The 72089-nt window shown below is 39.7% G+C and overlaps 6 protein-coding genes and 1 pseudogene across 11 annotated transcripts in view; 6 read left to right on the top strand and 1 right to left on the bottom strand.

The window, feature by feature from the left end:
- Window positions 1–4419: 4419 nt before the first annotated feature.
- On the top strand, window positions 4420–5925 carry LOC115694331 (zingipain-1-like). Its single transcript, XM_030621463.2, has 2 exons — window positions 4420–4890; window positions 5093–5925. Exons 1-2 carry the CDS (start codon window positions 4443–4445, stop codon window positions 5680–5682), a joined length of 1038 nt encoding a protein of 345 aa, XP_030477323.2. The 5' UTR covers window positions 4420–4442; the 3' UTR covers window positions 5683–5925.
- A 6226-nt stretch (window positions 5926–12151) lies between these two features.
- On the top strand, window positions 12152–13536 carry LOC115667146 (zingipain-2-like). The gene is made up of 2 exons (XM_030588762.2): window positions 12152–12593; window positions 13025–13536. Exons 1-2 carry the CDS (start codon window positions 12152–12154, stop codon window positions 13534–13536), a joined length of 954 nt encoding a protein of 317 aa, XP_030444622.2.
- Window positions 13537–17103: 3567 nt separating this feature from the next.
- LOC130140322 (uncharacterized) lies at window positions 17104–18063 on the top strand. The gene has a single exon (XM_056319432.1). The coding sequence runs from the start codon at window positions 17310–17312 to the stop codon at window positions 17937–17939; it is 630 nt and encodes a 209-aa protein (XP_056175407.1). The 5' UTR covers window positions 17104–17309; the 3' UTR covers window positions 17940–18063.
- Window positions 18064–24297: 6234 nt separating this feature from the next.
- LOC115694335 (uncharacterized) lies at window positions 24298–25184 on the top strand (annotated as a pseudogene).
- Window positions 25185–27379: 2195 nt separating this feature from the next.
- LOC130140323 (uncharacterized) lies at window positions 27380–32135 on the top strand. Of its 6 annotated transcripts, none has more exons than XR_008818336.1 (6): window positions 27380–27625; window positions 28243–29109; window positions 30037–30280; window positions 30699–30801; window positions 30891–30932; window positions 31686–32135. XR_008818336.1 is itself a non-coding variant. In XM_056319434.1 (2 exons), exon 2 carries the CDS (start codon window positions 28496–28498, stop codon window positions 29024–29026), a length of 531 nt encoding a protein of 176 aa, XP_056175409.1. In that variant the 5' UTR covers window positions 27387–27625; window positions 28097–28495; the 3' UTR covers window positions 29027–29225. The 6 variants fall into 6 exon arrangements, 4 of the variants coding, with proteins under 4 accessions (XP_056175409.1, XP_056175408.1, XP_056175410.1 ...); XR_008818335.1 differs by having other exon boundaries at window positions 30041–30280; XM_056319434.1 differs by lacking the exons at window positions 30037–30280; window positions 30699–30801; window positions 30891–30932; window positions 31686–32135 and having other exon boundaries at window positions 27387–27625; window positions 28097–29225.
- Window positions 32136–38512: 6377 nt separating this feature from the next.
- LOC130140290 (uncharacterized) lies at window positions 38513–39391 on the top strand. Its single transcript, XM_056319313.1, has one exon. It carries the CDS (start codon window positions 38513–38515, stop codon window positions 39389–39391), a length of 879 nt encoding a protein of 292 aa, XP_056175288.1.
- A 9898-nt stretch (window positions 39392–49289) lies between these two features.
- LOC115694334 (uncharacterized) overlaps window positions 49290–72089 on the bottom strand; it is a 30839-nt gene continuing 8039 nt past the window's right edge. The window contains exons 3-4 of the mRNA XM_030621464.1: window positions 50678–50867; window positions 49290–49436 (exon numbers count right to left, since the gene is read on the bottom strand). Of these exons, the coding sequence (XP_030477324.1) occupies window positions 49290–49436; window positions 50678–50867 (337 nt within the window). The remainder of the gene's footprint in view (window positions 49437–50677; window positions 50868–72089) is intronic.

The raw sequence follows: 72089 nt of genomic DNA on the forward strand, positions 1-72089 counted from the left end.
TTGTTGAGATGAATGTGTGAGTTATATTAGAAAATTCTCATATCAGAGGGTTGGCATGGTGTGGAGCAGTTAACAAGTTGACCCATAACTCATTGGCTGAAGCTTTTGAGTAAAGGTGGGTCCAACTGGATATGCTAACGGGCTCGGACTTGGGCTCTCCCCTGGTGATCTCCTCGAATGAAGGTACCGGACTTCTAATGCGCGCTCCTAACATCTCTCTCTTCTAATTGTTCGACTAATGATTTAGTCGACATTTCTTTTAATATACCAAAGCATGCCTAATCAGTAGCTAAATAATCAATTTCGATGGATTCATGCACTATTAATGGCTCAAACTCCACATCTCCAATGTCTCTTTGATAGTGTCAATGACGCGTCCTAGAAGGATGACACTTGCTTGTCAATCTAATTCGTATGTACATACAAATAATTTTTATCAAATTTGATGGACTGCCAGCTTTCTTTTATCAACTATTTTCTAAAGAGCATTAAAGTAGTGGTGATAGAACAATAGGACAACTAATGAGAGTGAAAGAGAAGAGATTCCGCGCATTGGACGCTTGGAAATTGAGAAGGGTTTCTATATCGACTAGCTTCTAGACCATGTTAAGCATCTGCCAATTGCTTGCTTTGATTAATTCTTACCCTTTTCATACGCCTTCCTATCTTTGCCATGACAATAAGTGAAAAGAAATATTGGAATCGATTAGATAGCCTACATTAAATGCGCATGCATTGTCTCTTGAAAGATTTTCAAAGCAACCAAAGTGGAGGTATAGGGCTATATTTGTCCTCCATCCCTGGTTGTAGGAAGTTTCATTCTTTGATTGGTAGGTTAAAATAGTCATGTATATTAATCTCACGCAAACTTGACTAAATATAGATATAAGTAATGTCGATATTTGTATCCCATCAATAAAATGAGCCTTCTTCTAATAAGGGATGAAGAAAAACATAACCTTATAATATATTTAATCGGGAAAATTGCACCACCAAAAGTCTTAATCATTGGGTTCAATGTGCAATCAAGCCATAATGTTTGGATATATGCAATGAAAGCATTTCGGTGATTGCTCACACACATTTGTTGATGTAGCGCGCCTGAATCTGACTTGGCATTGTATATATACATATATATACATACATACATATATATTTGGCATATGTAGCTCCAACGTGCCGCTAATATGGTGGCACGTCAAAAAAATGTCAAATTTTTCCGAAAAAGAAAATAAAAAGTTTGGAGAAAAAAAAAACAGCCGATACATCAAAGGGCCGCTCATTTTTGGGTATTTAGAACTTCATCTCGATTAATCTTGATGAGTATATATTCTGTTTGGGTACTTTGGGAAAGCCTCCACCCTGAGTGTGGTGCGTGATACCTCCAACATCATTCTACGCAAGAGATGCCGTGATTTGATAAATCAACCTGTTTCACCACTCAAACGAAGTCCTTGGAGATAGGTTAAACGATAGAATGTTCTCTTAGAGTTCCTTTAATCTCTACATACCAACACGAGTCCATGTCAATGATATCTTTTGTTTTCTCCCAATAATGTCCAAACTTGACCGGTAAGCTCTATGGACTTAGTATGCCAACGCGGTCTTCGACATTTTTTTAAGTATACCAAAAGCATGCCTAATCAGTAGCTAAATAATGAATCTCTGATGGATTGCTTTACTATTAATGGCTCGAACTCCATATCTCTAATTGTCTCTTTGATGGCGTCAATGATGCGCCTAACTTGCTGGTCAACCTATTTTGTATATACGTACAAATATTTTGTCTTTTTATCAAGTTCGATGGCCTGCCAAATTTCTTTTATCAACTATTTTCTAAAGAGCGTTCAAAGTAGTGGAAACAGAACAATAGGACAACTTACGAAAGTGAAAGAGAAGAGATTCCGTGCATTGGACGTTGGGAAATTGAAAAGGGTTTCTATATTGACTAGCTTCTAGATGATGTTAATCATGCCGTGGAGTTACTTAAACACTTGGAAAATGAAGGGGGAAGAGATTTCAATGTGAGCCCGGCGTGTGGTTGACGCAAGTCTATCAAGGACTTCCGGTGATTGCTCACACAAATTTGCTGATGTGACGAGCCTGAATCTGACTTGGCTATATATGTATCTATTTTGGCATATGTTGCACCCACTTGCCGCTAAAATGGCGCCACGTCAGAAAAAGGTCAAATTTTTCAGAAAGAGAAAATAAAAAGTTTGGAGAAATAAAAAAAAAACAGCCAAAACATCAAAGGGCCGCTCATTTTTGGGTATTCAGAACTTCGGCTCAATTAATCTTGACGAGTGCATCTTCTGTTTGGGTAACGCTGGGTAAGACTCCACCTCGAGCGTGGCAGGTGCGACCTCCAAGATCATTCTAACCAAGAGATGTTGTGCTTTGATAAATCAACTGTTTCACCACTCGAATGAAGTCATGGGAGATAAGTTAAAGATAGAATGTTCTCTTAGAAATTAGAATGCCTAAAGTTGTAATCTGTCTAGACCAACCTGGTGTTAGTCAATGATACTTTACGTTATTTCCCAATGATGCCAAAAACTTGACTCGTAAACTCTACGGACTTAGTATTGACTTAGAATAGACACATCCCCTCTTTTGCGTGTGCGCGTCGTAGTAATGTTGTCTTAGCAAAACCCCACTAAAATCCAGGAGGATCCTCTCCTCCCTAAGAGGTCCCCCCGCTGACCAACAAAAAAAAACAAAGAGGTCCACCCCCCGGTGGGAACGAGAGATAAAAAGTCTCTTTGTTGGAAAAGACCGTTCGGACAACAGTGGAAAAAAGAACGAAAACGAAAAGAAAAGGAAGCCGCTCGTTTTATACTTTCATCTTTTTCTAAAAAATTTCGGACAGTTTACATTTCTTAATCCCTTTTATCCTTTCGTTTTCGAGCTTCTTTTTTTGTTTTTATATTACCGGCTGTTATTGCTCGATCGCCGCTTTCCTCGTGGAAGTGGAAAATTTAGGCAAAAAAGAATGGGGGTCGCGACGACCGGTCGAAATCCAAATCGCGATGTATCGATGAGTGACCCAATAAGGAGTTCGATGTAAACAGCAAGATCGAACTCCTGTGAAGTATCGAGAGGAACGGCACGTATCTTTGCCGAATTGATTCAAACATTAAACTTTTTTGGGAAGGTGATTGAAACGGCATTTCGATCCGGTCTGGTCGGCCTGAACGATACGATTGAATCCTTTTCTTCATTTTGTGCAGTCATTTCCATAAATGACCAAACACCACGATGATTAAAAGCGGAGATCTCATCTTCATTCCATAAACGATCAAATCGCGTGTCTTTACTCCGACCATATCGGAACAGGAAATACACAGAGGGCATGCGTGATCACATCCGATCTTAAACTCGGGACCTGATGGGCCGTCGCACCGCCGCCCAAAATTACGAAATTGGCTTATTTTAAGCAAAAAAATTACTTAATGACCTTTCTATCAAAATTTAAAATAAGAACAAATCTAGTTGTCAATATTCATATGTCTTGTTCAGGCATTTTTCTACAGATAAATGTCATTTAACGTGAATAACAAGTTGAAAAAAAAGTTAAAATGAAAGTCGGTTTTCACACCTAAAACTTTCGTTCAAAGTTGAGCATTCACACACAGACTCTCTCTCCCTCTCAACACGCACTCTGAAAGTTGCTCATCACCAACTTTCTTTGCCATCAAATTGCTCCAATCAGTTAATTTCACATTCACTTCTATAAAGACATAATTACACAAATGGACCATGAATTTTGGCCCAATATGCACATGAACTTTTAATTTGTTTGATATGATTTTTAAATTTTTGGTAAATGTTCAATTTAATCCTTAGACTATATGAAAATTTGCAATGTCATAATTCCATTAAATTTTTTTTTGGTCGGACATTCCATTTATTCAATTTAATGAATTAATGGAATTTGCTGATTTGATTTCTAATCCTGTAAGTTTGAACGGTGGTAAAAAACATAACATTACACGTGGATTGTCCATGTAAGGCATTTAACTCATGATATAATAATCCGTATAATCAAGTTAAATGGATAATCATTTTTCCAAATTGAACAAGCTAAACAAATTAAAAGGACCATTATATTCTAATTGAAGTTGAATATCATACGTGGATATTTTATGTAACATTATTTTTATTTTCACAGTTCAAATGTACCGGATTAGAAGTCAAATCATCTAATTCCGTTAACTTGATTTAATGAAACGACGGCATTGAACATTTTCATATAGTATAGTGTTTAAATTGAATATGTACCAAAATTTTAGGGATCATATTGAACAAATTAAAATTTCAGGGACGACATTACATATTGGGTCAAACTTCATGGACCATTTGTATTATTTTTCCTTCTATAAATACACATAATGCACTCACTTGTTCTCTACAGCACAAACATCACTCTTCATTAGAAAATGCCTTTCAAACTTGCAAAAAATTTCTCCATATGGTTGATACTTGTCCTGTGTGCATGTGCATGCGCCTCGGACGCCATGTCCCGTGCCTACGACATTCCGTCCGCAACTAAAAAATTCGAGGAGTGGATGACTAGGCATGGGCGTGACTACAAAGATGTCGCCGAGAAGGCAAAGCGTTTGAAGATTTTCATGGAAAACCTGCAGTTCGTCGAGGAGTTCAATGGCGCGGCAAACCGGACTTACAAGGTCGGATTGAACAAGTTCTCGGATTTAACCAACGAGGAATTTATGGCAACGTATACTGGATACAAATTGCCATCATCAACACGCAGTAACTCCTCCCAAGTCCATTCGTTTGAGTACCAAGGTTTGAACGACATCCCGGAGAGCGTCGATTGGGTCAAACAAGGCGCTGTCAACCCTATAAAGAACCAAGGCCAATGTGGTAAGAAATTTACTGCTTAACTATTACATTGCCCATCTTTATCCCACTCGTCATAAAACAATTAATCTTATTAGTGAAACAACAAAGAAATTAATTGTTCCGACACCTTAATATGATTTCATATATAGCCATGCGACCTTTGGCTTGAAATTATCTTGATTGAGTGATAATCACTGCACGATTCACTATCCCCTCTGTACAGGATCTTGCTGGTCGTTCTCCGCGGTGGCGGCGGTGGAAGCGATCACGCAGATCAAGTCTGGCGTGCTGCCGAACCTGTCCGAGCAGCAACTCATAGACTGTGCCACCAATGGCGGCAACCAGGGCTGCGAAGGCGGCTATACAGACAGCGGCTTCGAGTACATCATCGAGAACCAAGGCATCAGCTCCACATCGAACTACCCGTACACCGGGGTCGACGGCACCTGCGACGAGCAGTCCGCATCTGTTGTCAAGGCCAAAATATCGGCTTACACGGATGTCCCCGCGAACGAGGACGACATGCTGAAGGCCGTGGCGATGCAGCCGGTGTCAGTAGCACTGGACTCGAGTGGGTCTGCGTTCCAGAACTATGCAGGTGGGGTCTTTAATGGCCCGTGCAATGCCGATCTAGACCACGCGGTGACGGTCGTCGGGTATGGGACGGACGAGGACGGGACCAAGTACTGGTTAGTAAGGAACTCTTGGGACGTTTCGTGGGGCGAAAATGGGTACATGAGAATTCAGAGGGACTCTGGGGTTGAAGGTGGTCTTTGTGGAATTGCCTTGAAAGTTTCTTATCCCGTTGCATAAGTATTTATCTAAGAGATTATGGCCTCGAGCTCATGTGTGTTAGTAGGCCAAAATCGGTCCATATGAACCGAGTTTAGTCTAAGTGGAAATATTTCGGGTTAATTACTATAGTTAATCTCGTGTATTTACTGTTTTAATTTCAGTTAGACCCCATGCGACCTTTGCTGGGTTTCTTATGCTGAAGTGTTTTGAGTGTTTAATGATAATGAGAATAAGGAGGATTTGAAGACGGTCCTTGAATTTTATATTGTTAGCAGACACTTGATATCATCGTTTGAGACTTTGGACCATGTGCATGGGAGGTCTTCATGCCTACCGGATGATTGTATGGTCCAGTTTTAAATAATAAAAGAAGACTTTTTACCCGTGCTAATAAATTTTTAAAAGGGTCCGTAAATATATAAAAAAATGTTGGTAAAAAAAGCTACTGATTATTTGATTTCTTGATAGCTTATTGATAATCGACCGACATATCATAATACAAACTCTTATTGATGGTGCGCAAATTATGTGATATCCTCGATTTGGACCCTATTTCGGCAAGAGAAGTGGCTTAAATTGTCGATGCACTAATAGCAGGGTTAGACCATGAGTCGATTCACAAATCGTGCATGGGTCAACTATTCGATTAGGAAGGGCAATTGAGGGTCGGGAAATGCGCTCGACTAGAGCACTCAACCATGGAAAATAGCTAGACCATAAGGATCGATGCGGGACGACCTTATGACATCACGGGTCAATTAGTGAATAGTTATGGATCGATTCGACAAGAATATACATAGTCGGATTATGGGTGATTCCGCATAATCATTATACTAAACCTGAACGATCCTAAGCTAATTTCATAAGACCATGTGTCCTGGGTAAATAAATCAATTTTGCATGATTACATGACAACCGAGAATGATCCATGGATTGATAAGACTCGAATATGGATTAATTGAAGAATCAACCATAAGTCACGCTAGCAACACCCAAGAGGCCACCTAACCCGAATAGGCTATATTAGGAGCACTTCCCATTGAAGTTTAGCCAGGAGCCTTGGTCCGGTTATAGGTTTTCGATTAAGGATAGTTCAGAGACTTTCCTTTTTGGGTTAGTTGAGGTAGACCCCGAGAATAGTTTTGAGCTTCGAAACTTTGGACAAAGGAATTTTGGGTCGAGAATTGGAGCCCACGATGAAGTGGGCCGATTGAAGGCCCATTGGGCCTCACGCCCAATGTGTGCTTCGGTCACTTGGGCCCAAACAAGTCCAAGTGGGCCCAATGAGGCCCACTAAGCCCACTTTACCATTTTCAAGCCCAATAGCTAATTCAAGCCCAATTTGACCCCGTGAACTTTTCAAACCCATTCTTTATCCTTGTAAGCTCGAACTCGATTCATACGAGCCCGTACAAAATTCTAGCCCATATACGCATATAGTATTTTATATTATACTTTGTGAAATGACCATCTTACCCTTCTTGCATTATTGAACAAAGAGACAAAGATAGGATAAGCATTGATGATGAAGACTTTGGGGGCAATTGCATTGATGATGAAGACTCTGGGAAAGAGATAATATCTCCCCAAACTCTCTCTCTTGTCTCTCATTTTTCCTTCTCTCTCTCTCTCTCTCTCTCATTTTGCCGCCCCCTGTCTCCCTTCTCTTCCTCCTTCGGCCACCAGCAGAACAGCCCCCCCTTGGCTGCTATTTTTGCCGTCGTGGAACCACCACCACCAACCGGCGAGCGCCGTGACCGTTCCCTCGTCGTGCGCCGTCCGTCCGAGCCGTTTCCTCGCTGGTTCGCCTCCACCGCAAGCTAAAATCAGCCCCACAGAATCTGCTGAGCTGCTGTCCAGCCATTGTCGCCACCCCGTGTTGTTTTCAGACCGAGCCAAGTGTAGCCCTCACCTTCGCCGTCGAGCCCGTGTTGTCGGAATCGTTAACAGGTGAGTTAATGCTCTAATCCTTTGATTAGTACGTTAAACTTGGTTAGGATTAGTTTATATTAAGTTAATTAGGTGGTTAGTGATTAATGGTGATTAATTAGTTGATAGGTTATCAACTAGCGATAAGTTATCGGAAAGTTAGGCGATAAGCTATCGCTAAATAGGCGAGAAGTTATCAAAGTTTTGGTGATAAGCTATTGCCAACGCGATAGGCTATCAAGGAAATGACAATAAGCTATCGTTAAAGGGACGATAAGCTATCGGCAAAGGAAGATAAGCTATCGTTATTTGAGTGATAAGCTATTATCAATTAGGTGATAAGCTATCGATTAATTTAGTGATAAGTTATCGCCAAGGGACGATAAGCTATCACTAATTGATTGATAAGTTATCGCAATTAGGGCGATAAGTGGATTTTATATGGGTGTTTTCTGCTTGAGTTAAGTGTTGAATTATGTCTGTTTTATGCTGTTTAATGCCTGCTTTGCCCTGAGAAATAATTACCCTATGTAAAACCTTGTTATTTAATTTTTAAAAGGGTTTTTGTGGACATATAAATAGTAAACCCTGAGGTGTCGGGTTTATATGTCAAGTTTTATAAGTTAAATAGGGCAAGGATGTTTAAAAAGGGAAGCATGCAAAGTTTGACGGTTCAATTGTGTGTATGTGATCATGTGTGAATTTATTACTGCATTTTTAGGTATAAAAGTTGCAGTATTTTGATGTGTAAGCACAACCACATCTGCATTGGTTAAATGAGGAGAAATGAAATTAGCTTGAGTGGTTGAGGGGCTTGCGTGATCACATAATGAAAATCCATTACCCCCGTCCGAGTACAAGCATGCCTTAAATGGCCGTGATGAAATCCCCGTCTGAGTGGGGGCGTACCTTAAATGGCCGTGATGAAACCTCCGACGGAATTTCGAGCGTGCCCTGAGTGGCTGTGATCAATACTTAGTTAAATCAGAAAACCCCGGTGCGAGGACAGGTGTACCCTGAGCGGCCGTGATAGATGTCCGGTTATGCCGGAAGATCGCCAACCTGATGCGAATAACGCAGGTTGTGCCGTGGCCCTGTGAGGTCATAGTAATCGGAACATGCGTGAAAGAGTGTGGATGCATTGTGCCTGATTATGGGATGAAATTGTGAGGCACGGTATGGAACGGGCCAAAACGGTTTCACCTTATAATCGAGACTCGTGTAGATGCCTTGTGCATGAGAATAGTGTGTTCTGATTGTATCATATGCTTGTTGCATTGTGATTGCACATGATGGTTTATAATGTGCAGGGCGTGTGTGCCAAGGCAAGGTAAGAAAGCCTGCGATAGTTTAATGGCACGTTTGTTTATGCTGGGTTGGATAGCCTGCTTGTGTGTATAGTTAGGGCAAAGCAGGGGTTGCTTTGCTATTGATCTGCCGTCGATGTGTTGCTGAGTGTTTAGGTGTGCCCGAGGCGAGTTGACTTCCTAACCAAGGCTTAGGTCGTTAACTTACTGAAATTTATCTCACTCGTTATTGTTAACTATTTTTCAGGTGCTCAGGTATGAGTACGCGTTGCGTTCCGTGGGAACCGGCTGTTTTGACGGGGAACACCTTTTAAGGTTGTCCTCGTGGATAGAGGAGCTAGGTTAACCCCCTATCTTTTGTGATTATAATCGGGAAGGTCTATGTGGCATACTTGTAATATATTAATTTCCGATGTACTGCTGTTAATGTATGTATATATATTTGTTTCATGTTTTCCTGTCTGTCCCTGTTATTGTTGTCTGGAGATGTCGTGCTTCCGCATGTGCATAATTGAAAGTTAGAATGACTAAGTCAGCGACGCGTCTTGGGACGTCGTAATAACACGACCAAGGAAGGATGTTCGCGCGCTCGAGGGTTCGGGGCGTGACAATTTACCAATTTCATTTTTCCATCTTCTATCAACTTTCATTTGTCTTTCTTACAAATGCCATTAATTTATCAAGTTTCATTTGAATTTACCAATCTTTATCTGAGTGATTGATCAATTCGTTTTCAATAAAACCCCCGACTAATTTAGTGTGGTAAGCGTGACTTCCAAGATTTTTTAGTAAGAGATGCTGTGATTTGATAGATCAAACGTTTCCCCACTCAAACAAAGTCCTTGGGCGATAAGTTAAAAATAGAATGTTCTCTTAGAATCCCTTAGAATCTTAATCTGTACAGTCCAACACTGGTCTCAGTCAATGATATTTTATGGTACTTCTAGGCTGGAAATTGTTTGTTGTTAGTATGCTAACACGGCCTTTGGTTGACGGCGACATGCTGAGACTTAGATTTAGACTCATCTCCTTTTTCTTTGTCTATCAAGTTCTCTAGAAATTACTTCTCTATCGAAAGTTAAAATATTATCGAATTTTAGAATTATAAAAAAATTATGAACAAATCTAGTTGTCAATATTCGTAAGTCTTGAGTTGAGTTAAATAAATGTCAACTAACGTGAATTATAAAGTGGTTAGAGAGATTTAGGGGTTATTCATAGAGTTTTTTTGGGGTGAAATTTAGATTAAATTTTGAGAAGGAAATATAACAAGTCTAAGACGGACGAGAAATGTTGCCAAGAGAAAAAAAAATCGAGAGAATAGTATAGTCAATCGAGATTGTTAACCGTCGGGTTGGTCGCTCGCCATGTTGCCTCGAATTTTCGTTCTCGCCTGACCAAGCTTGGAGTGGTCCTCTTCATCCTTGCACGACATTCCGTTTGAGGTAAGTGGTTCAAGGTTCCAAAGTTTCTTATGCCAAGTTATCCATGAAGTGATCCTATCATCGAGAGTGTTTCATGATTTGCTACATCTGATTAGGCGCTTTCCACTCGGTGTCTTAAATACCATGTGTATTTAGATATATGTTATTCATTCGTGTGTTCACAATAGGATAGATTCCATCTATTTTGCATATTGGTTTGTCTTAGTAATTTTACCATTAGAAGAATAAAAATTACAAAGCATCACGTTAGAATAGGATTTTGCTTGACAACTCATATAGAAATTTAGAGCTTTCCATAAATGAATGCTCCGACGCATATTTGTCATCATTTAGATTATTATTACAATTTTCACATTGCACACATGCATGTCTTTTGTTTCTTTTTTCTTTTGGCCATCTTTGTGTTTCTTCTTTATTTTTTTATTTTTAAAATTTGTTGATCTTTGACCAATTCATAGTACCAATGTGACAAGAAAAAGGAAAAAAAAAATCAAATCTCTCTCTCTCACTCTCTCTTAATTTATTGATGAGTTCAAATCATTCAGTTTATTTGTTACTATTTTCACATTTGCACTGCTTTAAAGAAAAAAAATCAGTAGAAATTTAGGGTTTTCCATAAATAAGTGCTCCGACACGCATTTAGGATCAGTTAAGTTATGTATTTATCTTATTGCTATTTTCACAACGGCATTAAGGAAAAAAACAAATAAAAATCATGCGCATGCTTGGTCATTAATAAAGCATCTGCATAAATAAATAAAAAATAGAATCTCCAGGATTGCATATAGATTAAAAATGCCTATTTTTATCATTTAGAATAGAACTTTGTTAATACATAAAATATAAAAACCGCATCCGTAGCGTTAGATTTAGGCTTGCCCTACACATTGAATGCTTTAGCATACATTCTTTAAAAGATTTCATTATTTGCCTTGTCCATTGCACCTGCATGTTTGGTATGATTAATTCTCCCTATAGCACTAGTTCATTTTAAGATACTTATTTAGGCATTGCACCTGTTGCTTTGCTCGTAGGGGTCTTCTATCAATGCATTATAAAAAGGTCTTGTATTAATTTTGCCCGATACGGCTCAGGCTGTTTTTTATATTTGTTTAAATAATTTATCTGACTGCTATCGATTGCTTTATTTTACTGCTTGTGCATTTATGCATGAACACTTTAAATTTGCATGTTTAGATAAAAGATAAATAAAAGATTGCATGAAAGAATTTTTTCCTAAAAGAAAAGAGGTACCGGTAATAGGCCTTAGCTAAAACTACCGTTACAAAGTGTCCGAGTTTGAAATATCTGGTTCTCAAAGTTAAAGCAGATCCTGTACTTTACTTGACTCCTAACTAGCTTAGAGTAGGTTAGTGATAGTTCTAGTCTCATTTAAATTAATGATGTCGGAGAAATCAAGTTGTGGTCCGTAGGGTTCAAAACATAAGCGTCACTTCACAATGGCGAGATGAAAAATTCAATGCGGTCATTGGTGAATATATCATGTGACATATGGACGCGATATCTCTCGAAGTGGCGGCAAAATGTGACAATGTCTTGCCTGTGGTGGTGCATGCGCAAGAATCACTTGTGTTCGGACAAGCATGGCTTTATGAATCATATTTCCGTAGAGAATATGGAATTGGGAACGAACTTTCCACCTTAAAATTAACGCAAAATTTTTGTATGGCCTGGTTATGAAGCAGCCTAAAAATGTACATCTCTAGTGCAGCTATCTCATCACATCCCCTTCAAAGTATCACACTGAGGAGAAGAAGAAAACACACACGAGAAAGTGTTAACGCAATGGCTTTCACGCTCAAGAGTGAAGTCATCATCTTCCTTGCTCTAATTCTTGGCGCTTGGGCATGGCTTGCGGTGTCGGTCCGCATGTTGCGCGAGCCCACCGTTTCTGAGCAGCACGAGGAATGGATGACTGAATATGTTCGGACCTACGAGGACCCAAAGGAGAAGGCAAAACGCCAGGCGATTTTCGCCGAGAACATGCTGTTCATTGCAGATTTCAAGAAGTCCGGGAAACAGACTTTCGAGTTAGGTTTCAACCGATTCTCAGACTTGACCAACGAGGAGTTCGTGCGAAGCCATACGGGATACTTGGCACCCAAGCGACCAGAGCATGCCGAAATGATGTTGTTTAGACACCAAAATCTGGCCGGAGGTATTCCCGATAGCATCGACTGGGTACAGAAAGGTGTCGTAAACCAGGATAAGTATCAAGGCCAGTGTCGTAAGTACAAATGTTGTGAATGGTTCGACCTTTTCTTTTATATAGTAAACCTGTAGGTATTACACGGAATATATATACTTTTGGAAAACTTAAGCATACGTGTGACATAGAGCCTATTTAGTACAGCTTTCTTTAGGCAGCTACAGCTGTGAAAATGAGTGTTGCGTCTTTCATAATGTATTCCATAAACTCTCGACAGCTGCAATAGTTTATAGCAGCTGTTGGGAAGTTGCTTCACCCATCTTTGAGGTGCTATGGTTTGAAAAAATGTATAACAACACATCATAGCACAGCTACAGTACAACAAGAAAGCGATAACTACACCAAACAAAAGCTTAACATACTATAATAAAAAGTCAGACATCAATGGTAACACAATTACGGAAATAGTGCAATTTCACATGCTTATAATGTCAACAGCTATTATGTAGGATCCTGCTGGGCATTCTCAGTCGTAGCAGCAGTAGAAGGAATTGTGGGGATCACAAGCGGCAAACTACCGGCGCTCTCCGAGCAACAACTGATAGATTGTGATACCACAAGCTATGGCTGCAGAGGCGGTTCCCCTGACAATGCTTTCAAGTACATTGTCCAAAACCAAGGAATTGCATCCCAGGGTACCTACGCATACTATGATATGGATGGGACCTGCAACTCAACGAAAGCAGCAGAACGCGCGGCGCAGATCAAGGGTTTCGCCGATGTGCCGCCCGGTGAGGAGGAGCTCATGAAGGCAGTTGCGCAGCAGCCAGTTACGGTCGTAATTGCAGCTAGCGGGCGGGAGTTCCAAAGCTATAAATGCGGCGTGTTCAATGGGGATTGCGGCTCCCAGCTGGACCACGCTGTTGTCGTGGTTGGGTACGGGACTAGTGAGGACGGGACCGATTTCTGGAAGATCAGGAACTTGTGGGGCGAGGCATCGGGTGACATCTTCTTTATATGAGGATTCAGAGAGGCGGTGGTAGTTCTAAAGGAATGTGCGGACTCGCATCCAAAGCTTCTTATCCAATTGCTTGAGAATAATAATCAAAACATATATGCACAAAGCACAAGCTTCACGCGATTACGAGTTGCTGTTTGTGTTGCCTCTTCAATTATTGTGCCATTAGGCTAGAGTAATATCTATGGTATCCGTGGGATTACACCTTCGACCGGCGTGGATACACGAGCATTACATGGAAAAATTTCGGTTCTTAGGATTTGAGGTGCCATTCCGCAAAAACCCGACATTGGTATAAGAGTAAGCTTGATTGTCTTGGGTTCTTTGTTTGTATCCGTTTTGAGTAGGCACTCCATGTTTGCCACCTTGAAGAATAAAAAATGGCATGTTTTCAAAACGGTTTAACCTTTTGTACGATTCTCATATATCCCTTGGTGCCTGTTTTCGAGTTGCCCATTAAATCCTCTAATTTGGAGCTGCATTTGATTGCTTCTTCTTAGATTGTACTTGAGTTACCATTGGTTGGTTTGTTTGAGCTTGAACTTGGGTTCTTATTGTGGGTGCAGCCATTGAACTAATGCAAGGGCACATGATCCAAGACTAAAAAAGAGTTAAAAGAATGTAATCTTTGGGTGCCTTTGCTTGAGGAAAAGTGTTTTCCCAAAATTAATTTTTTCAACTTACACCCGTTTGGTTCGCCGAAAATGATTAATCAATCGAAAATACTTTCCGATTAAGGAAAATATTCATACATAAAATCAGGAAAGTGAATTCCTAAATTTTTTCGATAAAAAAAATCTCAAATCTAATAAGGTGAAAACACTTTTCGAAATTACTCATCTTAAAATTTTTAATATTTTTTGCTTTTCTTTTCTTTTTCTTTTTTTTTCTTCTTCTTCCTCCTCTGCTAGTCGTCGGGCCTTGGTAAGGGCCGGCGACCGACCACAGGCGTGGGTTAGCCTCGGGCAAGGTCAAGCTCGCCAGATCCCTGGGAGCTTGAGCCTTGCCATATCCCGATGAGTTGGACCTCGCCCAAGGTTAGCCAAGTCGGCTCTTGCCGATGGCCTGCCACGGCCATCGCTGAGGCTCGGTGATAGAGGGAGGAGGAAGAAGGAAATAGAAAATAAAAAAAAAGAAAAGAAAAAGAAAAAGTACTTAAAAATTCAAATTTTTTTTTGCTTGAGATAAAGTCATGAGATTGAAATCATTTTCCAAATGAAATCCAAACATCATAAAATGTTCTCGGTTACATGTCACCAAACAAAGGAAAACTAACAATTTTCCTAAAAATGATTTTCCAAAAAGTATTTTCCTTTATTATGAAATTTTCTCTCAAACAAATCCATCCTTAGTTTTAAGTCCAACTCCAGAATCACCATGATTAGAGTACAAAGGAAGGGATAAACTGACATCTTCCAAATTAGGGGGATTACTAACAGCACTAAGGAGGATATGGTTATAATTGAGAAAGAAAGGAGGTGAAACGACTTGTATGTAGGAAGGAAAGGATTACCATGATGTCTTCCAAATTAGGAGATGCAACAAGAGCCGACTCTTTCATTGAGCGTTTTAGTCTCCTATTGGCCTTTGCTTGTATTCTATTTTACATTGTACATGTTTACTAATCGATGTTGTAGCATGTTTCGATGAAGCCACAATGATTCCTTATCAGCTCGAATTGCATGCTCCATCCCTGTGATGGTGGCAAGGTGGTGTTGGGATGAGTTGAAATATGATGGCTGATAGCTACGCGCTCTCTCCCCTCCTAACATCTTACTATATTTTTGCCCTTCTTCTTATCTTATATTAGATTGAATTTTATAATTCAAAGCAATTTCTTTACTTTTAACTTCTACCTCGGGTGCTAATGGCAAAAAGAATTGATTGGATGAATCACCAGTTTCACGGGAAAAGTGCCAAAAAAGTCCTAAACTTTTTGCAATGGTACCAATTTAATCCTAAACCTTTTTTTGGTGCCAATTTAGTCCTAAACCTTTTGCATTGGTGCCAATTTAGTCCTAAACCTATTTTTTGTGCCAATTCAGTCCTAAATCTTTTGCATTTGTGCCAATTCAGTCCTAAACCTTTTGTCTTTGTGCCAATTTAGTCCTTTCGGCCAATTTTGGCCAAATTTTGCTAACGTGGACGCTGATCGGCCGGCGACCGGTCATCGGCGCTGACATGAACAACTTTAATAATATTTTAATATTTTTTTGAATTTTGATTTATTATTATTATTTTTTCCCCTCCCTTTCCTCTAGCCAGTCACCAGATCGGTAACCGGTCAGAGGTCGGCGTCGGCGAGGCTTGCCCAAGCCAGCCACTGGCGAGGGTGGCCTCACGCTGGGCGAGACCCGACCTCACCAGATTCGGTGAGGTAGTGCCTCGCCCAGCCGCCAGCGAAGCTCGCCCTTGCCAGCGACGGTGAAGGCGAGCCTCGCCATGGCTGGGCGAGGCCCGACCACGCCAAATCCAGCAAGGTCGTGCCTCGTCCAGCCGCCGGTGAGGCTCGACCTCGCCAGATCCGGCGAGGTTGGGCCTCGCCTAGCCATGGCGAGGCTCGAACCCTCGCCGTGGGGCCCGACCTCGTCGGATCTGGCAAGGTCAAGCCTCGATGGCGGCTAGGCGAGGCACGACCTCGCTGGATCTAGCAAGGTCGGGCCTCGCCCAGCCATGGCGAGGCTCGCCTTTGCCGTCGTTGGCGAGGGCGAGCCTCGCCCAGTCGCCGGAGAGGCCGCCCTCGCTAGTGGCCGACGAGGGTGAGTCTCGCCAGCGCTGGCCTCTGGCCTTTGGCCGGTCGCCGATCCGGCAACCAGCTGGAGGGAGGGGAGGGGAAAAAAGAAAAGAAAATAAAATAAAATTCAAAAAAATATTAAAATATTATTAAAGTTGTCCATGTCAGCGCCGGTGACCGGCCGCCGGCCGGTCAGCGTCCACGTTAGTAAAATCCGGCCAAAATTAGCCGGAATGACTGAATTGGCATAAAGACAAAAGATTTAGGACTGAATTGGTATCAATGCAAAAGGTTTAGGACTGAATTGGCACCAAAAAAAGGTTTAGAACTAAATTGGCACCAATGCAAAAGGTTTATGACTGAATTGGCATAAAAAAAAGATTTATGACTAAATTGACACCAATGTAAAAGGTCTAGGACTTTTTTGGTACTTTTCCCCCGGTTCCACACATTGTGAAAGGCAAGAGTATTTAAATAACACAGGTGAAAAGTTTGAGCGCCTAATTCGGTGATCTGCATAGGTCAAGTTGAAAGGACAAAAAACTAGAATTGTCCTAAAATTTTCAACGTCCAACTCCGGAATTACCATCACCAGCACCGAACTGGACCGATGTAGATTAATTCTCTAGCTCGACAGATTTTCCTCCAAATGGGGTGATATTTTACATTTTGAAATTCATCATATTTTGATTATATTGTTTGTCTCATTATCTCCTTCTGCTTCATGACATGAAAGTCAAAGCCCCCACAACAATCTTAAAACTGCACTCGTTGCTATGAATACGGGCACTCTCCTCGTGCTTGTTTCATCATCACAAAACTGCACCATCTTCTTTCCTCCAAACCCTTCACTCTTTCTCGAAGAAACTCGAGGACCATGCAGACAGATTCATCACCCTCTCTCCCTCCAAGAGAACCAAGAAACGCCCCCGCCCACCCACTCTCTCTCTCTCCTAGTAAAAAGCATTTGCAAACTCTGCCGTCAATGATTTAGTGCCGGCGAACAGAAATCGGCAAGATCGACGACCCGAACAAGCGCCGCATGATGTTCTGGAGGAGGTGCCTCTTCAAAAAGGCGTCCAACCTCTGCGAACTCACCGGCGCTCGCGCCGCAGTCATTGTCTTCTCCACCAAGAGTGAGGTGCACTCTTTCGGCGATCCCTCGGTCAAAGAGATAATCTCTGAATACCTCCGTCGCAAGGGTGACGTGATGCCACCGAAGGGTCCGAGAGAGTGGCTGGACTGGGTTGAGAAAAAGTGTGATTCTTGTGCGACACAGGAGGACTTCAAGTCCCTTATCGTGACCGTTCTCGATTGGGTGTGCAAGCAATTGAAGGATTTGGAGGACAAGCCATCGGTTAAGGCCGGCGTCGATGATGATTCTGGAGTTGGAGTTGGTCGTTCTTCTAAAGTTTCGAACAATGACAAGATCGATTCACTTAAAAAGAATTTTGAAGCTTCTCTTCCTTCACTTTTTGCTTTCGATAAGGACTATGCCCGTGATGTTGATTGCGACAGTTTCTTGATTTCGCCGGTCGGCTCGGCCGCGAGCAGTGGAAGTTTGGGAGTGGAGTCCACCCCGATGTGCTCCGATCATGAGGGTTGTGGGTTCGATCCTGACAACTTTCTTAATCTCCCCAAGGACCGCAACGGTTTCTTGATTTTGCCATAGGACTTGGCCATCGGCGATGGAAGCTCAGGAAAGGAATCCGCGCGTTCCGATCTTGAGGGCTCTGGAAATAATGAGGACGACATCTTTGCACTTGAAGATTTGGACGTGCCTCTTGTGATATAAATATGAGTGCATAAATACGTGTGTATGTATGTGCGTTTTGTTTCTCGTCATGCAGAATAGTATGGAGTAAGATACCTTTTAATCCTCCCATCCTGATGTAACTTTTTTTTTTTCCTAGTCTATTTCTCCTTACGTTAAGTCGAATGTTTTAATTTAGCACGATTTCTCCGCTTTTTTTAATTTTAGTGGTGCCACATCGGGTGTTAATAGGAAAAGGAATAGGTCGGACGAATCACGAAATTCACAAATCGTGAAAGATAGAGTATTTAATTATCAACACAAATAAAAAGGAGTTGATTTACCTAATTCGGTGATCTAAGGAAAATCCGAAGAGCCGGCTTCGATAAGATAAAGAGCCCCTGAGAGCTTGAGGGGGAAACTAGAACCTGATTCGAGGGAGATTTGAGCGAGAATGACAACTATTATGTTTTAGAAATCAATTTCTGGCCATAAATAGAATTTTGGGTTAATACCACGAAAAATCATAAACTGGTACACTTATGACAGATTTACCCAAAACTATATTTTTGACCATAGAAAACCCTAAACTGGTACATCAGTGACAATTTTACCCCGAACTATTTTTTTTACCACCAAAAACCCCAAACTAGTACACCTGTGATAATTTTACCCCGAACTAATTTTTTAATAATATTTTTTATTTTTTCGAATTTTTTTAGTTTTTCTTATTTTTTCTTTTTCCTTTCATTTTCTTTTTTTTTTTCCTTTATCTTTAACCTCTGGCCGGCGAGGTCGGCCCCGTCGGCCGACGGCGAGGTCGACCTCATCGTTGCTTGGCGAGGCCGACCTCGCCAGTTGCCGGTGAGGGGTCGTCCTTGCCGTTGCTGGCGAGGCTCGGCCCCGCCGCAACTAGCGAGGTCAACCTCGCCCAAAAGCGGCGACGGCGAGGACAACCCCTCGTCGGCAACTAGCGAGGTCGAACCTCGTCAGGGGTGGGACAAGGCCAACCTTGCCAGTTATCGGCAAGGTCGGCCTCGCCAGTGGTCGGCGGGGCCGACCTCGCCGACCCTCCCTCCAACTGATCGCCGAATCGGCGACCAGCCAGAGGTTGAAGATGAAGGGAAAAAAAAAGGAAAGGAAAGGAAAAAGAAAAGAAAAGAAAAACTAAAAAAATTCCAAAAAATAATATTAAAAAATTAGTTCGAGGTTAAATTGTCACAGGTGTACCAGTTTAGGGTTTTTGGTGGTCAAGAAAATAGTTCGGGATAAAATTGTCATAGATGTACCAGTTTGGGGTTTTTTATGGTAAAAAAAATAGTTTGGGGTAAATCTGTCACAAGTGTACCAGTTTAGGGTTTTTCATGGTATTAACCCTAGAATTTTCTAATTTTATTCCCTGAATGAGTTTCTTAGTCAAAATATACGTATAATAACAACATAAAATTTCTCCCTCCTGGTGGATGGTGGCCGGCGGCGGGCGAAGGACAGCCGAAGGCGACTAGCATTAGACAGCAATCGACGGACGGCAGCGGGACGTGACATCCTGATTTTTGGTGTCATTCCATATTGGTGCAGAAAAAAAATCGAAAAAAAAATTAGAAAAAAAAAATAATCAGAATATTAAGGAATATTCTGTCCGAAATTCCTTTATATCAAGTCTTTTCCTTTTCTCTCTTCATTCTGTTCATCTTCTCTTCTTCTTCTTCTTCTTTCTTCTTCATTTTGGACGGATCGTGGTTGCGCAAGAGGAAAATCGGCTCGACTTCCTACGATTCTTCGACAAGATCATCCTCGAGGCAAGTAGATTCTAATTCCTCAACTTCGTATTCGTCTTTTCACCCGAGATAAATGGTTTTTGGCCTTTTATGATGGGTTTTGGGTCTCGAGTTGAAAAGTTTGGAAAGTCTTTGACTTTTTGGTTTCCCGAGGACGTACGGGTGTCGGGATATCGTGAGATGGTGACGGATCGTTGAAAACGAGCTTGGATGGCTCGAACGAGATATGTTAAGGTTATGTGTAAGTTGGATGATGAAATTTTTACTATGTTCCTTTGATTTTCTAGTCGTTTTTGGTGTTGTTCGAGTGTCGGGATGACACGTGGTGAGTTTGAATGGTTGTAAGGAGTCGATAAGGGCAGCCGTGGTTTGCGTTGAGCCGAACTGCTTAACGGCGCGTGGTGGCCGCGGAATAGAAAGTAGCGCGGGGGTGGCTCATGGTGTGGGATAGAGGCGTGAGGAACGCCTGTGTCGTAGGCCGCTGATGGTGGTGACCGAGCCCATGGACGGTGACGACGTGGTCTCACGTCAGCTGAATCATGTGATGAAGGATAGTTTATATGAGATGGTGATTTTGTGCACGATGTTGTTATATTGCCTGTGATTTGGATAGTATCGTTGGTGTCTCGGTTGGTTTAATATGCCCCATATGGGGATTGTTATTCATATGCTTCTGTTAGAATCATTTGCACTCATCATATTATAATTGTGTGATAATGGATGGTGAGGATTGTCAGACGGGGGATCCCTAACGATGCCTTATGTGCATTGCTTCATGTGCATCATGTGAAAGTGAATGGTGAGGACCATCGGTCTGCACGCCAATGATGCCCCGCGGGAGTATCGGGATGCCCAAGTACGGAAGGCTTGGATGCCGTCGGTCTGCGCGCTGACGATGCCTCGGAGTGAGATGCCTGTGGTTGGTATACCATGGAAGTCCGGTCTGCGCACTGGAAGTTATCCGCACGGGTCGATCTACGCGTCGATGTAACCGTGGTACGGGGGTGGATATTTGATGAGAGAACTGATATAATAACTAGCATACAACATGCACTGCACCCATTTATTGCATTTGCATCATTTCTCTCATAAATAATGTTTACATCTTGTGGTGATTTGATGATTCGTGTTGTCGATGTTTTAGATATCTATTTGCTGAGCTTTATGCTTACTTCCGTGGTTATTTATCTTTTCAGATTAGTAGATATGACATCCGTTCCTCCCACTACCTATAGCGCTCGTTATGGAGCCCCTATTGATTTTACGTTCCATTGGGAGGACGTGACTTTTTCTGAGTTTCCGAATGTTGTTTTTGTGAAGTTTGTGTCCACACTGTGGGTTGATGTAGGCTTTGCGCCAGGGTTAGATTCGTGCCGTTTCATTGCGTTGTATATCCGCTGTCAAGGACAGCTTTGGGGACTGCTTCCATTTCTGGATACTGACTCAGACTCAGGGTCGGACAACGATCCTGATATGGAGGAGTAGTTGGGCGACCAGATGGACAACTTTTTGAGATGGCATGACCCGAATGACGGACCTTTTTGAATAGGGTCGTATAGTTGTTGGAGCAGGGAGCATTTGGGGGTGGTTGTATTGGTGGAGTAGTGTACCTAGCCTCCCAAGGGCGACTTATCTTTTGAATTGTATATTTGTACAGTTAGTTCGCATGTACCCTGACTCTAACTTTGTATATATATATAAAGGTATTTACCAGCGTGCTTGCGTTTGTGTATGTTTCTCAGTAAAAGATACTTTACATTCTTGTTTCATAAATATTAATAGCTTCCGCATGCGTATATGGATTATTAGACCCTTTGTCGTTAGTAGTGACGGCCTGCGACGTCACACGGGAGGCCACCGGCGACAGGAAAAATAGAGAAACAGAATTGTACTCGCCTTACTTTTTGTTTGGGCCTTTGTTGAAAAGTCTGGAGCCAAGTTGGCTCTTCTGTTGCAACGAACAACTTGAATATATCGGAGAAATGAGCCAATAGATCCATACACTCAAGGCCTGTTTAGTAACGTTTTTGTTTCTTTATTTTTCAGTTTTTTTGTTCCCCAGAACAGAAAAAGAACAGAAATTTATTTAGTAATGTCAGTTAATTTTTTGGTTTCTTGGAATAAAAAAGTAATCAGGGAATAGATTTGAAATAGAAACAAGAAGCAAAAAAATCTACTTCTTATTTCTAGAAAAAAAAAAAACAGAAACGATTTTTGCTGGAACCCTCTAAAGCAAAATATCTCTTTCTCGCTCCTTCACCTTTCCAACTCGTGCTCTCCCTCTCAGCTCACCACCTCCAAAGCATCGCCTCTGTCTCGCCGTCCCTCTCTGGTGGCATCACATCCGTCCGGTCGGCTCTCTCTAGTGGTGTCGCCTCCGTCCGGTCGCCTCTCTCCGGTGGTGTCGGCGTTACCTTTGTCGTCTCTCGTCCAGTCCAGATCTATACACAAGTCGCCTCCGGCGGTCGCATCAGTTCGGTCGCCCTGTCCAGTCGTGTCGCCTCTCTCTAGTCGCCTCTCTCCAATCGCCCTTTCTTCGCTCGGCTGTCAATTGCTCCAATCGTGCTCGGCTCTCTCTCGGTTGCTTCTCTCGGTAGCCCGAATCCAGGTTTTTCGCTTCGATTCCTTGTGGTTGTACATTCTTTAGTTGTGCTTCTCACTTCTTGAAGTTGAATGGCTGCATTCTGCATATGGATTTGCTCTGATTGTTTGTAAATTTGAAACCCTAGCGTCGATTGATGCTGTAGCGTTGATTACATTATGCTATGAATCTCATGTCAAGCTTTAATTTTGGTTCAAGTTTGGAAGCTTCGATACATTCTTATGCTATTTAGTATCTTTGGCCGACTGTTTACAAATATTCTCCGATTGTATCGGACTAACCTTGCACTTCTGGTGGTTAAAAATATTTCTCTATTTTTTTTAATTAATGAATTTGATACGAGTCCTCTTTCTTTTAACATTAATCTGGGGAAAGCCTTTTGAGGATGTGCTTTTCTAAGGGATAGTTTAGGCTGGGCTTCGGGTGGTTTAGTAGAAAACAGCATTTGACTGCCTTCTAAATGGGAAAGCCAAAGCTGTTGTGTGCATCAGATAGAGCGTTTTATATATGATTCAAAGTCCACTTGTTCTAGAGCTACTACTTGTTTGGCATGCGACTCGTTTTGTGGAAAGATTTACTTAAGAGTATTAATCTCATGTCAAGCTTTAATTTTGGTCCAAGGAAATAATGACAAATGCATTATTTTGACGAGCTTCTATAGAATGTCTTATTGCTTTACAAGAAGTTCCTGATCATCTATGTGCTCATGTTGTGGTGTATTAAAGTTTATAGGATATCTTGTTGCCTCTGGATGATCAGCCTTTTGAATTTAAAATACTTGCTTGAAAAAATGTGGACTTGAGAGTGTTTGTCTGAGATAATGGAGGAGTTTACAAGTTTTCAAGGTCAAATTTAAGAGGTTCAATATACCTTCCGATAGTCCAGGTTGAAGTACCAAAAGTAGCCCTATTTATTGGTCAATCTTGTGTGTTCTCTGTTTTGATCATCAGGATAGTGAGGTCTCTGTGTCATACTAAAAAAAAGTGGACAGAGCTTTTGTTTCGCTGTTAGTATAGGCTTGCAAAGGTTGGTTTAAGGTGTTTACATATCAATTCACGTAGTCATTTATTTATTGATACTAGGTTGTATTCATGCTTGTGGAATCAAATTGGACTTCATAATCTCTCGACTTGGAATATTGTTTTAGGCTTTTTTTAATATCTAGTCTTTTTTATGATTAGCTAGACCGGTTGGAGTCATTTTGCTGCATGATTTCATGATAGATAAGTGCTTGGTGACATTTCCCTAATGAGAGGAAGGAAGGGGAGGGAGGCGGGCAGGGTGTTGTTGTAGAGTTGGGTGGGGGTGTTGTAGTGGAAAAAGAGGAAAAAGGAAAAGGAGATGTAGTTGGAGAAGCATAATATAGCGAAAGGAACAAAAGCAAGGCTAAAATTGAGTTGATTGAAGTTGGAACAGATAAAGGTTATTCTCGGGATTATAAAAGTGAATGATGTTTACTGAATGAGGAAAACTAAAGACAAAGTTACTAAGGACTTGTGTAAAAACAAACTATATATATATTTTTAGGTCTTCTCTTTTTGGTTGATTTTCATTTACTTTGCATGGTATTTGGTGTGGCACTTTTTTTTTTTTTGATAATCGAGGTGTCCGCGCAGCCGGCGAGCTAGTGCTCAAACCAGCGGTGATGCCCGACTAGTCCTCGAGGGGGGCTAGCGCAGCATCCCACCGCCACGACTCCCCACTTAAATCACCGATGGGTGAGTTTGAACCCAGGACCTCTCGTGAAAGGAACTGAGCGCAAACCAATGCGGCCACCGATGGATGGGTTGGTGTGGCACTTTTTGTACACCTTTACTTTAAAAAAACAATGCAGAAAGTGGTTTTCCATCTAGATGATTATCATGAACTCATATGATGTTCAACTAGTGAACGTTAAATGGCATCCCAGAAAGAGGCATTCAACGCAAAGTGGACCGAGTCTTTAACCAACTTGTATGTCAGTTTGTTGGTAGAAGAGGTCAAAAAGGGAAATCGCACCTTTTCTACTTACAACAAAGCAAGGTGGACTAACATACAGACTGAATTTAATAAACGGTTAGGACTCCAATATAATCAAGTGCAGTTGAAGAACAAGGTGAACAAACTGAGAAAACAATATGGTAGTTTTAAGAAGCTTTTTTCACAATCCGGATTTGGCTGGGATAATGTAAACAAAATAGTTGTTGACGTATGTCATCATTATGAAAATTGCAGGATAATAGTGAGTGAACAAAATTCAAGAAGGATGGGTTTCCTCAATATCCCGACTTGTGTATTGTATTTGGTGATATATATGCTACTGGGGAGCATGCAGTTGGAAATGTCGAAGATTTGATGGCGTCGGACGAAGGTGACACTAGTGGTGGTGATGCAGACGGTGGTCGAGAGGATGTAAGTGAACACCATATTGACGAGGGAGTCTTTACATCTGACAAAACTGCTACTCTAGTTCATGATAAGCACAAGTTGGATAGGACTCCAAATATCAAGAGGAGAAGACAGAGTCACGCAAATGTTATTAGTAGCACCTGCATAGCCTTACAAGATTTGATCAAAACTAGGGCAAGTCAATCTGTGTCTGGTTCTGTCACCTCATAGGTCGCATCACCACCTGTAGACCCCTACTCTATAGTTGTCATGATTGGAGTCTTGGTAAGCATGTCTGAGTTGGAGCAGAATCTTTACAACAAGGCAGTAGAACGAGCTTGCGTTAGTGCCGCATGGAGGGATGCTTTCATCTTATCACCGGTTGAAAGGAGAAATGGACTTCTCCAATGTCTTTAATAGATGTTGGGAAATATACTGTGGATTGCATGGGGTTTCATTGACTGTATGACTTATGTTGTTGGTTTTTATTTGGTTTTTAAGGTTTTGGATGTTCAGACTCTTGCATTTGTGTGGTGGCTTGGGTATGATGGATTGTATGCGATTTTTATATTTGGTTTGTTTCACTTTATGACTTATGTTATTTGTTGGACTTATGTTATTTGTTGTTATTGGGTATTTTTTTATATATCTATATTAATGTTCTTGTATTTGTGTAATGGCATAGGTACTATGGAAGGGGGACAAAATAGTATGTCTAATGGGCAAGTAGCACAAGTTGAACAGGTTTTGGATGACATTGATATTGACATAATGATAACATGGTTGAATATTCTTGCAGTGGACATGTCTGTTCATAAGAAAGAACCTATTAGGGACAGTAAATTGTCAGGACCTGAATGGGTAAGGGAGATTGTTTATGGACATTCAGATAGGATATATGAAGCCTTCAGAATGGAGAGCCATGTTTTTCTGAACCTATGTGGTTTAATGAACGCAAGAGGTTGGTCGAAAGATAGTCGATATATAAGGGTAGATGAACAAATTGAGATATTTTTATCTTTGGTTGGTCGCAAAAACTCAAACAGAGATTTATGTGAGAGATTCCAACGTTCGGGAGCAACAATAAGCAAGTATTTCAATATAGTGTTGAAAGCAATTATCAAACTATCAAATGAAGTTATCAAACCACCTTCCTTTGATGTTGTCTCAGAGGAGATTCTCATGGATCCTAACCATAAATGCTACTTCAAGGTATGATTTTCATATTGATTATACACAATCAAATCATGTGGTTGATAATCATGTGTAACACTAGACTTTCATAAAATCTTAAGGCTGCGTAGGTGTTATTGATGGCACTCACATTAATGCTTCTATCCCTATGTCGCAGCAAATCCCATTTAGAGGTAGGAAAGGAAGTACTACACAGAATGTGATGTGTGCTTATTCGTTTGATATGAAATTTACTTTCGTGTATGCTGGGTGGGAAGGATCTGTTAATGATTGTCGAATGCTCTCAGCAGCACTCAAGACTCCTCGACTGCAATTTCCTCGACCACCACTCGGTATTTTCGTTGTCTATAAAATATAATTTTCTTTATGATTGTATAACAGTTGCATATCATAACAAATTTATGTGTTCCTTCTTATAGGCAAATATTATGTGGTAGATTCTGGTTATACATCACTTCCGGGATTTTTAACTCAGTTTAAAGGTGAACGGTATCATTTGAACGATTATAAAGGTAAAGGGAGACGGCTCAGAATAGCGAAAGAATTGTTCAACCGTAGGCACTCTTCACTCAGGAATGTCATTGAGAGGTCATTTGGAGCATTAAAGAATCGTTTTTTCATTTTGAGACATATGCCTCCATTTTCAATTCGAAAGCAAGCACTTATTGTAATTGCTTGTTGTGCTCTCCATAATTACATTCGTGAGGAAGACAAGATGGACAAAAACTTTTCCCTATATGGAGATCCGGAGTACCCATTCGGACCTACACAAATAGAGGTTGCAGACGATACATCACTTACGGGGGTAGCTAAGATAAACATGATTAGGAAAAATATTACAAATAAAATGGCAAGGGATCACAATATGGATGAGATTCCATGACTTTGTATTTCCGACTTTTGTAATGTCTTTGTAAACTATTATGACTACATTTCTGTTAATTGTATTAAGGTCATTCATGACTTTTGTAATGTGTTTGTAAACTATTATAGATATATTTTTGTTAATTGTATTAACGTCATCCGATTCTATATCATATATATTATGATTTTATTAGTTAGGCCATGCCACTCTCATAATGACCCCATAAAGGTATTTTTTTTAAACGTAAAAATCATGAATTTATGAATGTTCAAGTAATTAAAAAAAACCAAAGAAGTTGTCTTCTTCAAAAACTTTAAGTAGATAATCATATGAAAAAATTAAATTTTTTTTATTTCAGGAATAGAAATTTTATACAGTTACTAAACGCGTTTTTATTTTCTATTCCAGAAATAGAAATTTTGTGCAGTTACTAAATACGTTTTTTTCTTAGAAACTATTTTAAAAAATAAAAATATAAAAAATAATTTCTGATTAGAAATTATTTGTTAAAACAGAAAGGTTGCTAAACATATCGTCAGTGATAAGCACCTGATAAACTTGCCAATTCTGATAGCCTGACTCGGCCGCCAGTGGTGGATGTTCGGGAGTGGAGTCCACCCCCACGCGCTCCGATCTTGACGGCTATGGGTGTATTCCTGACGACTTTCTTACTCTCTTCGAGTGCTGCGTCGGCGACGGTCACCACCGCCACGGTTTCTTGACTTCGCCAGAGAACTCGGTCGCCGGCGAGGGAAGCTCGGGAGTGGAGTCCATGCGCTCCGATCTTGAGGGGCGATGGGTATAATAATCAGGATGACTTTCTTGCGCTTGAAGATTTGGGTGTCTCTCTGTGATGTAAATATGGATGTGTTTTTTCTTGTTAAAATACGTTGTACTAAAGAGAGTAGATAATGGGTTTCAACGCTGGTTGTTCAAATTTTCCAGTTCAGATCATATCCAATACAAGTTCGGATTTGTTTGATTGTAAATTGGTAATGGTTCCTCCGCCTTTTCCTTGTTCTCGCTATTTCTGGGTTTCTACCGAGAGTGGACCAACGAAGAGAGATGACTGTGTTAGTTCTGCTTCTTGACATTGGGATGCCATATTTATATTCCAAAATAAGCCAATGCAGAGAAAAGAGTTGTATCTGTCCAAGGAAATGTTCAATTTGCAAAGCATGAAAAAGAAATTTGCAACCTTGAATAGGTTCGGAATATAGATTTACCATTTGCCATTCAATTTGACTCTGTTTGTCACACTGTCTTACAGTTTTATGAACTGCCGCTTTTACATGACTCCACTGTCCAAATACTCAAATTCTCGGGTTAGCATGAATGAACACACAAGCTCCAATTCAGCTTCTTCCTGAAATTGAGGTTAAAGTCTCATCCCCTTTGATCCCTCTCAAATTGCAGACACTGACTTCACAAATTGTTCTTCTTCCACAACAACTATTAGATGCAGAAATGGGGGAAGAAGAAGGAGCAGGAGAAATTCAAATCCAATCACTCCTAGAACAGAGTTTCCAAGAATCAACCAACCCAAACCCCACCTGCAAACAAGCCTTCGAGTAGGCCTCCCCCTCTCACTCAATCAAAGTCGTCATAGTGAGATGGCAACTCATTCGGAACAAGCTCATGGAAATATCTTCTGCATTGACCATATCTGATGAGTGCACTGAGCTTCCAAGGCATGGTTCAAGAAATGACGTTCGCAGTCGGGGAGTGTCGTGGCCTTGCTGAGAAATGCATGGTGCATCCCTATGGCGGGAAGCTATTGATTCAGAGCAATTTGGACATGGTCTTGACAAAGCTCCGTTGCCATGTCAAGAATCTCTCCAGGATGTGCAAAACCAGTTTTTTTCCTCATGGGTATGCCGTTGTTGTCTCAAAGCCCAGCTTTGGGGCTTGTAAGGAGGACATGAGGTTTTATGTTAAGGATTTTTGGACAAGGAGGAAGATTGAGGAAGACCCAGAAATGAAGAGCCAAGCTCTGGCTAGTTTGCACGAAGTTGCGAATGACGATGAGAAATTTGTGAAGGTGGTCATGGAAGTTGGTGAGGTCATTCACCTCTTGGTCAGCTCTCTTGATTCTCTGGAGATTGAAGTTCAAGAAGAGGCTGCAAGAGTGCTCTCAGTGGTTGCAGGGTTTGATTCATGCAGGGGTATCGTGATCACCTGGTCTGCTGCCACTTACTGATGAGAAACTTAAGTTCTTGGCCACCTTAGCAGAATGCTTTTCATAAGTGTTTCTGTTAGCCCTCATGATAAACTTAACTAAAGGTAAGGGCTACTGCATAAGCTGCTTTCTAGGGTCGTACAAATGACCGTTCCTTGACTTTTCTTGGTTTTATGGTTTCGAACATCTAGTGGAAACACTAGGTTATGATTGAAGTTTACTTGATTGTACATTCATGTAGCTCAAGCATAATTTTCAAGGGTATTTTACCTTCCCATCCGTAGGATATCTTGGTTTAGAATGCTAACAGTTGACAACGTGTTCTGAGGCTGATAATCACAAATGTTGCTGTTTTTATGCTATGGCAGATTGCTGATCGTAGTTTTATGATGAAAAACTTTACAGTAAGATCTCTATCCTAGAACTAAAGGTCTCCAATAAAACCAGGCCAGACGATGCTGGTCTAAATTATAAAATTTCATTTCTCAATCCAAGTGAGTCTATGATTCTTTAGTGCAGCTTTCCTTAGACAACTTTAAGAGCAGTCGTCTGCACATGCTGATAACTTGTTTCAGCCATATGACCATGGAGCATACAATCTATGACATGACTGGACTTTACTTTTTGGGGTACAATGTATGATTTAACGCCTCTTCATCTTCTTTTTTCCTTTGAGAAAAGATGCCTTTTTCGCTTAAATGTTTTAGTTTTCCTGACAATTTAATGCTCCTGTGTATTTGAATTTGTAGAATTGCTTATCTTCATTTTGAAGCTTTAACAATAGAAAGACTGTAACTTTTATGCATTTGAAAATGGCCAGTTTTCTGGTGGGGGAGAGAGTGAGAGAGAAAGATTTCTTTCTCTTTTGTTTATGTTTATGATGGGGACCTTTTCTGAAATATGTTAGGTACAATTGTACCGTTTGTGGTCTTGTGCCTCGGAATAAGTAGATACCTTACTTAGGTGGTTTGATTTTTCTATTTGATGGATGATATCCTGTGCTCTACTTGTTTCTAATTAATTATGTACAGTTAGATTGGGAGAAATTTTGGATCAGAATTCTTGTTAAAGTTGTATCTGGCTGTGGCTCTTGGTGGTCCAGAATTCTATTTAGTGAATCATGCTTTCATGCGTTCGCAGTCGAAGGTAAACTGAATATATGGAAATATGCGTAGAATTATTTTGTGGACTTTTAGCTAATGCAAATTTTTCTTATCTCAAACTTTGCACGGTCAAGGAATGTTCCGCATAGACCCTTCGAGAATGCCAGGATTGGTATGTGTAAATAGAGCAACTACTATCGAGAGGAACAATAATTTATGTTAATCCACTAGTCACGTCCCGTCCACTTTAAGTTTATTCCATGTCTTTGAATGTCAGTTTGTTGACAATCTGAAATGGTCTAGAAAAATCGTGCTTTACTTTGAGATAGGCGATTGCAGTTTCCAGTCCCAAAACATGAAATAGCGCTTCCTATCTTTCATAGATTATGTCAAGGTGCATTATCTATAATCCGAAACAATGCTTGTTGACATGATCAGAAGTAAAGCATGCTTTTTGGTGCTGCAAGTGTGTGATACCATATTCTGGAAGATCCTGGGCTCGATTTATGAAATAGCCGTGAAACCTTCAACTTTTATGTAATGCAACTGGCATGTGCTCGAGTTTTATCTTAATGGTGATATCCTTTTAGGGGGCTAGTGGAGCTGTTAATGCTATCATGCTGCTTGATATATCTCTTTCCAAAAGCCACACTCTACTTCGACTTTATCATTCCAGTTCCTGCCATCTTACTGGTAATACTTCCATGGTTTTGATAGTAATGTTGTTTCTTTTGGGGGTTAATTTGGATAGCTCTCTGAATCAAATTTTAATTACTTGTTAGGGAATTTTTCTGGTAGGCAAAGATGTGTTGAGGTTAATGAAGGTATGCATCGACTTTTTTTTTTAACTTTCTGTAAGATAGCTAGTCTTTTCGCTGAATTACTTCTCTCTTTCTATGATGATGAACATTTTGGTCAGTTAATCACTCGATTGGATCTAGATAACAATTGATATGTTGTAGTGTCGCAAAGATTGAAATATAGAGATAGGATAACTAGTGTAAAGCATGATTGCATCAAATATTATAAATTAGTATCTGCTGCAACGGTAATTCTAAGTGTGCTGATTTCTTTGTATTACTTAACAATTTTGAACATCAAGATATGTGAGTCAATGTGACACCACATCGTCAATGATGCGGTACCACCGTTATACTTTCTTCCAATTTAGAACTCTGAATAGTTTGTAGAGAAAGGCCCTTGGATATGGTCGGGAATGAGCAGTCTTGCTAATACAGCAGCATGAGCATACTAATTCTGAATTTAGAACAGCTTGCAACTTATGAAACGTCTTCTAAATAATAGAAATCACAAATTATGGCTCTATAAGTTATCAAGTTATCAACAAAGTGCTGGTCCTTTTGTCAAAAAAAAAGAGAGGCCGTGTTAGTGCATGAGCGTCAGAAATGGAAGTGACATTCTGTCCTATGCAATCCGAGGAAATTTTCTAAATCTGTCATGTACAAACTGCCTGTAAAGGGCGGTTTTAAATCTTCGGCTTCTCATGTTGATTTCAGCATGGATAACTGATTCTTTTCTTCTTCTTTTTTCCATTCTGCTTCTTCATTTTTGTGAAGTGGGTGTCAAGGTGATTGCCTCGAGGGTGTCGCTGAAAACTTATATAGCAGCTGGCAGAAATGGCTCCGGAGTTCTGTAAAATACTGAAAAAGATGGCATAACAATGGATGACGAGCTCTTTAATTTGTGCAAAGAGGCATGTGCACCACGGCTACTATGGCGGGAGCATTACTGACGTACACAATTAGACAATCTTTGTATAATTAAAAGTTCACAATAGCTCTTAGACGTCGCTGGTATATGTTTGCTGCATGCAAGGCCCGAAATAATTGCGGAGATCTTTTGTTGATTCTGCACTGGGAAGTATCAGCCTAATAGTCATTGTTGCTCACTCTGTTATCAGAGCACTTTGATGTGAAAGTATCTGTCAAGATGGCCAATGATGCATGTTGTATAAAGATATGCAAAGAATGTTAATTGAATAATTTAGTAGTGAGCTTCTCCTGCAACTGTCATATTTCTTGTAAGTTCTTCCCAAAGCACAGCACTTTATTTATATGGTCTGTTCACTAGAAACATATAACCATTCTCAGAAAAGCTATATTCTCCAGGTGCACATGAGCCCGATGATCTTATTATCATTGGGACCGTTCTATGTGGGGTCCAATGATTCAATGGTTAAGATTTACTAGGTTCACAAGTATCCAGAGCATCTAATAAATTCTTCGAGTTTATAGGCCTGACCTCTGATGGGAAGGAAAACACAAATTTTCTCATTTATAGGTGATTGAAACGCACGCATTGTGGTTGGGGTTAATTGGTAGGTTTGTTCTTGTGCTTAGTTGATAACTATAGCTCGTAAAGTGTCAATCACACTTTGAGTTTTTTCAAGGTGAAAAATAGCTTTTCCTTTGCTTACGGATGATTAAATTTCTTGGGCTTCTGAGATTATATTATTCATCTCCTATTGGGTTTGAAACACAGGATTCAGATTATGTAATTGGTCTTACTATAGTCCTTGTACTTTACATGGGTGCTTTCTGTTTACAAAGAACCATATTGTGGCCTACACCACACTTATCGGACCGTGTTTTTCAAAGTTCCCTCCAACATTGATGGGGTATAACCATGGACATCACCTATGTTTATATTTGGTTAATTTTGCACGTGGATCATGTTCACAACTCATAATCCACTGATCACAAGAATGATTGGAGGAAGTTTCCTCCAACTACCATTAGTTGTGGTTGGAGGAATTGAGGGAAAATATAGCTCATAAACCAGATATATGTCAATGGCGTTTTACATTATTATATGTAGAAGTCTAGGTGGGTTTTGTATACATATAGCGATGCCTAGTATAGCACATTGAACCATGAGAATGGTAAAAGTATAGAATTATGCATTGTTATATCCTATAAATTTTAGAAAAAATATTAACCGGGTCTTATAATTTTATTTAGTGTCTTAAATTTTCAAAATTTTTATCCCTTTACTTAAATGTTGCAACTATCATAACTATTTTACTTGATATTTTATTCAAAGTTCAATATTCAATTTATTGAAGAGAGTAAAAAAAAAAAATCATACAATTAATGTAGACAAACAAACCAGCATAATTTCGATTGAAAATCTCGTGACGAGCTTCCTTCGTTAAACCTCTTGATGGGATCCACTAAGCTCGATGATCATGGTGGATGTCATGGTGGCAAGGTGATGTTGGGATATCGATGGAATACAACGGTCGATAGCTATGCTCTCTCTCTCTCCTCCTAACATGTCACTGTATTTTTTCCTTCTCATTTTTATTTCTCTTATCTTATATTAAATTGAATGTTATAATTTAAAACGATTTCTTTACTTTTAATTGCCACATTGGGTGTTAATGGTAAAACATATTATGAAAGATGGAGCATTTAATTAACACAAAACAAAAAGTTCGAGCACCTAATTGACCATCTACATGGGTCAAGTTGAAAGGACAAAAAATCGGAATTGCCCCAAAATTTTTGGCGTCCAACTCCAGAATTACGACCAACACCGACCATGACCAATGGAATATTCTCTAATTTCTTGCACGCACAATCGCGGATGGCCTTGTACATTATGATAAAAAACTCGACGTCCTCCTCCGTCACGACGGAAGATGGACCCTTGGGCCTTTGTTTCGAGATTTATCGATGGAGAACTTAGTAACCCTCATTTTTGTTTGGCCAATGAAATAATTAAATCTCGCTTGGGAATTTGCCCTTTGGTTCCACTGACGACACATGATATTTTAAGGGGTTAATACCACGAAAAACCCTAAACTGGTACACCTGCGATAATTTTACCCCGAACTTTTTTTTTTACCACAAAAACCCCAAAACTGGTACACCTGTGATAAATTTACCCCGAACTATTTTTTTGACCATCAAAAACCCAAAACTGGTACACTTGTGACAATTTTACCTCGAACTATTTCTTTGACCACCAAAAACCCCACACTGGTACACCTGTGACAATTTTACCCCCGAACTAATTTTTTGACCACTAAAAACCCCAAACTGGTACATTTGTGACAAATTTACCCTATGTTAGTGTCCGTTAAATTATATTAATATCACGAAAAATCACAAATTGATAAATTTGTGACAAACAGAGGGGTAAAACCCAAAATCAATACACATGTCAATTACCACGTGTCATTAAACTTAGCAATTTGACAGTAAAATTTAACAGAAACTAACGGAGGGTAAATTTGTCACAGGTGTACCAGTTTGGGATTTTTGGTGGTCAAAAAATTAGTTCGGGGGTAAAATTGTCACAGGTAAACCAGTGTTGGGTTTTTTATGGTCAAAAAAATAGTTCGGGGTAAAATTGTCACAGGTGTACCAGTTTAGGGTTTTTTATGGTCAAAAATATAGTTGAAGGTAAATTTGTCACAGATGTACCAGTTTGGGGTTTTTCGTGGTATTAACCCTATTTTAAGAAACTCACTATTCGTTTCAGACTGATTTTCTAGCTCAACAAATTTTCTTCCAAAAACGATAGTAATTAGTAATACCTGAATCTATAAAATACATAAAAATAAAATAAAATAAAATTCCCAAATGCGTAAAAGCATTTGATGTTGTAATCACTTCCGGAGAAAAAGTGATAAACAGGATACCTTTTGCCCTTTTGCTGTTTGCAATCGTCCATTATGTTGTGGCACGGTTGGTCTTGGGATGAGTCGACAATATCAATGGGAATGTGATGGTGGATAGTTGCGCTCTCTCTCGCCTCTCCTCTCCTCCTAACTTGTTACTATATTTTCTTTTTCTTCTTATCTTACATTAGATTGAATTTTATATCTTAAAGTGATTTCTTTACTTTTAGCTACCCGCATCGGATGTTACTGGAAAAAGGAATCGATGGGGCGAATTATAAATTCCAAGTATCATGAAAGGCAGAGAATTTAATTAACACAAGTAAAAAGTTCGAGCACCCAATTTGACCATCTACATAAGTTAAGTTGAAAAGACGAAAGACTAAAATTGCATAATTTTTGACGTACAACTCTAAAACTACCACCGGCATCTACCTTGACCGTTGTAGATTAATTTTCTAGCTCGACGGATTTTCCTCCGGATTGGATGATATTTTACTCTTGAAATGCATTTTATTTGTGATATATTAGGTTGTCTCAACATCTTCTTTAGCTTTACGTTTAATACCGAGTAAATTTAAAACAACCGAAATTCATGACTAAAGTGGCATAAATGAAAAGAAAAGAAAACCAAAGGATAGTAACACTTGACTACTAGAAAATACAAAAGAAAAGAAACAAAAAACTCCGAAATGCGTTGCAAAATTCGTTGTTCTGCCAGCAGTTAGTATTTTGCTCTAAACAGGTCTTATCAATTTGGCCAATGCCATTTCCCTCGTTGTGTGGAAAGATTGTGTTTTGATGAATCTGGCTATGAATTTGATGATTTGGTGACGATCAAAGAGCACGAGGCAAGTGACTGTCCTTGGGCACCAAATTAATAATTAAGAAAAGAGTTAAAAGAAAGCAAAATTTGTCATGAGAGCTCATGAGTCCAACACTAAGAAAAGAGTTAACAGTGGGCACGAGTACAAGGCTAAGAAAAAGTTAAAAAGAGTGCAAGAATCTTTCTTTTAGCTCCAACTCCAGGATCACCACGATTAGAGCGCACTGAAAGCACTGAAGAGAATATTATTATGACTTGCGAAAAGAGAGGAGGTCAGACGGCCTGTCTGTTGGAACTTTGGGAGGAAAGAATGAAGTTGACATCTTCCAATATAGGAAACGTAACGACAGCCCCGACTCTTTCATTGAGCGTTTTCCCATTGGCCATTGCTTGTATTCTATTTTTCCATCATAAATGTCATGTTAGCAATCGATGTTGTAGCATGTTTCGATTAATCCACATTGATTCTTCATCGTATAGGCTCGAATGGCATGCTCAGTTTCTATGATGGTGGCAAGGTGGTGTTGGGATGAGTCGGAATATGACGGCCGACAGCTGCGCGCGCTCTCTCTCTCTCTCTCTCTCTCTTCCTAACATGTTACCGTTTTTATTTTTCCTTCTTCTTATCTTATATTAGATTGAATTTTGTAGTTCAAAGCGATTTCTTTACTTTTAACTGCCACGTCGGGTGCTAATGGCAAAAGGAATTGATTTGATGAATCATCGATTCCACACATCGTGAAAGGCAAGAGTATTTAATTAACACGGGTGAAAAGTTTGAGTGCCTAATTTGATGATCTACATAGGTCAAGTTGAAAGGACGGAAAACTAGAATCACCTTGAAATTTTCGACGTCCAACTCCAGAATTGCCATCAACATTGAACTTGATCGATGTAGATTAATTTTCTAGCTCGACAAATTTTCCTCCAAATCGGATGATAATTTTACATTTGGAATGCATCATATTTTGATTTAATAGTTTGTCTCAATATCTCCTTCAGCTTCATATTTAACAACTAGTGAATTTATGACTACAGTGGTATTCAAGAAAAGAAAAGGATGCGACACCTGAACGTGGGACAACTGAAGACAAGGAGGGAAGGTGTCTCGCATGTGGACAACTGAATCTAAGACATAAAAGTCAAAAGCCACACCACAACTTTTTCAATTATTTTTAATTGTTATTCTAGTTGTCTAAGTTGCAATCATGGTGCTATGAACCCCACACCAAATCAGTTCGTACTCCATGCCCCTTCGCTCTCTCTCGAGCACCTAATTTGGCGATCTACATGGGTCAAGTTGAAAGAACCAAAAACATAAAAATTGCTCCAAAATTTTCGACGTCCAACTTTGAAACCACGACCAACACCGATCATGATCGATGGAACATTCTCTGATTTCTTGCGCACGCAATTGCAAATGGCCTTGTACTTCACGATCAACGACTCAACGTCCTCCTCCGTCGCTGCGGAAGATGGACCCTTGGGCCTTTGTTTCGAGATTTATTGACGGAGAACTTAATAACCCCCATTCGCTTGCGAATTTGCCCTTTGGCTTTTCCGTGACGACGCGTGATATTTTAAGAAGTTTACCATTCGTTTCAAATCAATTTTCTAACTCAATAAAATTTCCCCCAAATTGGATGATAGTAATTAGTAAAACCCAAAAACTAGAAAATACAAAAAAAGGAAAAAAAATTCCGAAATGCGTAACAGCGGCTTCGATGTCGAATTTGTAGCGTTCGAAATTTCCATTACCCTTCGACAAAAAAAAAATTCCATTACCCTTTGTTCCCTTCCGAGATTCCATTACCAGCACCTTTTAGCTACTCATTCTTTTAACTCCAGCTCCAGCACCTCTTAACCAGCATTTAGAAAGAAGGATTGCATTCGCTTACAAATTTTCCTCCAAAATTGATAGCAATTACTAACACCTGAATAGTAGAAAAAAAAATTCCCGAAATGCATAAAAGCATTTTTTGTTGTAATCGCTTCCGGAGAAAAAGTGATTGATGGAAGATCTTCCTAAGCAGGACAGCTTTGCTTTATTTCCTTTTTGCAATCGGATTGATGTTGTTGCAAAGTGGCCTTGGGATGAGTTTGACAATATTCTCTCTCTCTCCTAACATGTCACGTTATTTTTGTCTTCTTATCTTACATTAGGTTGAACTAAAGCGATTCCTTTACTTTTGATTGCGCGCATCGGGTGTTAATAAAAAAAGGAATCGATTGGGCGAATTAGTGATTCTACAATATAGGAAAGGCGGAGTATATAATCAACATGAGTAAAAAGTTCGAGCACCTAATTCGACCATCTATGCAAGTCAAGTCGAAAGGACGAAAAATCATAACAGCGTAATCTAGAACTAACACAAGCATCGACCTTGGGGGCCTAATTCGACCATATACGTAAGTCAAGTCGAAAGTACAAAAAATTAGGGTTGCATAATCCAAAACTACCACCGGCACCGACCTTGACTGACGTAGATCAATGCTCTAGCTCGACAGATTTTCCTCCAAATCGGATGATATTTTTACATTTGGAACGCGTCATATTTCGATTGAATAGTTTGTCTTAATATCTCCTTTCCGCCTCGGTGGTTAACAACTGGTGAATATACGGCTGCAGTGGCATAAACGAAAGTAAAAGGATGTGCAACACCTGAACACGAAAAAATACAAAACAAAATCCCGATGCGTTGCAAGATTCTTACAAAGACAAAACTTACAACTACATTCTTTCAATTCTTTTTCAATTATCATTCTAGTGGTACAAGCAGCACTCGTGTTGCTGACTTGCTATAAATAGCGGTACCTGCCTCGTGCTACATGAGCATCGCAAAAGGCTGCACTATCTTTCTTTCCATTGTTTCCAAACCCTTTACCCTCTCTCTCTCTCTCTCTCTCTCTCTCGAAGAAACTCGAGGACCATGCATGGACATTCATCACCCTCCCTCACTCCAAGAAAACCACGAGACGCCCCCGCCACAGCCCCAGCACTCTCTCCCTCTCCAAGTAAAAAACATTTGCTAACTCCTCCATTGTCAACGGTCCAGCGCCGGCGGACAAAAATCGCAAAGATCGAAGACCCGAAGGATCGCTCCAAAACACTCTGTAAGAGGCGCAAGGGCCTCTTGAAAAAGGCCTCCGATCTCCACGAACTCACCGGCGCTCACGTCGCCCTCGCCATTGTCTCCACCAAGGGTGAGCTCCGCTGTGTCTGCAAACCCTCGATCACGGAGATAATCTCTGCCTACCTCTGTCGCGAGGGCGACGTGATGCCGACGGAGGGTCTGGGAGAGTGGCTGGACTGGGCGGAGAAAGAGTGCAATTCCTGCACGACAAAGGAGGACTGCGCCTCCTTGATCATGAAGTACCAGGTTATTCTCAACTGTCTGCGCAAGAAGTTGATGGATTTGGGGAACAACCCATCGGTCAAGGTCGTCGCTGGTGATGATTATGGAGTTGGAGTTGGTCGTGATTCCAAAGTTTTGAACGATGACGAGATCGATTCACTTAAAAAGAATTTCGCAGCTTCTCATCCTCTACTTTTTGCTTTCTTCAAGAACTACGCCCATGATGTTGATTTTCACAATCTCTTGACTTCTCCGGTCAACTCAGCCGCAGGCGGTGAAAGTTCGGAAGTGGATTCCAACCCCGCGTGCTCCGATCTTGAGGGTCATGGGTTAGATCCTGACGACCTTCTTGGAAGCTCAGGAGAGAAGTTCGTGCACTCCCATCTTAAGGGCTGTGAAAATAATGACGACCACTTCTTTGCTGCACTGGAAGATTTGAATGTCTCTTTGTGATATAAATAATATAAACACACACACACACACACACATACATACATACATACATGTATGTATGTATGTGTGTGTGTGTGTGTGTGTGGGGTTTCTCGTCATGTAGAATAGCATAGAATATGAGAGTTTTTAGTCATCCCCAACCCGATGTAACTACTTTTTTCCTACTCTGTTTTCCCTTACATTAAGTCGAATTTTATAATTCAAGATGATTTCTTTACTTTCGTAATTTTAACGGTGTCACATTGGGCGTTAATAGTATTTGTTTTTGCACAAATTAGAAAGTTGAAAATACCATATTCGGTGATCTAAGGAAAATCCGAAGAGCTCAAAGAAAGGGCTTCGATGAGATAAGAGCCCAAAGGGAGACTTCTTGTTCTTTGGGCCTTTGTTGACAAGTCTGTAACCGAGTTGGCTTTTCTGCCGCATTTGAACAACTTGGATATTTCGGAGAAATGGGCCAACAGGGACCTGATATATGTGCTTTTTCTTGTTGAACTGCATTGTAAAGGAGAGATTATTAGATAATGGGTTTCAACGCTGGTTGTTCAGTTTTCTAGTTCAGATCATATCCAATACACGTTCGGATTTGTTTGATGTTAAGTTGGCAATGGATCTTCTGCATTTTCTTTTGGCTTGTGATTTCTGGGGCTTTCATTACCCCTTTTTTTTCTCCCGGAAGTGGACCTTTGGAGAGAGACGACTGTGTTTGTCACGGTCTTCCTATCGAAGGATCCAAACATCCGTTCCCTTGTCTGGACGTTGAAATGCCATATTTATATTCCGAAATAAGCCAATGCAGAGATGAGAGTTGTATCTGTCCAAGTAAATGTTCAATTTGTAAAGTATGAAAAAGAAATTTGCAACCTTGAATAGGTTCGGAACCATTTGCCATTCAATATGATTGTGTTTGTCACTGTCTTACAGTTTTTATAAACTGTCAAAATTACATGATACCCCCCAGTCCAAATACTCAAATTCTTGTGCTAGCATGAATGTACACACAAGCTGATTCAGCTTCTTCGAAAAATTAAAAGATTCAGTCTCATCCTCTTTCATCCCTCTCAAATTGCAGCACTGACTTCACAACTTGCTCTTATTCCATAATAACTAGTAGATGCAGAATCGGGGAAGAAGAAAAAGCAGAAGAAATTCAAATACAATCACTCCAAGAACAGAGTTTCCAAGAATCAGCCAACCCAAAACCCACCTGCAAACAAGCCATCGAGTTGATTTCTTTGTAGGCCTCCCACTCTCACTCAATTAAAGTCGTCACAATGAGATGACAACTCGTTCGGAACAAGGTTGTGGACATTTCTTCTGCATTGGCCATCTCTGATCAGAGCACTGAGCTTCCAGGTATGGTCAGGGAGTGCCATGGCCTTGCTGAGAAATGCATGGTGCATTCCTGTGGTGGGAAGCTATATATGCAGATCCATTTGGACATGGTCCTGACAAAGCTCCATTGCCATGTCAAAAATCTCTCTGGGATGTGCAAAACTAATTTTTTTTCCTCATGGTTATGCCATTGTTGTCTAAAAGCCCAGGTTTGGGGCTTGTAAGGAGGACATGAGGTTTTATGTTAAGGATTTGTGGACAAGGACGAAAATTGAGGAAGACCCAGAAATGAAGAGGCAAGCTCTGGCTAGTTTGCACGAAGTTGCGAATGAAGATGAGAAATTTGTGGTGGTGGTCATGGAAGTTGGTGAGGCAATTCACCCCTTGGTCAGCTTTCTTGATTCTCTGGAGGTGGAAGTTAGGCTGCAAGAGTGCTCTCAGTGGCTACAGGGTTTGATTCATGCAGGGTTATCTTGATCACCTGATCTGCTGCCACTTATCGATGAGAAATTTAAGTTCTTGGCCACTTTAGCAGAATGCTTCATTAGTGTTTCTACTAGCCCTCACGATAAACTTAACCGAAGGTGAGGGTTACTGCATAAGCTGCTTTCTATACTTGTACAAATTAGCGTTCCTTGACATTCCTTGGTTTTGTGGTTTCGACCATCTGGTGGAAACACTAGGTTATGATTGAAGTTTACTTGATTGTAGATTCATGTAGCTAAAGCATAATTTTCAAGGGTATTTTGTCTTCCCATCTGCAAGAAATCATGGTTTAGAAGGCTAACAGTTGACAGCGTGGTTCTGGGGCTGATAATTGCAAATGTTGCTGTTTTTATGCTGTGGCAGATTGCTGATCGTAGTTTTATGATGAAAAACTTTCCAATAAGATCTCTGTCCTAGAACTAAAGGTATCCAATAAAACCAGACCTGATGGCACTGGTCTAAATTATAAATTTTCATTTCTTAATTCAGGTGAGTCTATGATTCTTCGGTGCAGATTCCCTTAGGTGCTGCATGAAAACCATTCTGGTTCTGTCCAGAACTGGTTTTTTGTTCCCAGAATCAGTTTTGGACCAGAAACCCGTTTGGTAACGCAATTTCATTTTTCTATTTCCGGGACAAGTTTGCTTCCAAAACTGATTCTGAAACCAGAAATGAGAACAAAAAAAAAGTTGGTTTTTCATTTCTGGAACAAAAGTGAGAACCATTTCTGAGGAATTCATTTTCTTCAACACATATATTCATATGGAAGTCACGATCTTTGAGGTGAGAAAAAAAAGCAAAAAATCAAAAATTTCAAAACTTAACAGAATGGTTTAGAATCTGTGGCTACCCACTTTCAGTGAAATTTAAATTTTTTTAGGTACCGAAAAAAATAAATAAAAATAAAATATTTCAAAATTTCACAAAATGGCTTAGAAAACCTATGGCCACCCACTTTGAGCAAAATTTAATTTTTTTAGTTGCCAAAAAAAATAAAAAATTCTAAAATTTAAAAACTTCGCAGAATATCTTAGAATACCTGTGGCCACCCACTTTAAGTGAAATTTAAATTTTTTTATATGCCAAAAAAAATAAAAATAAGCAAAAAAGTAAAAATTTCAAAACTTTACAGAATGGCTTAAAATACCTGTGGCCAACCACTTTGAGTGAAATTTTATTTTTTTAGGTGCCGAAAAAAATAAAAAAAAGAAAAAATTTCAAAACTTCACAAAATGGCTTAAAATACCTGTGGCCATCCACTTTAAGCGAAATTTAAATTTTTTTAGGTGCCGAAAAAAATAAAAAACTAAAAAATAAAAAACTTCACATAATTGCTTAGAATACCTGTGGCCACCCACTTTGAGTGAAATTTAATTTTTTTTAGGTGTCGAAAAAAAAAATAAAAATAAGCAAAAAAGAAAAATTTTCAAAACTTCACATAGTGGCTTAGAATACATGTGGCCATCCACTTTGAGTGAAATTTAATTTTCTTTAGGAACCAAAAAAAATAAAAAAAAATAAAAAATACCATTTGGGCATCTAAAAAAAATTAAATTTTACTCAAAGTGGGTGGCTAGAGGTATTGTAAGTCATTCTGTGAAGTTTTGAAATTTTTGATTTTTTATGTTTTTTTTCATCTAAAAAAATTTAAATTTCACTCAAAGTGGATGGCCACATGTGTTCTAAGTCATTCTGTGAAGTTTTGAAATTTTTGATTTTTTGCTTTTTTTTCACCTCCAAAAATTAAAATTTCACTCAAAGTGGGTGGCCACAAGTATTCTAAGCCATTCTGTAAAGTTTTGAAATTTTTGAGTTTTTGAATTTTTTTGGCCACCTTAAAAAATTTAAATTTCACTCAAAGTGGGTGGCCACATGTATTCTAAACTATTCTGTGAAGTTTTAAAATTTTTGATTTTTTGATTTTTTTTGGGCACCTAAAAATATTTAAATTTCACTAAAAGTGGGTGGCCACAGGTATTCTAAGCAATTCTGTGAAGTTTTGAAATTTTTGATTTCTTGATTTTTTTTGAAAAAATTCAACAAATTTCCTATTTTCCCGAAATCTAAATTTTTTTTATTTTCTCGACATTTTGATGATTTTTTCTGGAATTTTTCAATTTTTTGGGATTTTCTGAATTTTTTTAAAGATTTTTATGAATTTTTCGGATTTTTTATTATTTTTATTCCATTTCTAAAAAAATGGATTTTTGTTCCTGGAAATAGAATTTTCTGTTGTTTATCAAACGGGTTTTTATTTCAGGAAATAGAAATTTTGTGCTGTTATCAAACGGGTTTCTATTCTAGAAATAGAAATTTTTTGTCATTATCAAACGGGTTTTTTTTCTCAGAAACTCATATAGGAATCAGAAATAGAAAAATCTATTTCTGGTTCAGGAACTCATTCCGGAACAGAATGGTTATCATTCGCTACCTTAGACAACTTTAAGAGCGGTTGTCTGCACATGCTGATAACTTCTTTCGATCTATAACATGATTGGACTTTACTTTTTGGGGTACAACATATGACCTTTTCATCTCCTTATTTCCTTTGAGATAAGATGCCTTTTTCCCTTAAATGTTTTAGTTTTCCTGACCATTTAATGCTCCTGTGTATTTAAATTTGGAGAACTGCTTATATTCATTCTTGATAAGAAAGAAGATTAAAAGAGAATGGTATTTGTTCTCTTATAATGGTATATGAAACAATGTACATGAGAAGCCTTTATATAGGCTTAGAGGAGTAAATGAGCCTAGCATTCTTCCTATGTGAGACCAAAGAGAAAGAAGAGATGTAAAGGAAAACCTACAAAACTATACAACATGTTCTAACACCCCCCTCAAACTCAAGGTGGATCAAATAACGAGAGTTTGGAAAGAAGAAATTTAAATCGTTGTGATGTAAGAGCCTTCGTAAAATAATCGGCAAGTTGATTTTCAGTTCCAACAAAAGGAAGTGAAATAGTGCGAGCTTGGAGATGATGACGAGTCAGATGACAATCGATCTCAATATGTTTGGTACGCTCATGAAAGACTGGATTTGCACCGATATGAATGGCACTCTTGTTGTCACAATGCAGAGGAGTAGGATCCAGAAGTGAAACTCCCATATCAGCAAGTAAGCGGCGAAGCCAAACAATCTCAATAGTAGTGTCGGCCATAGCACGATACTCGGACTCTGTAGAGGAGCGTAAGACAATATGTTGTTTCTTGGAACGCCAAGAAATAAGTGAATGCCAAGAAAAATGCAATAACCAGTGATAGATTTGTGATCAGTGACATTGAAAGCTCAATCAGCATCAGAATAGGCACGCAACTTGAGAGCAGAAGAAGATGGTAGAAATAAGGAACGCGATAAAGTGCCTCAAAGATAGCGCAGAATCCTTAGAACAGCTGCATAATGAGTTGTTCGAGGAGTAGTAACAAACTGACTGACAACATGAACAGCATAGGCGATGTCGGGTCGGGAGATAGTAAGATAAATAAGACTGCCAACCAAGGTCCGATAGCGGGTGACATCAGAAAGAGGTTCTCCATCGTCTGGCAAAACTTCTGATTGAGCTCAATAGGAGTGGTAGCAGTACGTGAATCTGATAGAGCAGCCTTGGACAGAATATCAGCGGTATATTTCTGCTGAGAAATGAGAATACCACGTGAACTGCGAGCAATCTCAAGCCCAAGAAAATAGCGCAGTGGTCCTAGATCTTTCATGGCAAAATGTTGCTGAAGGTGCTGCTTGGTATGCTCAATATGGTCACGATCATCTCCGGTGATGACCATATCATCAACATAAAGAAGAAGAATAGTGCAGCCTGAAGAAGAGGTATGGACAAACATAGCATGATCAGCCTCACTTTGAATGAAACCAGCAGACTGAATAGCATCACTGAACTTCTCAAACAAAGCACGAGGGGCCTGTTTGAGACCATAAAGAGCCCGTCGCAAGCGGCAAACCTGTCCAGAGGTATGAGCAAGACCAGGCGGAGGTTGCATAAAGATATCTTCCTGAAGATCACCGTGAAGAAAATCATTCTTCACATCAAGCTGAAAAAGAGGCCAACTGCGAATTGAAGCAACAGCTAATAAAGCACAGACAGATGCCATCTTTGCTACGAGAGCAAAGGTCTCCTCATAGTCGATACCATACTCTTGCGAGAAACCTCGAGCAACCAGACGAGCTTTGTAACGCTCAATACTGCCATCAGAACAAGTCTTAATCTTATATATCCATCGGCAAGATACGAAGGAGCGACCTGGAGGAAGAGGCACAAGCTCCCAAGTACCAGTACTCTCCAAAGCCGAGAGTTCCTCAGACATAGCCTGGCGCCATTCTACATGCTGAACTGCCTCGCGATAACTATTAGGTTCTTGTACAGCATGAACAGCAGCTAAAAAGGATCCAAACTCAGTAGAATAAGAAGTAGCAGCAACATACCGGGCAGGTGGACGCCGATCTCGAGGAGGATTACGGCGTGGCTCTAGTTGTGCAGAATCGTTGAGGGCAGATAGAGCAGGAGGTGCAGTACAAGGGATAGGTGAAGATGGAGAAGGTGGCAATATATCTAGATCCGATGTAGAAGAGGGACTAGAAGGGTCAGGTAGAGGATCAACAGGAAAATCCATAAATGGAATAGGAGACGAAACATGAGGTGTAGTATTTGTCGGAAAGAAAGGGATGTGTTCATGAAACGTAACATCACGAGAAATACGTACACGTCGCGCATTTGGGTCATAACAACGATAACCTTTGTGCTCAGTGCTGCAACCCAAGAATGCACATGGGATAGAGCGGGCGGTAAGCTTTGTACGTTCAGTTAGTGGAAGAATGACAAAACAAGTACATCCAAAAACTCGAAGATGATTATAGCTAGGAGGTCGAGAGTAGAGACGTTGAAACGGGGTGTCTTGATGGAGAACAGATGAGGGTCGGCGATTAATTAGATGAACAGCCGTGAGAAGAGCCTCAGCCCAGAACTCAGTGGGAACGGATGTGCCAAGTAAGACAGCACGAGTGGTCTCTAGAATATGACGGTGCTTGCGTTCAGCAACTCCATTTTGAGCTGGAACCCCAGGACAAGATAACTGAGGAAGTGTACCATCATTAGCTAAGAGGGAACGAAAGACACCAGAGAGATATTCTCCCCCTGAATCTGAACGAAAAACTTTGATTTTTGTATTAAATTGTGTGGAAACCATGGAAGTAAAAGACTGATAGATGGTAAAGAAATCACTACGTTGACGCATAAGATAGACCCATGTATAACGAGAATAATCATCAATAAAAGATACATAATATTTGAAACCACTCTTGGAAGAGAGCGGGGCAGGACCCCAAACATCAGAATGAACAAGATCGAAGATCGCACTAGTTGTAGAGTTACTAACAGGAAAAGGCTTAGCAGATTGCTTGGCCAAAGGGCAGATAGAACATGGAGGAAGACTACCAGAAGAAATAGGACCCAAAGCACCTTGATGGTGAAGGACGGTGAGACGAGAAGACGGAATATGTCCAAGACGCTGATGCCACCGAGCAAGATCGAGGGTAGCCAACACAGGATGAGGAAGAGAGGAAGTTGGAAGATGGAGATGTTGCATAATATAAAGTCCATCCCATCTACTGCCCCTGCCAATCATCTTGCCACTCAAACGATCCTGCACAAAGCAAGAGCTATTTGTAAAGCTTACAGAACATTCAACATCGGTGAGTTGTCCAACAGATAATAAATTGAGAGCCAAAGAGGGAACATGTAACACATCAGGGACATTGAAATCTTCAGAGACGGTAAGAGTACCCTGTCGGGTAGCTAGTAGAGGAGAACCATTAGCAGTAAAGAAATGTGCTGGTTGCTTGAGCTCAGAGAGCTTAGTGAGAAAAACAGCGGAAGTAGACATATGTCTAGCAGCTCCTGAGTCAAGTACGCAAGTAGTAGAAATATCACCTGAAGGTGGAGTAGCTGCAGCGGTGCTTCCAGCAGATGAGAGAGATGTAGAAGTACCAGAATTGGGAAAAGACCTGGGTAGAGAAGGACTCAATCGGGTAAGTTGGGCCTCAAGAGCAGCAATACGGTCATCCGTAGAGGGAGAAACCAGAGTAATAGGTTGAGAGATTGGAGATGCGGTAGTGACTCGTGGTGATGCAGAAAGACGTGAAGCATTCCTCTTCTTCCAACAATGTGACTCGTCATGACCAGGACGATGACAATATGTACATGAAAGGCGGTGAGGACCACGAGTAGGCGAAGGACGTGGTGGAGCAGCCAAAATAGCAGTTGAATCAGGAACTGTCGATGAGGAAAGAAGACCAAGACGAGTTTCCTCAGACTGTAATTCTTTGACAGCGTCAAGGAGGGATGGTCTTGGAGAGCGGTGAAGAAGTTGGCTGCGAACACCTTCATAGGGAGAGCCGAGCTTCATAAGAAAAGAATGTAGACGGTGCCTATCTTGAGTCTGAAGCCGAGTAGATGGACACCGAGTACAGTTCAGGCATGATGGGCAAAGAATAGGAGCAAGAATATCCAGTTGACTCCAAAGTGAGTGCATGTAATTGTAGAAATCTCGAATAAAGCGAGACCCTTGCGTAGCACTGTAAACTTCTTGCTCCAACTGATAAACTCGAATGTCCCCTGTCTGGGTGAACATCTCGGCAAGTTGATCCCATAAACTTTTCGCCTCAACAACATTAGAAAATTGTGGACGAAGAGCAGGATTAATGGAACCAAAAATGATAGCCCATGCCTTCCGATCAGCAACTTTCCATGCTCGAATTTCAGCGGCACGTTTCGTAACTTCATCAGATGAGTCACTTTTAAGAGCACCAGGACAAGGACAAAGTCCTTCAACATGCTCAAATAAGTCGCGGTAAACAAGTGCTGCCATTGCCGATGGTTTCCAAAGAGAATAGTTTGAACCATCGAGTTTGACGTCAATACGGTCACTAGAATCACCCATGACGACAGAAAAAGAAATCACTAGCAAAGCTAGAAATATGGATTGAGGTGATCGAAAGGATTGAGAAAGAAGAAACGCGGATTAGAACGAGCAAGGATGATGGCCCAAAAACCCTAAACTCATTATCTTAATTTCTGATGCGGAAGATTCAATTTATGGCAACCGCAGAGCATACTTTAAAAAATAATGAGCTCATTGTCTTAATTTCTGATGCGGAAGATCCAATTGATGGCAACCGCAGAGCATACTCTTCAAGACAATGAACCTGGCTCTGATACCATGATAAGAAAGAAAGATTAAAAGAGAATGGTATTTGTTCTCTTATAATGGTATATGAAACAATGTACATGAGAAGCCTTTATATAGTCTTAGAGGAGTAAAAGAGCCTAGCATTCTTCCTATGTGGGACCAAAGAGAAAGGAGATGTAAAGGAAAACCTACAAAACTATACAACATGTTCTAACAATTCTGAAGCTTTATCAATAGAAAGACTCCGACTTTTATGCATTTCTCATGCAAGGATGGCCAGTTTTCTGGTGGGGCAGATAGAGAGAGATTTCTTTCTCTTTTGTTTATGTTTATCATGGGGACCTTTTTCTTAAATATGTTAGGTATAATTGGACCATTTGTGGTCTTGTGCCTCAGCATAAGCAAGCAAACTACTTTGGTGGTTTGATTTTTCTATTTGATGGATAATATCCCACATTCTACTTTTTTCTAATTAATTATGTATCTTTCAATCGGTTGTACGGTTAGATTGGGAGAAATTTTGGACCAGAATTTAAGATATTTGAAAATTGTGAATGATTAGTCTTTAGTTTCATAATATTTCCAACAAGAGAAACGGATTTTCGATTTATAGTGCATTTGAATGTTTCCAAAAGTTCAACGAGCACATAAGAAAGAAAATGAGTCATTCCCATCTCACATAATGACAATGGAAATCGATCAGGTTATCGACGTAAAAGTTGCCAAAGAAAGATATCCACCGGTCAAAGCTTCTCCTTGTGTTATCAATGTGTAAAGCACTTTAACAAGACCAACAGTGATAAAATTCGACTATTCAAGTCCTTAAACCTGCCAGATTCCTAAAGAATCTTACTCCATCTTTTTCTTAAACCCAGCTTGTTCCTTAGTAGACTTCTTTAATCTCATTCCGCATGCTCCATAAGATCTCATCCACCATCAACTGTCCTCCCTTATCAAAGAGTCTCTTTCCACTGACCTCTCCTAATGATCCAGACCAGAACGAAGAAAGCCATAGCGATACCTTGCGAACCTGCTGAACACGTAAAAGTTAAGGGTTTGAAGGAACGAAATAACCATTTCACGATTTGCCTTTTCTCGTGGCAAAAGGACACTATAAGTGCCATAACTTGTGTACGGCGCTCACTTTGGTGCCATAACTTTTTTTCGGATCACTTTGGTGCCAAGTCGGAGGAAAAACGATCACTAAGTGTCATAACTTTTTTTTGGATCACTTCAGTGCTAAAATTTTTGAAAAACGATCACTTAAGTGCTAAAATTTTTGAAAAACGATCACTTAAGTGCCAATCTCCGGCGAGACTCCGGCGAGCCACGTCAGCTTCAGAAATTAATAAAAAAAATGCCACGTCAGATTTCCGGCGAAAAATTATGTACGGCACCGGAGTTGGCACTTAAGTGATCGTTTTTCAAAAATTTTAGCACTTAAGTGATCGTTTTTCAAAAATTTTAGCACTAAAGTGATCCAAAAAAAAGTTATGGCACTAAAGTGAGCGCCGTACACAAGTTATGGCACTTGTAGTGTACTTTTGCCCTTTTCTCGTCATTTTTCTCTCTACCTTTCCTTTTTTATCTTTTTGTATCGACAAGATGCTCAAAATTGCCCTTGCTCTCAACCTTTCCATTCTTCGATGTGAACGAGTGATTTCCTTCGCATGCATGTGGCCTTTCATCATGTTGAATCGGATTTCAACAACATACCAACAAGATTGAGAGCAAAACAGATAGGAGAAGCAAAGAGCCCGACAGAGCTGAAAATTGCTTGAAAATACGTTGGAGAGCTCATTGAATGGAGAAGGACCGAAGAGATTTTAACTCTTAACTGATTTGCAGTCCACTCCAAAAGTATACAGTTCCACAGTCCTAGTCTTCCACAGGTAAAACAGATCAACTCAAGTTCATTATGAGAAGAACGAGACAAAGCTCATGAAACTAGGAAAATGTGATTTCTTTCCACCACAATGTCTAAGAAGTTTAAAATCTCAAGTGCAGAGACCAGAGTCATAGCGATAACTCAATCCATATTACATCACATGTGAAATAGGGCAACATATTGCCCGTATCCCATCAGTTTCAACTGTAACTTATCAAACTGATCTAGCAAAGCCAAGATCAAAATCCAAAAGGAAAGAAGCCACGAGTCTATAGTCATAGCAGATTCTAGAATTACGTCGGATATGAATTTACAGGATCCCATGAAACCGATAATTGAAGGCGCAAAACAACTCGACGCAAGTGAGGATGACCATTTATTACCATTGGGACAGGGGGCTCCTGCACATCTTCCTGGGCCACATGGGGACCCGCTCTGCTGCTCCGAGGAGCTCTGGTCAGGAAGCTGCTCCGAGGAGCTCTGGTCAGGAAGCTCCTCCAGACTCCTTCCTCCACCGCCTGGCACACGGGGCACTGCATCGCGTTCGCGGCATTGAAAACCGAGCCAGGCAATCTGAAACAGAAACAATCGCAAAAAGCAAAAAAACGATTCATCACCAGAAATAACACCGAGAGGGCTCAACTTGAACGAGTACACGACAGTGCGAGGCATAAACTAGAACACTACTGCCGATGAGTATCATAATTTGCTAGGTCTAGGCCTGATGAGTATTCAATAAGGCTAGTGAGATTGACAGGAATTACCCGGAATGATGATTCTGTAGGGTTCATCAACGAAAACAACGCAGCGGAATATAGAACCCTAGACAGGATCCATGTGTATATTGAAATCGAGACGGAAGTTCGATACGTACCTTTTGCAAATCGAAGATAAATCGGCAGCCGATTGTGTCTGGATTAGCGCCCCAAGTGTTGCGCCTCTACCGGTATCCACACACACGAACGGAATTCTCCAACGATCTACGTGCTAGCGAAAGATCTTGAAGTTCCTTTTTGTTGAACGCCTTTTGCTTTTCGATACTCTGTCGAAAAAACCCTAGACAGAGAATGATTCTCTATCTATTTATACAGCCTCATTATCTAGCGGAATTAAAAGAAGTGGGCCGGGCTATTTGGGCCCGCCAAACTGTCCACCTTTAATCGTACGTTTAATCGTTATCTCATAACGCGTACGACCGCATAGATAATTTAAATAGGACAATAAATTAAAATTTACTTCTTAAGTAGATCAAGGCGCATAGACAATATTAAGTCCGTTCGCTATTGTGTGCGACCCTGTAGGTTCACTAAACATTAGCAGTGTGCCCAAAATTCTTTTGGCCCACAAGTCATAAGCGGTCTCTAGCAACACATTATGACTACCTAAGTATAGTGAAGATCGGTTTTCCGACACAACCTAATCCACAACTAATATTAGAGTATCAACCTTGATTGATTCTTAGGGCAGACCTCTAACAATTCATCATCAGGACATCAGGGTCGAAGTACGTATTGAGCCAGCGTGTCGACAATACCACTTTTGCTATATATTTCTATATTGACAAATTGTATGATAGAAAATTGTATTGTGATGATATTACATCAAAAGAAGAAACTTCATTTAATCACATCAGATTCAATTACTAACCATAATGCTTCTACTAATATTTAGTATAGCATAGAATTATATAACACAAGATGTTATAACTAAGACCGATAGGTCTATAACTCTCTCCCAACTCGTTTCGGAATATTAGAACAACATGAACAATTGAGGGAGACATACATATGTAAGCCCTTTTGCTTAAAAAAATAATGGAACATCCGAGTTAAGTGAAAAGAAAAGCTAAAGAACGATATTGACTACACTTGATGTCTTCCCAACCTAGATCCAGCTGCAATTAGTTAATTAGACTTGTCATGACAATAGCTCGATGAGATCAAGCTGCATGAATTAAACCTTACATTCGCAATGATTGATGAATCTAAGTCACGTGACTAGTAGCACTTTTAATTAATGTAGATACTTTTACTTTTTGACAACTATAGATAATGATGTGATAGGAATTGAATTGGACAGCCAAAGGTAAGTCTAAACAAGTTAACCAATCTTGCAGTCATCAACATCGCAAAAAACAAGATGTCGTGCAATATTTCACGTCACTTGGCCATTCACCACAAAGTTTCAAACCAAGCCATTGATATTGGTCTTCGAAACCCAAATCCCTTATGAGCTCGAGATCATTGATATCAAGTCATGGCAATCTTGATATGTCTAGATAGCCAACAACACTATTGAATCTAAGTTAACATGAATGTATCGATTATGTCAGCTCAGTCCTAATAAATATTAAGATCATCTAAAGATGAATCGACAGGTTCAATTTTATACCATAAGATAGAATGCGACATCTATACTCACTCAGCAAGAAACTTCATGCACACGTATAGTGCTAATATTGTAATCTCTCTCCAAAACCAAAGATGAAGGTAACCAAAGATATGTGATTCATTAATTCAATGTGAAAAAAATAACAACTCAAATGTGCAAATAACACTGCACAAAATGTAATGCCCAATGTATTTCAGCATATGAAGCTTATAGAGAGGAATCACAATGATAATAATCGAAAACTAGATACAAAGATACAATCAAAGTGATCCAATTAATATGTATTTGGTCTAGTTGAAGTTCTTAATGGCCACTGCACCTAACACCATTGTATACCATCATTGATCATAGGATTTCTTGATTTTACGTTAACTATGGTACTTCATGATAAGCAAATACTAGGTATTGTCTTTTCTACACATCCTCATCTATCACCATTGATATGGTGGTTAGTTAATTGCTACAAATCAAATTACCCTAATCAACGGTGAAGGATGTTTTTGTTAAAGAGAAGTACACAGATCATATAGTTAATACAAGTGCTTACATAATATGTTTTGTTCAGTATGTAAGTATAAGTGCCAATTTGTAATATGGGTTATAAGTATATGGGCAATTGGGTTTGACACGAGCTTAGCATAAAACCCACGTCAAGAAGCATGTATCTCAATCATAATTCTACTACAACTATATGCACTCTTTATTAAAAAATACAGTCAATGTCACGCCCCGAATCCCATCGAGCGCGCAACACACTTCCCTGGTCGATTAATGCGACATCCCAGGGTATCGCCGACCAAATTTCATTTTATCAGAGATTTAAAATGATCAGCGGAAACCACAAATACCCGAACAATTAAAACTGGGGTAATCAGGGAGAATGCACATATTCATTTCTCATTATCAAACTTATAAAATATTCACAATTTACAACCGCCATATACATATGCACACCGTACTATAAACCACCGACATCAAAAGGATCGATAGTTTGGATACCCTATCTTCCAAAAATGGAACATTCCAAAAGAGTTACTATGACCCTAAAACTATCCCTGACGCCCGCTAGACGGCGTCCACTCCGATTCCGTCTCCTCGGAATCTAAGTATGAATCCCTCTGAACCTTTGCTCGTCTGTTGGGTACTCTACCACGTTATGGTCGATGTGCATCGGTATCCCAAACGCTGCGGCGGCGGAGGAAGATTCATTGCTCAGGCCGGGGTTCTGAAATTGTTGGTTGAAACAACCATGAGATGACATCTCAATAAGCACACACCCTAAACCCCACCTAGGCTATCACGTACCGCCAGACGAAACACACATAACACACAACGTTTAATCATACTCACAACACATGCGCTCCTACCTGAAACCCATCATGCACGTCCCTACATGTTAGATAACAATACAGCCCACATTCCACAGTAATGCATCACAGCCGCGCGTGTGCCTCGATTATAAGGCCAAACCCACTTGGGCACGTCCCATACCATGCCTAGCAGTTTTTACCCCATAATCGAGCACCACAATACGCGATACCAACCACACTCGCACACGAACTCACGCCATGCGCCAATTCTCGCAATCCTCACAAGTCAAGCCAAGTCCAGCTCATTCCCAACTTTTCCACCACTACCGTGCCTGCGTAAAACGCATCAGGCCAACGGTCTTCTGACCTCGTCAGACATCGTCACCCCATCGGGCCGGGCATCGTCACCTCGTCAGGGACGGCATCGTCCCGCGTAAACGAACACGCCTCAGGACGGATCCTACATTCTCAACTTTCCTTCTCTACCGCGCCCGCGTAAAACGCATCAGGCTAACGGTCTTCTGACCTCATCAGGCATCGTCACCCAGTCGAGCCGGGCATCGTCACCTCGTCAGGGACGGCATCGTTCCGCGTAAACGAACACGCCTCAGGACGGAACCTACCCCGCGTAATGGTACCACCTCAGGGATTTCCATAATCACGCATGCCACACCACACACAATTTCTTACTCATTCACAAGCCCAACATTCACTTGCTACTAAATTGGCCAATCACACGCGACCCGTGCACACATCAATTCACACCCGATTCTCATGCTCAATAAGCATTCAATACGGCCAATTGACAATTAATTCAATTCGGCCCGAGCGTGCACATAACGACCAGCATTTCAAGCAATCAAGTCACAATTCAACAAACATACAAGGCCGCTAACGGGCCCACAATCACAGCCAAGACCATAGCATAATTTCGGCATTCCCAAGCTCATTTCCAACCATATTAAACACCACAATCCAGCCACACTACCACACACCAAACCGACACCATTTGTCCTTAAATCGAGCCCTAAGCTCGTCAATTCCATCCCACTACGTCCGGCACTCTATTCAGTCTCACTCCAGTCCCGAAACATCCTCATTTCATCCTCAAATCAACTCATATAACACACATTCAAGCATCAATTCCAGTCACGAGGGCAGCAACTATTCAACCTCGACACCCCCACCATTCCGCTCATAAAAATGAACATCCATAGAATCAGGGTAAATCTGGGCAGTTTACACAGTGACCGAAATCCCATCAAAATAAATAGTAAACGAACTTCAAAAATTCTAAATTTTGGATATATCATAAAAAACATCTTGATAAACATTTCTTATGAAGAACACGAAATCCGGTTCAATCTGCAACCATGCCTTTTTGTCCCTCGAAATCAGACCAAAATCAGTTCGCTCTAAAAGACTGTTTTGTCCTCAAAATACATTTCTTTCAACACCCATATCACCTTGAAAGGCTTTGAAATTTTTATATGTCATAGAAAAGAAAGTCGCCAACAACTTTTGTGAAGTAAGTTTATTGAAAATAGATCTGGAAAATTTTATAAAAATTCGACCGGACAAGAAGGTTGGGATGAACAGTGTTCCGGACAGTTTTAATACGGTCTGAAAATGGGTTTTCATGCGACCAAAATGGCTTCCAAAAATTCCAAATTAAAAATATGTTATACCTCAGGATGTTGAGAGCAAATTTCATGAAGAAAACTTCAAAATTCGGCCCACACAATTCTCCACAAAAATAGCAAACCGGACGGGTACAGTAACCGCGAATCCGAGAATCACACTAAACCTCAAGGATTCAAACCCTAATTGATTTCTACCGAATTTCAACTGCCAAAACTCATTCCACCATGTCCAAACTAACATCCAACAGCCACATGAACATCCATGAACACAACAAGGGATCAAGCTCTCCTCTAATCCATCTATAATCACTTCCATCAACCCCTAAAACCGACTAAACCGTGTCTAAACTAGTCCGTTAATACCCGATATCCTAAATAGGGTTTAGGGGGCGACTTACCCAAACTCTAGGCTAATTCGGCTAAAGTGGAAAGCGGCGGCGATCGGCGGGGACGGCGGCGAGCGGCGGCGCGGCTCGGCGGTGGCGCGGACGGCGACGGCCTCCTTGCCGTGAGTCACGGCCACGGGAGAGGGGAGAGAGAGAGAGCTCACGGTGAGGGAGGGGAGGGAGCCGAGAGTTTTGAGAGAGAGAGAATGAGGAGAGACAGAGAGGGTCTTATCCTTTAATAGTCAAATTTGATCAACTTTGGCAATTTACCATCTTGCCCCTCTTTAATCTTTTTAATCAACGGCCGAGATTTGATCTTATCTTGGAATCGACGGCCGAGATCGAATCTTTCCCAAAAATATCCAAGGGCAATTTGGGGATTTCTCAAAAAGTCCAAGGGTAAAATTGTCATTTTCCAAAGCTAGGGCAAAATGACCAAAATGCCCTTCCCTCTTAAAACTTGCCCTTAACAAATTCCTAGGGGTAAAACGGTCACTTTCCTCTTTTCTTGCCGAAATTGAATTTTTCTGAAGGATTTGGGAAAATCCAAAGCTGCACGTTCCAACTACAACGTCGTCCTAATGCCCCGTTGTGACTTCCTAATTTTCCAATGTCCAAATTGGGCTCAAATAAATAATTGAATCTTATTTAATGTAACTCGAGTGTTTCTCAGATTAACGGGCGGTTTTTGGGGGAAATTCGCATATTCGACCCGTGACTGATAATAAATCGAGTAACGTGCAAGTTCATTCGGTTCGTGACGACTTCGGTTGTCACGCCCCGACTCAAGTCTAATGCTTTCCACACCTCACTTTCATGAGTCGAACAGTGCGACATCCCAGGAATACGTCGCCGACTCAACGGTCTCGCATCAGAGTCAATCATAGCGGAAACAATTAATTAAACCCGGACAAAAAAGTTGGAGAACACCAGAATAACTAAGCACGCCCAACCGCCACATTACTTAAAACATTTCATTTCCACACATATTTACATCTGCCATATATGAACATACTTACACCTTCCCGATGTTTTTGAGTCCATAAATTTTACATGCACACCCACTACGATTACCTTAAAAAAACCATACACCGAACAGAGGCAATTACACTATCTACCAAAAACGGTATTACACGAGCACTAGCTCATCGCCTCCTCACTAGTCCTTGCGTCCTCGGTACGGCGTCCATTTAGAGAGTACTCCACGAAATTATCCTCGGGGTGCATGATTGTACCAAAACGTTCTGACGGCGGTGGCGGCGACTAATTCCTTATGCAGGCGAGTTATCTGAAATGATTTGGTTTATACAACCATGAGACACTTCTCAATAAGTTGCAACCTAAACCCTACCTAGACTATTACGTACCTCCAGACAAACACACAAACACGCACATTCGTGCACATCAAGTCATCACATCGCAGGCACATCAAATAATATTATCAGGCAAAATCATGCGCACACCCGCATTCAGTCATCATCACATCATATGCAAACACGCGCATGTACCATTCTCATCCCACATACTCATTCCGTTCTCATTTCCTCTTTTCCACATCACTCGCCAGTGACCCGCGTTGAAGTACACGCCTCAGGCACACTGCGACCATTCATCACCACACTTTCGGCCCGCGTACCCGTACACGCCTCAGGCCTCTTGATTGCGCCCCAAGCATCACACGCCTCGGTCCGATCCCACATTCACACTCGATTGCGCCCCGAGCATCACACGTCTCGGTCTGATCCCACATTCACACTTTCCTCAGCCCGCGCCAAATGCGACAGGCCTACATGATCGAAACCCGAGTTTATAATGCCTCGGTTCGATCCCGGTCTCACCCGAGCTGATCGTGCCTCGGACCGATTCTCAACCTTGCTTTTTCAAGCCTCAGCCTGTGCCAAATGCAACAGACCTATGTGATCGCTGCCCGAGCTTATGATACTCGGCCCGATCCCAATACTCGCAATTCCACACCTTCACATAAATTCCACAATCACATGCCACACCACATTTCTTTCTTACTCATGCGCATGCTTGACACGCATATACCACACCCAACTGGCCCATCACACGTGGCCCGTGCACGCATCGATTAACACGTAAAACATGCTCACTCAGCATTCGACATGGCCAATTTCAACAATTAATTTAATTTGGCCCACGCGTGCACATAATCAAACACATTTCAATCCATCAAATCACAGTTTAATAAACACACAAGGCCACTCATGGACCCACAAACACAACCACGTTCATAGGCATAATTTCGACATTTCCAAGCATATTAAACACCACAATCCAGCCATACTACCACACACCAAACCGACACCATTTGTCCTTAAATCGAGCCCTAAGCTCGCCAATTCCATCCCACAATATCCAACACTCTAATCAATCTCACTCCAGCCTCGAAACATCCTCATTTCATCCTCAAATCACCTCATATAACACACATTCAAGCCTAAATTCTGGTCACGAGGCATCAACAATTCAATCCCAACACCAACTCCATTCCGCCCATCAAAACAAACATCCAAAGAATCGGGTAAAAACTGGGCAGTTTACACAGTGACCGAAATCCCATCCAAATAAATAGTAAACGAACTCTGAAAATTCTGAAATTTGGACACGTTGCGTAAAACATCTTGTTGAACATTTTTTGTGAAGAACTCGAAACTCAGTTCCAACTGGAAACACCTCTTTTGGTCACTTGAAGTCAGACAAAATCCGATTCGCTCGAACAGTCCCTCAGGCCATCAAAATACAACTTATTCGGTACCCAAATCATCTTGAAAAGCCTTGAAATTTTTATATGTTATAACCACAAATGTCCCCAACAATTCTCGTGAAGGAAGTATTTTGAAAATAGGCCTGAAAAAATTTATAAAAATTCGAACAGACCCGAAGGTCGGGTGAACAGTAAATCGGGCAGTTTTATTTCGGTCCAAAGATGGACTTCCGAATGGCCTCAAATGATCTCCAAAAATTCCCAAATTAAATTATGTTATACCTCAAGATGTTGGGAACAACTTTCATGAAGAAACCTTCCTCAAATTCGGCCCACAAAATTTTCTAAAAAAATAGAAAACCGAGCGGGTACAGTAACCACGAATCCGCGATTCACCCCGAACCTCACGGATTCAAACCCGAACCGATTTCTACCGAATTCCAACTGCCAAAACTCATTTCCTGACGTCTAATCCAACCTGCAACAATCACTAACAGCCATACTCAGCCACCAATAACCATGATCAACCACCAATAACCATTATCAACGCCTTAATCAACCTCTAAATCCCCTAAATATCACCCAAATGAGTCCGAAAAAAATACTCGACGTCCTAGGCGAGGTTTAGATTACAACTTACTTGGTTCTAGACTAAAGCGGCTAGAACGTAGCGCGGCGGCGAACGGCGGGGACGGCGGTGCGGCTTGGCGGTGGCGAAGGCAAGCGGCGACGGCGCGGCGGCGATTCGGCGATGGGGACTTCACGGTGGGGGAGAGTTCGGGAGGGAGAGAGAGGAAGAATTTGGTGGAGAGGGGCTGCCGTGGGGGAGGAGAGAGAAAATTTTTGACTTAAATAGTCAAATTTCTTGACCAACTTGGCTAATTACCAAAATACCCTTTCTCTAATCTTTTTGATCCGACGGTCCAGATTCGATCTTATCCTGAAACCGATGGCCGAGATCGAATTTTGCCCAAAATATCCAAGGGTATTCTTGTGATTTCTCAAAAACTCAAGGGTAAAATTGTCCAATCAAAATTTTAGGGCAAAATTACCAAAATGCCCTTTACCCTTAAAACATACCCTTTTATATTTCTTAGGGGTATTTTGGTCACTTTCTCCGTTTCTTGCTCAAATCGAATTTTTCTGAAGGATTTGAGTGCACCCAAAAATCACACGTGTCTCCTGCACATCGTCCTAACATTCCGTCGTGACTTCCTAATTTTCCGATGTCCAAATTGGGCTAAATTCAATAATTAAATTTTATTAAACGCAACTTGAGCGTTTCTCAAGCTAATGGGCGGCTTGCTGGGGAAATTCGCAGAATCGACTCATGACTGATATTGAATCGAGTCACGTGCAAGTTCGTTCGATACGTGACGACCTCGGTTGTCATTAAAATCACGAAGATCAATCACTTGATTCGAGGGTACGATCGTTCAGTATAGGTTCAGGATTATTCGTCAAGTCATTTCGTGGTCCAGCAAAATCACCCGCGATCCACTACTACGACAGTGGCGAACCGACCCCTAACTATCCTTGAATCGGCCAACAATGGCTCAAAATATCACTTCCGCGATTTAATGGTCGAAATCCATTCACAATCGAATTTCCTTTAGTCGCGCGAATTTAATTTCCCCTATTAGCCTTTCCCTAATGGTTAGCATTCCCAGGAATGATCAGTTCCGGGCGAGAACTGACTACAAGTACATTCATAAAATCCAGTATTTCATAAATCCCAAATGGACTAATTTTTTTCAGGATGTCACATCGGTTGTCTCTTAATCGCGAGGATTGATCGCTAAATCCGAGGGGCAGGATCGTTTGGTATAGGTTCAGGATCATTCGTCAATTCATTTCGTGGTCCAGCGGAATCACCCGCGATCCACTACTATGACAGTGGCGAACTGACCCCTGGCTATCCTTGGATCGGCCTACAGTGGTTCAAAATGTCACCTCGACGATTTTATGGTCGAAAATCAATTCACGATCGAATTTTCTTTAGTCGCACGAATTTAAATCCCTAATTAGCCTTTCCCTAATGGTTAGTATCCCAGGAATGATCAGTTCCGGGCGAGAACTAACTACGAGTACGTTCATAAAACCAAGCATTTCATAAATCCAAAATGGACAATTTTCAGGATGTCACAGTCAACGGTTTTTTTTTTTGAAAACTTGACCTTAAAATTCCATATATTTATCGTCAAGAAAATTGTGATTGATTTTGATTTATGATAAATCTCCAACATAAATAAAGTAACATGATGTATTCACAATAAAGAAAATTGTTTTCTACAAAATATATTTTTCAGAAGAAAAATGCTTTTCCAATTTCAAGTTAGGATTTAAGAATGCCTATTTTCTTTGACTATAAATGGTTTTTTTATTTTCAGCAAATCAAACGCGTGAAAGTTCAGTAAACTAATTCTTGGAAAATACTTTGACTCGAATAAACACACCCTAAGTTTATTACATTATATGCACTCTTCATTAAAAATAGCTATCTCTTTTTATTTTGAACATATCATCATATTTTGCATATTCGGTTGAAATGTAACCTCCTTTTTTTTTCTTTTTTTTTCATTTAAAATAAAGGAACCTTGAAACGTCATACATAAGAAAAACAGTGCAAACTTTGCAGAAATCACCAGTTTTTCTTTTGAAGATTTATCTAACAACAAGGCTTGCTAGACTTTGGTTTTGACAAAGATATGACGACGCACGGGCTTAAGATATACTAGTCCTATATATAATTGGCAAAATATTAGAATCTTTGATTTCTGATCAAATAATCCCTCATGTTTCCCAATGAAACTAAATAATAGTCTCTATCTAGACCATCCACAACACCGAACACCCATAGTAAAAAATGCATGAAAACGTAAGTCCACATGTGTTTCACGTAGATCTATCTTCGCACACAAACCTGCATATACTGGCGCATGTATCAGTAGGGTAACAACAAAAAGATGATGCACCCCAATTTGAAGTACGAATAACTCGACAAAACTCTCTCTCTCTCTCTCTCAACAACAACGTTAATCGAAGAAGCATGTAATGAAAACACAGACACAAAAGAAGAAGAAAAAACAAAAGCATATGAGTCTATATATGCAAATTTACACAAGGCGAAACACCTACCCAGATGGAAGGTGTGGCGGTAGCGGAGGGTCACCGTGGTGCACATGGCCAGGTCCGCTAAGGAGATAGTGCAATGGTAGTGGTTTTGGTGATTCAGGGCACGTTTGATAACGTTTCTATTTTTGGGAATAATTTCTTTTCAGAAATAGTTTTTCTATTTCTATTTCCTGGATGAGTTTTCGAGCAAAAGAATACGTTTGGTAACTGCACAAAATTTCTATTCCTGGAATAAAAAAAAGAACAAAAAATGTGTTTGGTACAACAAAAAAAATTTCTATTCCCAATTTTTTGCATTCAAATCTAAATCTTTTATTTAACTATAAGTATAAGTTATAAGTGAAAAAAATCAATAAGCATGATTTATTGGTTTGTCTAATCCTTTTTAGGGGTTTAAAACTCCTTTTGATCCCTAAACTGAGGAATCTTCAAAAATACCACTTGGACACCTCAAAAAATTTAAATTTCACTCAAAGTGGGTGGCTACAGGTATTTTAAGTCATTTTGTGAAATTTTTTTTAATTTTTTGTCATAAAATTTATTAAAATTTTTTACTTTCCCTAAATCTGTTTCTTTTTATTTTCCAGAAACTTTTTTATGAAATTTTTTAAATTTTTTAAATTTCGAATTTTGCAAATTTTTATGGGTTTTCTGAGTTTTTCTGATTTTTATGGATTTTCTGAGAATTTTTCTGATTTTTATGAATTTTTGGAATTTTTAAATTTTTAAATTTTTTTAGGTATTTTTCTGAAATTTTTCTAATTTTTATGAATTTTCGGAATTTTTTAATTTATTCTAAACCATTTTGTGAATTTTTTAGTTTTGATTTTTTTGGGGGAAAAGTTTATTAAAAGTTTTTACTTTCCCAAAATCTGTTTCTTTTTATTTCCCAAAAAAATTTTTATGAATTTTTTTAAATTTTTTCAATTTCAGAATTTTCAAAATTTTATGGGTTTCCTGAGTTTTCCTGATTTTTATGGATTTTCTGAGAATTTTTCTGATTTTTATGAATATTGGGAATTTTTTAATTTTTTTTGTGAATTTTTTTTATTATTCCCGCTAGGAATGGACCGGACATGTGCTTTGAGACGGTCTACAGACGACGGAGGATGGAGGAGGAGCTAAGGCCGCGGCTTGAGAACCGGACTTTTCTATTTCTTTTTTTGTTTCTGGGAATAAAGAAGTAGAAAAAATCTACTTCTTATTTCTGTTCCAAATTTATTTCTTGGCCATTTTCTATTCCAGGAAATAGAAAAATAAAATGCGTTATTAAACAGATTTATGTTCTTTTTTTGTTCCAGGAAACAGAAGAACAGAAAAATAGAGAAATAGAAATGTTACCAAACGCGCCCTTAGAGTGCCGCTCGATGCATCGGCCATTTTCTTTAGAAGCAGTTTCTTCTTCGCATCCTTCTTCACAAACACAAAAGATGAGAACATGCACACAAACACACACACCCTTTGCTAGGGTTTTGATGGAGAGCGAAAGAGGTGAGAATGAAAGAGCGAAATGATATGTAAATCAAGGGGGTGCCAATGATGGTAATGAGAGAATCAGGCAACTCCGTATAAGGTATGTATAATTTGGGTTGGCACATGGAAGCCATGGGTGGAAGTGCATTCAATGCAAAAGAAAATGTTGACCAGATCCGATATGGTTGGTGCATTTTTCCATTGTTTTGTTGCAGATTTTGGGGGTGGGCCCACAATTCCGAGGATGACACTAGTGACAAATGATGAAAAAAAGTTACTCATTTAACCTAAAATTTACACATTAGACTAATTTTGAACGGTCGGATCGGATGTGATAAGACCCATCAATTTCTATGGTTTGAATTTAGTTTGACTCATATAATATTATCATCTAGTGGACCAACAAATGGGATAAAATCCATAAGTTTCAATGATTTAAAAGTAGTTTGACTCATATAATATTCTCATCTAACAATTTTGATTGATTTGATAACAACATAGCTCGTTTCCCACGTGATGTGCACTTAATGGCCACTAGAAATTAGAATTGTTGAACCAATCGGCCGAAAGTGAATTTCCTTTTTTTTTACCAATTACATCAACCATTGAATGGATAGAATCATAGAGCGTGAATAGTAAAATCAACTTCTGTTATGGTGGGAGTAAAGGAAGTCTTGCCTTTTTTTCACTATATGATTGGCTTGATTATTAAAATGAATGTCAATGATATTTGGATATATTTTGAGACTAAAATCACTTTCCAAACATACCATGGGCTTGGATGTAGAGGATCATAGCTGGCCATTTTCCATTATTAGGTGCATTAACTGAGCTACTCGCTTAAGAGAGTGAAACTTGGGTTAATTGTTTTAAAGTACTTTCCACATTTTCAATTATTTGAATTAATCATGACAAACAAACATGCCCTAAATGTACTCTTTGAACGTTGAACTTAATCCATAACAATTAATGTGAAGAATTAATTTGGAAGAAATAAAACATCGTGGTTTCAAAGCGCCTAAAATTTTCCCAATCACATACATGTGCGTAATTTAGGTAGAACAAAGTCAAGAAAAAAGCGTAATGCTTTGTGGCTTCAAAAGTAAAAGTTTGCCAAAACAAAAATTTGTTTTGTTTAGTTTGCAAATGATTAATTTAAGGTCAGGTTGTGCTTTTAAAATTATTAGTCGAAAATTACTTGAGCTTTTTAGTCAACACGAAAGTATCACATGAAAAAATATATATTGATGTCGGTCAATATAAGTATAGACTGGTAACCTGACAAAAACAAGCAAGTAACATTGAATACTTATATAAATATGCTACATCATTTTGTATATGACTCTTATAAATCGATCTTAATATATCAAGCTTAATTGAAGTGAGAAATACAATAATATTATCCATTGTAATGTTTGTCACGGTTGGTAACCCTAAATGTGACCTTGGATCAATTTGGAGAGAGGGCAAAAGGAGGGAGTTGAGGGGCTTTGCTTGTGGAGCCAACGATGCCCTAAGTTGTTCCATAGGACAACAACATCTTAAATTCAACTATACATCTAGTTCTCTAATCTTTATTACGTCCACCAAGAAATAACTTGATTTATGTAAATTTTCACTAATATCTCGCTATAATCAAAAGATGGATTTCTTATATATATAGTATTCTTGGTTTTCTCCTTAAAATGTCCCTAACCATTCACTGTATATTTCTAGATAAACATTAATTAATGCAACATAATTAAGATTTATCATCAACTAATGCCAAACGACTTCCATTCCTTTCACGATTTTACCTTTTCTATAGTTTGCTTGTGTTGATAACGTTTTAAAACTAAAATAGGAACATATTGCTACATTTCATATATATACAATGTGTGTGATATATATATTGAATGCTAATTCATGCCTAATTTGCACATGTGCGAGTTAAAAACTAGCTATGTGAGTATGTGCTTTGTGCGAATATATATTGGTGAACATTCTCCTATTTAACCGGTCGCATGCTCTAATCTTACTTCGGGTATGTGTCGTTTGAGGTTGTTGTCCCACTCATTTGAGTTCGTAGAAATAAGCGTCTGAGTCACTTTATATGCGGATTTACACAAGACGAAACGCCTATCCAAATGGAAGGTATGGTGACAGCGGAGCCCTCCCAGCGGACGGTGCATTGATTCTGGTGGTTCACCAATTTCTCTAAAGCAGCTTCTTCTTCACAGTTAAAAATACAAAAGTGAAAGAGAAAATTGTAAAATTTTCTGTATATTTTGATGTACAATGAAGAAGAATAAATGAGCTTATTTAGAGGTTATATTAGATGATTATCGAAGATAACATATCAATCAAGACATGCACAATCAAAGGGAGATATACACATAGTCTTGAGAGATATGGAGAATCAACAAAATTATCTAATTATCTCTAATATAGAAAATTATCCTAGAGAAATCTCTAATTATCTCTAATATTCACAAACACAAAAGATCAGAGCATGCACATGGACACACATCCTTTGCTAGAGTTTTGATCGAGAGCGACAGAGGTGAAAATAGACGAGGGGATGTTATATATGTATATTAAGGGGGCCACGGTAATTTGAGAATCAAGCAATTCCATATAAGGCATGCAAAATCAGGGATGGCATGCGGAAGCTAGGGTGGGAGTGCCTTCAATGCAAAGGAAGTGGAGAAGAACACTAAAAGTGCCAAAACTTGTGTATCAAAAATTTTTGCCGGCTCACTTAACTGCCAAATTAGAGGAAAAACGATCACTTAAGTGTTAATGGCGAGAAATTCCGGTCAAATTAATACGTGGCTTTTACAATTAAAATTTTAATCTGAGTTGGATTTTTTTTAAAAAAAAATCAGTCTACATGGCATTTCCATGTGTATATTTTGATTTTTTAAATATTTTTTTTCTTTTTTTCCTTCTTTTCTTTTTTTCTTTTCTTTTTTCTTCTTCTACCTTTGGCCAATGTTCGGCCACCGGCCATGGTCGGCCGCCTGGCCTCGCTCGGACGAGGCCGCCGTCACCCGCCACAGGCGAGGCCCGACCTTGCCCGGACGAGGCCATCGTCGCCCCCCACAAGCGAGGCCCCGCTGACCCTTGCCTGGGCGAGGGCGAGCGAGCCCCGGCGAGGGTTGGCCTCGCCTTGCTTGGGCAGGGGCGAGCCCCAGCGAGGGCTCCCCTCGCCAGATCCGGCGAGACCGCCGTGGCCTGGGCGAGGGCTGGCCTCACCGGATCTGGCAAGGGGAGCCCTCGCCGGGGCTCACCCTTGCCTAGGCGAGGGTAGGCCAGGCCTCACCTGTGGCGGGCAACGGCGACCTCGTCCGGGTGAGGCCAAGCGGCCGAGCATGGCCGATAGTCGATCACCGGCCAAGGTAGAAGAAGACGAAAGAAAAGAAAGAAAGAAAAGAAGGAAAAAAAGAAAAAAAAAACCAGAAAAAATATTTAAAAAAACGAAAAAATATATTAAAATATTATAAAAAAAATTGTCCCCTTCAGCACCGACGTGCCACGTAGGACTGAGAAATTAATAAAATATGGTCATGTCAGATTTCTAGCAATCCAAATCGGTGTTGGCACTTAAGTGATCCTTTTTAAAAAAAAAAAGTGGCACTTAAGTGATCTGAAAAAAACTTTTGGCACTAAAGTGAGCGCCGTACATAAGTTTTGACACTTCTAATGTTCTTCCCCCGCAAAAGAAGACACAGACCAAATCCAATATGGGTTGTGGACTTCTTCATTGTTTTGGTTACGGATCTTGGGGTGGGAGCACAATCCCAAGGATGACACTAGTGACAACGATGGAGAAATTACTCGTATATACTAAATCAAATTTGGACTATCATATTGGATAAGATCCATCAAGCTCAATGGTCTGAATTTAGTTTGATTCATACACTATACTCATCTAACGATTTCTCTGATTGATTTGAGATTAATGGGGCTCGTTTGGCACACGATATGCACTTATAGGCCACTAGGAATTGGTAGTGTGGGACCAACAGATCGAAAGTGTAATTTTCTTCTTCTTCTTTTTTTATCTAGAATGGCGATTGAATGGATAGGAGTATAGAGCCTACCCCAAGAACGATAAAGTAAACTTGTGTTTTATGGTGGGAGCAAGGAATTTCTTACATCTTTTTATAATTTTATTTGCTTGATTTAATAAAATGAATCTAAATCACATTCGGTCATCTAGGCTTAATCTTTATCCAAACATACCCTGGCTTGAATGTAAAGGAATAAAGCCGGCCATTTTCCATTATTAGGGTGCATTAACTAAGTTACTCGCTTTAGAGAGTGAAACCTGAGTTGGACTTTTTAGGTACTTTCCATATTGTCAACCATGACAACAAAATGCCATTATTGTATTCTTTGAACGTTGAACATAATCCATAACAATTAATGTGAATAACTCATCTTAATGGAAGAAAATATGTAATTTCAAAGCCCCAAAATTTTCCGAATCATATACAAGTGCGTAATTTAGACAGATCAGGGTCAAGCAAAAAGTATGACATGCTTCGTGATTTTCGAAAATAAAAGTATTTCAAAACCAATCAAAACGATTATTTTGATTTTGCGTCACCACCACTTCACTTATTGAGTTTAGTTTGCAATTGATCAACTTAAGGTAAGGATGTGCCTTCCAAATGATTAGTCGAAAAATATTTGCGCTTTTTAGCCATCACAAAAATAGCACAAGGAAAAATTCAAATAAGTGAATGGTGATATATATACTGACACTAGTCTACAAAACTATAGACTGGATAACCTGACAAATTACAAGTGAATAATATTGAATACTCATACAAACATGCTACATCATTCAATATAATATTTTTGTAAATCGATCTTAGTATGCAAAACACTATTGAAGTGAGAAATACAATAATAATATTAGTCGTAACGTTTTTTGCGGTTGGTAACCCTAAATGTGACTTGGATCAATTTGAAGTGAGGGAAAAAAAGGGAGTTGAGGACTTTGCTTGTTGAGCTAACGGCGCCCTAAGATGTTCCATAGGGAGAACATCTTAAATTCAACTATATATCTATGTCTCTAATCTCTATCACGTCCAACAGAAAAATAACTTGATATATGTAGATTTTCACTAATATCTTGCTCATATTAATAGATCGATTTCCTCCTTTTTAAGCCCCCGCACAGAATTTCTCCTTAAAATGTCCACTCACTATAAGCATAAATTAATGCAACATAAAAGATTTATCATCCACTAATTCCAATCTACTTTCACTACCTTTTTGTATTCCCTTTCCTTTAACAATTTTAGCTTTTATATAGTTTGTTTGTGTTGATGTCTTTTCGAAAAATCGTACAAATGATCCATGAACTTTAGTTTAATGTGCAATGTCGTCCCTGAACTTTTAACATAAGGATGACATTGAACATTTTCATATACTCTAAGAACTAGATTGAACATTTACTAGTAATTTAATAATCACATTGAACAAATTAAAAGTTCATGCATAACATTGCACATTGGATCAAACTTCGGGGACAATTTCTGTTAATTTGTCATATAAATGAATATATTATTTAATTTCACATAAATATGTTATATGCTAATGCTAATTAGCACACGAGCGAGTTCCGATACTAACTTGCTACGTGAGCGCGTGCTTTGTGCGAACATATGTTGGTGAGTGTTCTCCTATTTAATTGGTCACACGCACTAATTGCACTTCGACAGGGTATGTGTGAGAAGAATTTAGGGAATGACTAATTAATAGCATCGACTACCAATTTTTCTTAATTTTCTTGGACAATTTTGTCTTGAGTTGTGGAGTTCCTCGTACTTGCTTAAGCATTTTAAATGTACTTGTTGACTTAAATTTCCAATTATTTTGTGAGTTGAATTAATTTATATGGCCCTAGGATTGATTTCTTCAAAATATTAGTGTTGATTAAAGAGACTAATTGATCAACTTCTTCCTAACTTATCACCCAAGTCGTAAAATTTGAATGTAAAACTTGCAATTGATCGTCAGGTTCGTAAATATCTCATGCTGTCATCACTTGACTCTACTATAATTTATCCTGGCTCCCGTTTTGGTGTAGTGATTTATTCGAGAAATACTATATACGAAAAGAAGCTTTTTAGCAAAAACACAAATTCCACATTTCATAAGAAAAGTTAACACATTAGAAATTATAACAGTTCTCATTTGACATTGACTTAGAAGTGTCATCCGAGCCGGGTCGAGTACATAAATGGGTCAGCCCAGCTTGCAACAGTGCCATGCATGATGGACTATAGGCCAAACCGTTATGACCTGACCTTGTTGCCCTGCCTAACTTGGCCATCAAACAAAAATAAGGTGTGAATTATCAGGTCGTCATATTTTGATAGACAAAAGAAGTTAAAGATTGCAAGTGGAGAGAGAAGGGACTTTCTCGGCATATTCGTCTTCCTTAGACCCACAATGGTAATTTCACGATACCGTAGCACATTCTTTGGTCCAAAACTCTTGCCTATATATGCTCCCTATATCGCCGATCGCAAACCCCTCTCTCTCTCTCTCTCTCTCTCTCTCTCTCTCTCTCTCTCTCTCTCTCTCTCTCTCTCTCTCTCTCTCTCTCTCTCTCTCTCTCTCTCTCTCTCTCTCTCTCTCTCTCTCTCAATTGTTGTAGGTACGATTCTAGAGAGCTGCACAAATCGCCATTCATGTTGGTCTATCAAGATCTCCTCACCACTAACGAGTCAATTAGACTTGCCCCGAAATAGCTTAATGAGATCAAGTTGAGTGAATTAAACCTTGCATTTGCAATGATTGATGAATTTAAGCCACATGACTAATATTACCTATAGATGCTTCTAACTTTTTGCTACTATAGATATTGATTTCATGTGAATTAGACAGTTCAACCAAAGGTAAGTCTAAATAGTGTAACCAGTCATGTAGTCATCGGCATCGCAAAGAACATGAATCTCGCAATGATTTGCCTCACTTGGCCATTCACCACAAAGTTTCAAACCATGCATTTGGTATTGGTTTTCAAATTATTTGAGCTCAATTTAAGAAATATCAAGTCATGGCAATCTGATATGTCTAGCTAGGGCGACGATGCTATTGAATTTGTGTTTGCACGAGTATATTAATTATGTCAGCTCTACAGTAACGAGAATTAAGATAATCTAAGGACGAATTAACATTTTCAATTTACTCTTCAAGATAGACTGCGGCATATATCCTCACTCACCAAGATAAGTCAATTGAAATCTCTCCTCACGTGTAGCGCTAATGTTGTGGTCTCTCTCTACTTTTTAAAAAAGATGACAGGTAATTAAAAATATGGGATTCATTAATTCGACGCAAAAAAAAAAAAACTGAAGTGTGGAAAGATCACTAAACAAAATGTAACGCACAATACATTTCAACATAAAAAGCCTATACAAAGGAATCACAATGATGATAATAGAAAATTAGACAAATAGATATGCTTAGTACAATCAAAGTGATCCAATTTATAAGGTACCTGGTCTAGTTGAAGTTTTAAATGGCCACTGCACCGAACGCCACTCTGAACCATCATCAATCATAGACTTCTTGATTTTACCTTAACTATGCTATTTCATAGTAAGAAAATATTAGGTACAAACTTTTCTAAACATCCCCATCCATCACCAATGATGCGGTGGGTCGTTAGTTAATTGCTACAAATAAAAATAGTCGACACTTTTTATTTTTGAAAACTTGACCTTAAGATTCCATATGTTTACCGTCAACAAAATCGTGATTGGTTTTAATTTATGATAAAAGCCCAAAATAGAGGAAGAAACAGTAATTCTATTACAACTGCACTCTCTAGTAAAAATGGTTAACTCTTTTTTATTTTTTACAATCAACACATTTTATTTAGGGTTAATACCATAAAAAATCCCAAACTGGTATACCTATGCCAATTTTACCCAAAACTAATTTTTTGACAACAAATAACCCCAAACTGGTACACCGTGACAAATTTACCAAAAACTGATATTTTGACCACTAAAAACCCCAAATTGGTACATTTATGACCCCGTTAGTTTCCGTTAAATTGAATTAATACAAAAAAAATCACAAACTGTTACATCTATGACAAATGGAGGTTCAAACATAAAACTGGCATATCAGTCAACTGTCGTGTGTCATTTAACAAAGCAATTTGACATTAAAATTTAACGGAAATAAATAGAGGGTAAATTTGTCATGGATGTACCAGTTTGGGGTTTTTGTTGGTCAAAATATTAGTTTTGGGTAAAATTGTCACAAGTGTACCAGTTTGGGGTTTTTTGCGGTATTAACCCTTTATTTATTTGGCTGAAATGTAACCTCCTCTTAATTTTTTGTCTTTTTTCTTTTCTTTTTTGTCATTTTAAAAAGGGGAACCCTGAAATGTCATACGTAAAAAAAAACAATGCAAACTTCACAAAAATTGGCAGTTTTTCCTTGGAAGATTTATCTAATAACATCGCTTGCTAAATTGTGATTTTAGACAATGATCTTCAGATTACAACACACTGGCTTAAGATATAACAGTCGATTAAAGAAGCACACAAACACACAGAGAAAAGAAGCAAAAAGAAATACATGTGTATATATATGTATTTTTTTTCAAAGACGAAAAACCTATCCAAATGGAAGGTGTGGTGCGCAAGGCTAGGCCCTCCAAGCAAATGATGCACTGAATCTGGTGGTTCACAGCGGCAGACGGTGTGGCG

The sequence above is a fragment of the Syzygium oleosum genome, unplaced genomic scaffold (assembly GCF_021117445.2).
Source record: "Syzygium oleosum isolate NSW1041296 unplaced genomic scaffold, Sole_v2.1 Sole_v2.17, whole genome shotgun sequence".
Classification (NCBI taxonomy): Eukaryota; Viridiplantae; Streptophyta; class Magnoliopsida; order Myrtales; family Myrtaceae; genus Syzygium; species Syzygium oleosum.

Excerpts from the sequence above, each read along its gene's own strand:
- LOC115694331 (XM_030621463.2), top strand. The coding sequence starts at position 4,443 with ATGCCTTTCAAACTTGCAAAAAATTTCTCCATATGGTTGATACTTGTC. Across the intron at positions 4,891-5,092 it reads AAAGAACCAAGGCCAATGTG|GATCTTGCTGGTCGTTCTCC; the intron begins GTAAGAAATTTA and ends CCCTCTGTACAG.
- LOC130140290 (XM_056319313.1), top strand. The coding sequence starts at position 38,513 with ATGCATGGACATTCATCACCCTCCCTCACTCCAAGAAAACCACGAGAC.
- LOC115667146 (XM_030588762.2), top strand. The coding sequence starts at position 12,152 with ATGGCTTTCACGCTCAAGAGTGAAGTCATCATCTTCCTTGCTCTAATT. Across the intron at positions 12,594-13,024 it reads TAAGTATCAAGGCCAGTGTC|GATCCTGCTGGGCATTCTCA; the intron begins GTAAGTACAAAT and ends GCTATTATGTAG.
- LOC130140323 (XM_056319434.1), top strand. The coding sequence starts at position 28,496 with ATGAGTGCACTGAGCTTCCAAGGCATGGTTCAAGAAATGACGTTCGCA.
- LOC130140322 (XM_056319432.1), top strand. The coding sequence starts at position 17,310 with ATGATGTTCTGGAGGAGGTGCCTCTTCAAAAAGGCGTCCAACCTCTGC.